General features: G+C 43.7%; 1 protein-coding gene across 6 annotated transcripts; it reads right to left on the bottom strand.

Moving 5' to 3' along the window:
• Positions 1-18,339: 18,339 nt before the first annotated feature.
• LOC133344667 (la-related protein 4-like) lies at positions 18,340-50,996 on the bottom strand. Of its 6 annotated transcripts, none has more exons than XM_061554716.1 (17): positions 50,935-50,996; positions 48,068-48,179; positions 38,360-38,531; positions 37,177-37,449; positions 36,382-36,469; positions 36,027-36,163; positions 34,349-34,452; positions 33,797-33,907; positions 33,115-33,168; positions 32,037-32,279; positions 31,707-31,807; positions 30,781-31,152; positions 29,505-29,550; positions 28,783-28,950; positions 27,027-27,163; positions 26,140-26,236; positions 18,340-25,605 (listed from the first exon to the last, which is right to left on the bottom strand). In XM_061554716.1, exons 1-17 carry the CDS (start codon positions 50,949-50,951, stop codon positions 25,300-25,302), a joined length of 2,538 nt encoding a protein of 845 aa, XP_061410700.1. In that variant the 5' UTR covers positions 50,952-50,996; the 3' UTR covers positions 18,340-25,299. The 6 variants fall into 6 exon arrangements, with proteins under 6 accessions (XP_061410700.1, XP_061410701.1, XP_061410702.1 ...); XM_061554717.1 differs by having other exon boundaries at positions 38,360-38,498; XM_061554718.1 differs by lacking the exon at positions 50,935-50,996 and adding an exon at positions 50,691-50,820.
• Between the last annotated feature and the right edge of the window lie 726 nt (positions 50,997-51,722).

The raw sequence follows: 51,722 nt of genomic DNA, 5'->3' as shown, positions 1-51,722 counted from the left end.
TCGTCCTATTTTGTTGGGGTTCCAGGGTCCCGGTAGGACGATGCAGCGCAAGCTCGGAAGAGGGATGAGCGCACTAGAAGCCGCGCGGGTCCACGAGATGCGTCTTCATTCCTTCCATCACTCCACCACCCGCTCCGGGCCGTGTAATGCGCGGTCACATTAGTTGAACGTTTATGCGGACGTTAGAATGTCGCACGTCCATAAAGGTCCTTGAAGACAAAACAAATCGATTCGTTCGTGGTTTCAGTTGAGCTGGAACTGCCCGGGGCTGGGCTGCAGAAAATATCTGACCTCCCCCCACCACTCCCCCATCAGCAGTTGGGGTTAGGAATTTGGGATTGGCAGATCCAGGAAAAATGTAACGCCGATTTAATTTGTGTATACAGTACTGTTAGGTTTTTTCGGTAAAGTCACGTAGGTAAAAAATAAATTTTATTTCACCTACGTGACTTTACCGAAAAAACCTAAGAGTATGAATCTGTGCAGTCACGAAAGCTTCAAATCTAGAAATGTGTATACAGTGTTCGGCCACTGTGAACAGTTAACACGGAGGCAGCAGTTCCATTCCTTCTACGGGCTCTCTGTGTTTGAATTGAATGTCCAATATTGTGACGTGAATGTTAAAGAGCCTGTGACATTTGACATGGAATTTGATTTCTGGCAATCCAGTGCTGGATGAGAGCCTCCCCGTGCCGTGCGAGCGCCTGCGGTGCCTTATTTCACTGCGAGCTTGTTTGCCCGTCCTATGACGGAAGCTGTAATATTTAAGAAAAAGTTGAGCAGAGTATAATTGTGTAAATTTAATGGCAGTGAATCTTGAACAGAATTTTGTCATCAATCCACTTTGTTGCTGCGTAGAATTATTTATTAGATTAAATTTCAATAAAGAAACGTCAAACTTAAGCGAATTTGCGAAAGAAAAATTATTTCCACTCGACCTCCTTCTGCGTGAGTGTAAAAATCCACCCGCTCATGAATATTCATGACGGGGGGTGTGGCATGTGGAGTGACGTCACGCGCGTTACACACAAACATACATTCTTGGCTCATTATCGTAGTAATGATGATCAGTGCGGATTGGTGAAGGCAGAAAGCAATGGACCTCGGAGTATAGTAAAGTACAATAATCGATTTTACTACACTGCCCTCTGGACAACGCGACTTCATCATGGAGAATATTTTCACGACTGTAAAACAGTTATTGCAAAAGGGACATTTAAAACACTCAATTGAATCGCAAGTGTTTCTCGACTGCTTCTCATGAAAAGCGGATTCACGTAAACAATAAAAATGGACACGGTCCTGTTCATTACAACAACAAAAAAACTCATTTCTTTTTGTAAAGTCAGCACGTTATTCGAAATGTACTTTCGCGTAATTTATTCACGAATATAGAAACACACTTCCTCCTCCGTCTGCTGACACATTTGTAGAGTATGCCGCAGGCACCGTTATTCACCAGCACTAAACTACAAAATGCACACCAGCGCGTTCACGCTCAACAGAGCAAGGGGCCTGATGCTCATCTCCTCTGCACAGCCCAGAGAGACGGTGGTGGACATTGCACATTCCTATGGCGGGGGTCGAATCAATGTATGCGACAATGACTTCTAAACACAGCCAATGTAAGCGAGCAACGGCTTGTTTACCAAGTACCCATTATGGAGTGGGCTTGAAATGTAAGTTGCGGGGGATGGAGTGCAGTGCGAGATGCGGGTTTGGAGGGGTGGGAGTCGTGTGACACAAAGGCTGGCTCAAGCCACGAGCGGCAGGTGATGAAAAGGGTCATAAAATACTTGACGCATGGGTGTCGCAACGGCGTGGTAATTACCGGAAGAAAAAAAACAAAACCCCACTTTGTTGATCACGTTCATTGTTGTGCTCGCGTCGCTCCCCACACCCCTTTCCCCCCTGTCGCCCCACCACCCTTGTCTTTATGTGACTCTGATTACGTAGAGCCTGCTGTCCATAATAGTAAATTATAACGCAACCCCTCCCCCCATTCCTCCTCGTCTCTCTTCTTTCTCCTGCTCCTCACATCCCCATCCCTCCACTGCCGCAAGACAAAACCACAAATCCCATTGTTTCTATGGGCGAGAGAATAAATCGGAACCACGGGGTGGTGATTATCAATACCAGTCTTTCAATATGGCTAATAAACGTGCATTACGTGAACATACGTCTTGAACGTGATGATTGCGTAATTCACTTTCATTAGTGATTTAAAGACTTTGGTGCAACTCAATTTTGCCATCATAGGTGGTGCCAACGAGTACAATTCCGTGTTGGGTTTGTGCCCTTGGACTAACCTCTCCCAAGACGTGGGACTAGCGTGGAAGAGTAGGCCAAATCATCTCGTGAGAGGGGTTCTCCTATTGGAGGCCCTTTCACCAGCAGTGGCGTTACCAAGCAATTGCATGGCTGTACCAGCGTCAGCTGCAATGCGTAGAATCTGAGCTTCAGACAGGGGGTTCGTGCTCGAATGTCCACGTGCTGCGCGCTGCTCGAGACTGGTGTTTTATTGAGTTAGGAATTGGCAGGGGGTCGGCAAACCCCGCGTCTCTGGAGCCGCATGCGGCTGTTCAAGGACCGCTTCGTGACGTTCTTTATTAATGACTCACCGTCTCGTATTCACCACGTGCATTGCGGCTCTTTAAATATTGAGTTTTTACAGAATTCGAACCAAGAAAAAAATCGCTTGTCATTTTGGTTACCGGACCCCTATGCTATTGGTGTCGAGGCTGATACCGATCAACTCGGTGGACCTGCCACCCTGGCGTAATCACGAGTGGCTGAAACCCGGATTCGAACACGTTCCCGAATGATGGCGGATCAACAGGTCGGACCGCAACAGCCACCCTCTGCTGCTTCTGACAACACTGCGGTGAAATCTGAAAATGTCAGTGGCAGGAGAGAGAAAAAATCATCCGTATTCCGATAACAAGGACTCGTACACCATACATACAACCACTTGAGATTGCAGGACATTATACTGGTAGGAACCTCCTGGTTACACCAGCCCACAGGGGATTATTGTGTCCGTCCGTCGTGCAGGGAGGGGCTGGGTAGGGAGGGAGGGGCTGCGTGGGGAGGGGAGGGTGGGGAGGGGCTGGGTGGGGAGGGTGGGGAGGGGCTGGGTGGGGAGAGGGGGGGCTAGGTGGGGAGGGGCTGGGAGGAGCTGGGTGGGGAGGGTGGGGAGGGGCTGGGTGGGGAGGGTGGGGCTGGGTGGGGGGTGGGAGGGGTGGGGCTGGGTGGGGAGGGGCTGGTCACCCCGTGGTGCCCTTATAAAACTCAACGTTTAACCTACTCACGCCGGCTTGTGCCCGCCCTCACAGTCAGGCATATTTGCGGAATACACCACACCGCTGTTGACCCTGGCCATTGACCCAGCAACCTAACGTTCCTACCAGCTCCCTCCGCAGGAATGTGTTTGAGGCTTCAGCTAGTGTTCATGGACATGTACAGGCCTTTGTCAGTCCACTGCTGGAAGAGGATTGCCCCACGCCATGCGGGTCGTGGATGTTATTCGACCGTACTTCACCACGCTGATCAGTGCAGGTTGAAAGAAGGCGGCGAAGAGAAAGACGTGTGAGCACAACAGCACAGGACAATACTGGATGTTGCTGCCACTGTTTCTCTACTGATGCAGGTAGCCCCGTACTCTAACACATTCCTGCGGAGGGAGCTGGTAGGAACGTTGGGTTGCTCGGTCAATGGCCAGGCTCAACGGCGGCGTGTTGTATTCCGCAAATATGGCTGACTGTGAGGGCGGGCGCTAGCCGGCGTGAGTAGGTTAAACGTTGAGTTTTATAAGGGCACCACGGGGTGACCAGCCTCTCCCCACCCAGCGCCACCCCTCCCACCCCCCACCCAGCCCCTCCCCACCCTCCCCTCTCCACCCAGCCCCACTCCTCCCATTTTTGGATTCACGACGGACGGACGGACACAATAATCCCATGTGGGCTGGTGGAACCAGGTGGTTGCTACCAGTATACCAACACGCATTATCCAGGACCAAACCTACTTCGCCGTCCAAGATCAGATGAGATCGGATCGCAATCCGGGTTGATTTGGTCATACGCTCACGAGCAATCGCTCAGTGTTTTAAATGTTCACAAAATAAAACTTTAGTGCGCGTTCTCGCTGGTGACCCAGCGCGTGGCCTGTAACCCATCGCTGTGGGAGGCCAGGATTGGTGGATCACTGCACGGAATTGTGTAAAACTCCCTTCCCGTGGGCGTCAAGGTGCCATAAAACCCTGGCTCGCCACGAGAAGGCAGTGCAGCAAGTGGACTAATCGCCACGTTGCCTCCGTCAAACGCACGGGTTTCCTCTCACTTGTCTAAACACTCATTAAGCTCGGCTGAAAAACGTTCAAACGGAAGAAGGAAAAAAAGTTCGGCGTCCTCACACTGCAGTCGCGAAGGTGCAAAACAGCGGAGAAGCGAAGACGCACATTCAAAGGCGGACGCGTCTCGCTGCAAATCTGACACAAGAGACGACCCACGCGCATCGAAGAACGCGGCCGCGTCAAACTGTCGCGCTCGCTCATCATGAGACAACCGCAGAGAGTTGCAGCCGAAACACTCGAGATGACGACTCGACGGCAGGCGGCGTCGCTATTCATCTGCGCACCGGCGACGCAGCTACACCGGGGTCCCACGGGGACGGAGGGGGGCCAACAGAGGATTAGGGGAGCTAGGAATTGGATAGCAGTGGGCGGGGGGGGGGGGTCTATTTCATGCGTTCACTGCACAGCGGTAGACGATGCCAGCCACGCACGCTACGATGGAGCCGAGCTCAGCGGTTGCGACCTTATCGAGAAGGAGCCAGATCAGACCAGACAACAGCAAGAAGGGGAGCTTGATGATGATGATGGTGATAATAAGCTGCGCGTGTCGATTCATTCACCGGCAATTCGACGTCACAATCCTGGGTAACGATCGATTATAAAATCGGTCAATGTCGTCTCGTTTGCAGTTTCGTCTGCACAGCCTAACACATCTTCTGTACCGTTGCGTGCTGGCTGTCGCCTGGAAGTTTGCCTTGGTTATCCACACTCGTTAGTCGCCTCGCATGTGCCGTCTGCATCGTCTCGTCTGTACAATCTCAATCCAGTTTTCCAGAACACTGCTCCCTCGACAGAAGCTTCCTGCTTCACTCTGCTGTCCGAATACAGAACTCCTTCCCTGAACACTTTGTCGACGAAATAATCGATTCTGGTCTCCAGGCCTTCAAATTCCGTGCACATGGACATCTCCTAACTTTACCACACGCCTAGCAGGACTGAGTCTTTGAGCTGCAGTGAACCAATGATTGTTCCGATGAGATGTACTAATATCTGATATGGCTGTTGTTCACAATTTCACCAAATAGAAAAAAATCCAGCTCGGTATTCTCAATCTGCAATACACACAATCCTAGCAGCATGGCGTCAACACGCGGTCATAACTCATCATGCAGTAGACTGAGATCGGCTTCTGTTCACGGCACAGCGGTGGCATTTGTGAGGTTTTTGCTGGGGGCAGGCGTAACATTCGGGGCAGCACTGCCCTCTGCTGCCCACGAGTTGCTGCTGCTCAGGATGAGCCCGTGTGTCAGTCGCAGCGCACGCCACGTGGCGTTCGTGGTTCATTGGCGGAAGTTGCAATCCGAGTGGCGTTTGTAAAGCGTCTCCGTGCAACTCAGATCAGCTCGCACTGCAGGAGCGAGATGAGATTGCTGCTTTGCGATTTCGCGAGGCAGAGCGATGGCCTGTGGAGGCATTCGTCTAGCAGTGGATTGATCATGGCCTATGATGATGCCCGTAATGAACGACGAGTGATGAGTGAGCTTGCGGCCAGGAAACCCGGCGGAGGGAGGAGAGTCGGTGTGAGGCGCTCGCTGAGCCCGGGTCCCCATGGGCTCCTCCTGGTGGAGATGCCCGGAGACTTCACGTGGTGCCCTCAGCCCTGATCCCCGGGTCTCACTCTGCGTCACGAACCACGCGAGACGCGACGAGACCGAGCCACTGGGCACAGAGCCTCGCTCACTACTCACGACAGCAGCCTCAGCGATGTTTGCGCCCGCAGCAGTGGCGTAGCCATCGAGTGCGCAGGCGGTGCAACTGCACCGGGGCCCACGAACGGGAATGGCCCAGACACCAGGATATGAAAAAATTAACCCGTAAAAACAAAGTTTTTCACTATAAATCCTTTATATGCGTGGCGGCTAGAGTCCTCTCGTCCTCTGGCTTGAGATGGCTGCCACCTATGGGTCAGATGATTGTCTGCCAGTATTAAGCAATTGGTAATTAAATATTTAATTTGTTTTCCCTAAACAGTGTAAATTTTTGGAAAAAATTTTCACGAACATTAATTGTCTCGCACAACGAGTCTGTGTGCAAAATGTCAGCTCGATTGGATCACGGGAAGTGGGTTAAAAAACGACCGAAAGATTTGCACGGTCGTAAGCAAGCAAGCAAGCACGCAAGCACGCAAGCAAGCAAGCATGCGAACTTAATATAAAGGATTTAAAAAGAGAGAAATTGGACAGGAAACCCCATTCAGCCCCTCCGTCACTGTGGCCCATGCCAACCACGCGCCACGCCCGGTTTCCAGCACGGCACGAGGAACGAAGGGCCCCCCACCGTCATCCTTGCACTGCGTGGTTGCCCGGCAGCCTGGCACTTAATTAAGGGCCGTTCTTGTGGCTGCGGATTTTGCTGAGGTTGTGAAAGCGTCCTCGTGCTCATTACTGTGAGAGACGTTCTGCGCTTTGAGATATTTGTATTGGAACAAAAGACCGGTCGCACTAAATAACACTTTGGAACAATGCCCTTTGTGATTACTTTTCTCTACGCGTAGCTAGACAAAGTGTATTAGCCATTTAACTATCAATTTGCCCAAACATAGATTCTTGCATTATGTATGTATCAAATCAGTATTTTATATTCCTAAATACATGGGAGGATAAAGCAGTAAAAACGGCTTTGGCCATTGGGGAAATCACAAATGGGAGTCCCCGAGAGAGCAAAATGAAGCCATAACGTGATAGACAAAGAGTCTTGAAAATAGTGGTGGTATGTTATGCTCTGTACATCAAGGCAATTCAAATTCCATGGGTGACTCGGAATGTCTCAGATAATGATGATGAGATGATGTTAAATGGCATCTCAAAGAGAACAGGCATCAATAAGTGCAACCATGGTGGAGATGGAGCGATGAGATCAGTCCGAGTGAGATGGATGGTACCAGCAGTGAACTGTTAGGGTTGACGACTGCGTGGGGAAGCCTTTATGCAGCAGTGGATAGACAATGGCTAATGACGATTGGTTCACATGAATATTCTCATCACGATAAATTCTGCATTTGTCGCAATGATAATACAATAATCGATGTATGCATTGATTTACGTCCCACATTCATGACAATGTAGTGATTTATGAGGATGAATAATTATATGAATTAAGTCAATGGCCCTTCAAGTTTTTATTATTATTATACATCGTATAACTATTTGCAAAGGGATCCCTGGCACTCGTGCCGGTGGTGCTTGTTTGTGCATGTGTGTGTTTATTTATTAGTAATTGTACATCGCTGTGTGCTATGCTCACAAATCCTGCAAGGATTCTGTTTTTAAAATCGCAGGCATTGTGCACAAAAAGTAGATGACGTTAATACATGCAGCGTTTATTTTCATACGGTTAACCCAAGGGGAATTTTAAAGATACATTTGTTGGCTAATTAGCAAATAACAATGCCTCAAGGCACCACTACGAACAGCGCACTCCCAGAGGGCCACGTGGCTAATGGAATGTGTATAAAAACTATTTTTTTTACACATTCCATTGTTAAAGTGGCTTATCGTTGGCTTATTTTGTTATGAGCGATGTTATTCTCCGTAACAAAGTTAACCATTGTTCTGCTCATACATATGCAGTGTCCACTGAATATTTATTCACAAAAAAAAGTTTCCCAGTTACATTTTTCAAAAATAATAACAATTGAGTTAACATTTCAGGTGGTCCCTAAAAAAAACTAAAACGGTACTGAACAACAGCTTTCTTGACGTTCCACATTTGAGGATGGCACACTCAGTACTCCTGGACCAGAATGATACCATTGATTGAATCACCACCTCGCTCACTGTGCCGTGAGAGACGCGATGATTCGCGACTTCCCGCAAAGGACGAGGTGTCCGTGTCGGCGTTGGCCAGTTAATGATGAAAATCAGATCATGATCCTTGTCTAAAGCATCGTTCCACCATGTCAATGTCTCTTCCACACGGATACCGGCACCCAAGCACATGCAAAGGGGTGGACTCAGGGCACGAGGCGGTGGAGGCGATGATGTCAGGGCAGACGCTGCCCGTAATTTGGTTGCGGCTGCAAAGATCGGCATTGCAGCAATGCAGCGCATTGCAGCAATGCAGCGCATTGCTCTGCCACCCTGAGCTGGCAGCAGCATTCCCACACTGGGAGCATCTGGAAAGCTGCCCCGGAGTCCTTTTCGCAGCCGTGGTGGTGATGATTGTGGTGACAAGTATAGAGACGCAGTGTATTTTGACAGTTGAACTCACGGTAAAACAATGTTTTTGTTCATTTTATTTGTAGATGCGGTTGTTTCATTGTTATTCCAATTGTGACTCCCCAAGTGGCTGGTAATAGTCGTGTTTAATTGCTACATATTTTTTTAAATTATCTTTGCGATCCTATTTTCTTGCTGTACATTTTCTAGTTTGAAATTCACACTGAAAATCCTCATTTAAAAAAAAAAACCTTAACCCTAAACATTCAACTTGCTCTTGGCTCCAGACACTTAACATGAGTCACGAGAAGCAGGCGAGGACAATGGGTTATTGCCTGCACCTAATCAGCATCGATCCACAGCGCCCAACTCATTCCGGCTTTGTTTGCTCATCTGAAATGCCTTTCAATCACGAAGAGACGGCCTGTCACGAGCCCCGTTGGTCAATGGGCAAATCGCTTCGTCGCATTGAATGTTGTCGTCAGCAGAGGGCATTGCACCAACATCAATTGTACAATGCTCCCACGTCAATGCTTCCCATCTTCACCAACCTGCAACTAACCAGCCTAGGCGACTTTACCGAAAGAACCAAAGAGTATGGATTCCTGCAGTCACGAAAGCTTCAAATCAATATTGAATTACCATCATGACCGGCACGGCGCGGTAGGCGCACGTCCAGCAGTGGATTGAACAAAACGGGTTCTCAACGTGTTCGCATGTTGCCGTTTCGAAGTCAGCGTGGTATATTGGCTCGGTGGATGACGCTCTCTTACAACCTGAGCCGTTCTCTCGTGGACTTTGCCCGCGGTGGAGCTGGGCAACCCGGACACGCTCTGGCAGGTGTAGAGCTCACGTCGTCTGTCTCGCAGCGCACGGTGACAAAGTTACAATATTTGATCTTATCATACATTAATATAATAATATGGCGCCTTAACCAAGGCGTTGTGCGGTGAACTACGGGGCCGTCCATAAATGACGTCACGCACCTAGGGGGGGTGGGTCAGACATTTGTGACGGGGGGGTTGAAAAATGTGACGTCACATCAAAATGCGCAACTTTAAATAAATATAGACAACACGTTCTACTTAATTAGACTTTTTAATAAATGTTTTCTCCTACAACATCAGAGTGCAGCGCCACATTAAATACGCACTACAATGACAATAGTTTAAAGCGATTTGAATCATGTTTTATTTGGGGGGGGGCAGAGCTTTGTGACGTCATATTTGAGGGGGGTCTGACTTTTTGTGACGCCGTGTGACGAGGGGGGGGGGGGGTAAAAAATCGTCCAAAATCGCGTGACGTCAAGTATGAACGGCCCCTATGGTACGAGATGGTTGGCGAGATGAAACGAGATGAGTGGGTGGGATATATGTGTAGTGAGCGACTTCTGAGACACGCCGTGTAGAAGGCTCCTTATTTATCAAGAGCACACTGGGCGATACATTTATGTAACGCAGCTACACGCCGCCGACCCGAACACACAACCCAATCGTCGGCGTCCAACTACACAGCTGCCTGTTAGCGCAGCGACGGCGACGGTGAGAGCCTTGCAGAAGATCGGCCACGTGGTCCGACGACGAAGAGAGATGACGGCGAGCAGCCACACAGCCAGGACCCAGGAGCCGCAACAGCACCGAACCTCTCTGGTTCGGTCCCCCTTATATACGCCCCAGCGTGGCCAAGCCCCGCCTCCAGCCACGCCCACTTCTAGAACCCTCGAGCAGGTTTCCGGAGCTTCTCGACTGACTCCGCCTTTCACTTTTACCCCAGATACGCCCTCCTCGTAATTAGGCATCACGTGATATACCCATAACCGCGATTGCCCCTTCAGGCCAACAGGTGTAAAATGAGGTGGTGGTGGGAACGATGCGTGGAATTTAACGAAGATGGAAATGGATTGATGATGGGTGACCACGGGGAGATGGGTACAGGAAAGGCGTTAGTGTGTGAGTGGGGAGGACAACAAACTCGGACTGCCCGTGCAACGGTGCGCGGGTTTGAATGTCGCCTTGGCGGAGGATGCTCAGTGAGATTTACCCGCAACACTTCATGCAACGTGAAAATTATTGTCGCTCTCGTTGTCATGGTGGCGGAATTAGTATCCTCCGCCTCAGAAGAAGCCGTGTTTAAAATGTTCTTCCACAGATGTGTCTGCTTCCCTCACATGTAATGTCTCAGGTGCACTGGTTATCAATGTCTGAAAGGATTTATCTTTTTTCTTTGTCCTGACCAGTGGCTTTGATGTCTATCAGTGTAATGACAAAAGCAGGTGTATGGTTCACGTTCTCGTTTGAGTATAAATTAGCCCACGCTTTATCACAATCCGACCGGGTGGTTCAATGCAAGCAATGAGCAGCTTTTAAACATAAGATTGTACGTTTAAATTCTGGTTTGGGGAGTTGACTCCGACCCATCAACCATCTCGGGTCGATAAATAAGTACAACTTTGTGAGGAATTCAACAGTAGTTGTTCTATGGATATACTCACCCCGTCATAGGAATATGGAATATCTGCCACTAGCTCAGGGCGGTAAGCAGAAGATGAGCACTGCCTAAATTCTACTCGAAGCAGGAAATCAAATTGACAATCACAGGTGCGTTGGGCACACGGGTTAGAGTAGCTAATGTCACTCGACATCCCTCCACACACTCGAGCGACCGAGGCTTTCTGTCGAAGCAACCTTTTGCTCAATGCACTCATTCTATTTTGCCGCAACTCATTAGCCCCAGTAATCCATGCCCCGGGTTCACGTCCAGACTTAAGACCGTCCCTTGTCACTCTGCGTATGATTGACTGGCTGCCTTTTTTTTAATAAAATGAACATTGCCCACCCTCTATTGTTGAGCGTCGTTTTGAGATGTTCTAATATGTCGAGGAAATATCAACCAGAATTGTAATGTATTCAGTTTTTACGATTTCATCAGCTGTCTCAACGCGTTCATCACGGTCCCCTTCTCGGTCACCTCCTTAAAAAAAAGCCACGACCATGTCGTGGTATGCCAGCATTGACAGTCTGCATTCGTATCTCTTGGTTTGGGTGGTGTCAATTATGTCGCAAAATCCTTTTTCCAAACACAGTTGTTGGCACCGTGACATATTTGAGCAGCTGTCAGATCAGCAACATCAAATGAATGTTTTACCCAATATTCTTTTTCTGCAGTCAAAACGGTGGTCGGGTGCCCAAAAGCGGAGGCGGATTCGTTGCTTCTTACGCGCGATTTGAATTAATTTGACATCAAACAGCCGTCTCGGGTGTGGACCAATCAACTTCAAGGACAGTGCATATCATTATCAGAGTTGTTTCTTTTTGTTTGCTTTTTTGACTACTTGTGTTGTGGTTATTGCAAACATGATGCCTTGAATTAAGGTGTCAGTTTAGTACCAGTTTAAAAGGGTTAAAAACCTACTACTATATTTTGCCACTGGTAAAAGAGATCTCATAGTGTAAATGCTTACCCCGAGCTCTCAATACTCTGATATTGCACTGTGTTTGAGTTGTACGCCTTCTGGTGTCATCTGGTCCAACACCAATGGGGACTAGGCTCTAAAGAAAGCCGTCTCGGGTGTGGACCAATCAACTTCAAGGACAGTGCATATCATTACCATTATCAGAGTTGTTTATTTTTGTTTGCTTTTTTGACTACGTGTGTTGTGGTTATTGAAAACATGATGCCTTGAATAAAGGTGTCAGTTTTGTACCAGTTTAAAAGGGTAAAACCCTACTACTATATTTTGCCACTGGTAAAAGAGATCTCATAGTGTATCAAACAGATGTTTCACTCGCACTTCTGATTGTACATCGCCCCCAACTGCTGCGGCTAATAGTGGTCGATTAACCCAAACGGGAGAAGTTTGATTCACTCTTTCATGTGCATTCAAATCCAGAGTTGATGTTACACAGGTTTTCACGTGATCTCGTGAAGATTGAGGAGTTTGATAAGCACCCACCCTCCTCTTTAACTCTCCACTAATTTTTGATTACCAAAAGCGTGGGACGCCTAATTCTGATGTGCAATATCTCTGTCGGGCGCTTTAGGCCGAATCCCGGCAGCCTGCCTCAATACTGATGCCGTTGACATCCTCCTCCTTGACATTCAAGGAAATATGAATATAAATATGAGCCTCCCATGCAACACCTTGGATTGTGAGTTTAATTCAAATGTGTCGTCTTCTAGTGCACCATGTGCGTGGCTATTTGTTGTGTTGGGTTGCCCTAGTTGAAGGCACGCTTGCGTTTGGAAGTAGCTGTGCATGCAGTGATTTGTCATCAGCCTTATTACCGAGAGACTCGTGCTCCTATTTTTCTGCGTTCTTGTGCCTTTTCTTTGATTTGCATCCCAATCATACGCAGCATTGACTCTCAAACTACTCTGATCTACGACAATGCCGAGTGCATTCATCTTTAAGTTTAAAGCTCGGTCGGCTATTCCTTTCCGTAGGCATGGCAGGCCTCCTGTCTCTGCTGCGAAACTTCGTTCACGCCACTGGCATCGCGTGCTTGACGTGGACCCCGGTTCAACGAATGAAATGGGGCCGCCTGACCATCTGCACCCCCCCACCCCCCATTCTGCGTAGCAAGGCGCCTAGGCCCCTCTGTCTCGTGGGTCCCAGTGCAGTTGCACCCCCTGCACACTCGATAGCTACGCCATTGGTTCACACCACGGTGAAACATTTTCATAAAATTCAGAGAACAGACCACCGATCGATTTTCTCAGCTGCACCGGCAGTAACCTTACACTACTGCCCAGAGCCCTTTTTAACGAGCAAGCCGAATGGTGACTACTGGGTATTTACCACGGACGGGTGTGTGCTTCGGAATTCATTGTGGTCGAGAGCCTCTCAAATTTGAGTCATTTTTTTTGGCAAGGGTTCCCAGTTAGTCTCATTAGCGCCCTCGACAATGCGGTTACCCTCATCCTTGGGGGGTGGCCGCGTGAGTCGGAGAGTTTTCTGTCTGCCGACGCACCTCCCATGGGTGAGTGACGTCCGGTTGCTGCAATAATTGTTTCCCGATTACACTCAATTTCCTTTCTCTGTCGGGGACGCCTGACTTCACGACGGAGGGCAATTATGAAGTCCCTCGAGTCTCCGAGATGTTTTGGCTGTAAATCTTTTTTTTCTCATCCAAGTAGAGACATTTGGACAGGTCCATTATGTTGCCCATTAGCTTCTTCAAAGACGAGATTATGGTAGATTATTTTTTCGGGAGCAAATGTTTCGCTTGTTGGGAGAATCGACTGGTGAAGAATGTTTAATTCCACACCGCAATTGAAGGGCGGCTCTGATCTCGAAATAAAATGTAAATTCCCTTCATCAACAACCATCTCGAATGTGATTTCGATTGCGCTGTCAGTTGTTCAGCATGGCGTCACACATTTCACTCCATGCGTGGGGAGTTTCTTCAGGAACTGAATTGCAAGATGATTTCAGGACCTCCTAAAGAGATCGTAGCCCTGTGGATATGCACATTTTATACATGGAGACAATATGGTACTGCTGGGATCTAGCGCTTGACAGGATTAATAGCTGTCTGAGGCTCCCGTTAGCTTCACCTCGGATGACCTGCAGCTGACTACCACTGAGATTCGGGTGGAAAATCAAACGGGTTGCTCAGTGCTTACCAGCAGCCAAGATATGGCCTCTCATATTCCTTCATCCTCAAAACCCTCATCTCCAAACTCCAGATGATCCAAAATTCAACTTGACAGACTTCTCAGCCGCACCTGTAAACAAGACCACATCACCCCAAAACTCCATGGACTCCAAATACAATCCCTGATCAATTTCAAGATCGCACTGACGTTTCTTGAAGATAGTCCCCTCTCATCTCACTCGACTCCCCACCAAAGCACTCTCCACTCCCACAACCAGGGATCCCATGAGACAAAGAAACAACGCACAGTAATGTAGAACCGTTGTAGCAATATACTGCTGGATGAGAATTCTCATTCTGAGGGTTTATTTGACCATAATTTATCACGATGGTGAGTGCGGGTTGATGAATATGGGAAGCCTATAGATGTTGGAGCATAGGACAGTAGTACAATGGATATTGCTTCATTGCCCTACGCTGCATACCACGTAGCCCCACAACGTATATTACCTGTTATTAACGATGGTCACCCATCCAAGCACTATCCAGGCTCCACCTTGCTTAACTTTGGAGATCTGATGAGATTGTGCACATTCCGGGTGATTTTATCAAAAGAATACAAATAGACAAACAGGCATTAGAGAAGGAGACCTCACAAGACAAATAAACCGGCGTAAGAGTAGAAAAGGACACAAAAGCGGACCGATTAAATAAACGTTTTCCAAATCAGGATGTGTGTTCGTCATAGGCTTACTAAGAGGAAGTTGTTGGCAAGCAGATGTTCTAATGAGAAGCGTGTGAGTGTAGGGAGCGCAATGCGAATTGAGAACAAGGTGTGATGCACACTGCAAAAGAAACTCGTAGCACACAGAGTTAGTAACAGTTACTTGCGATTGTTAAAGAGCTTTAAACGTTACTCTTGAAATCCGGGAGACTTCATTACCGCTCAGGTCCGCGAGACACAGTCACAAGCGGAGCGCGATGCTCATGACCGAATCGGCCTCACCCATTAATTGGCGTACCCGCACCTGTGGATGTCACACAGTCACAGTGCATTGCAACGAGGCACATTTGTTGCCAAGGCGCATCGTGCAATGCACACTGATACATGCTATTCAATCGTGTAAACATGTAACTTACAACATTCTTGACTGCAGGAATTCATATTCTATGGGTCTTTCGGTAAAGTCATGTAGATATTTTAAATACATAAAATATGTATTTTTATTTTCTATCTACGTGACTTTACCGAAAGAACCATATAATATAAGCATGTAACATCGGAAATGTCAAGTATGTGGTCAATGCGATTTGGTCTCGCCCACCCAACTGACCGTGGCAGTACAGCGATGAAGTATTGAATCCATCTGTGTGCAGCTTTGTCATGGGTTTGTGCTGGGTACAATACTCCACTTTCCACCCACATGCCACGCTCTCGGTATGCCCCAACGCAGAAACCTAATCAACGTTTTGAGTGAGGCATTATTGATACTGTAAAATAAGCCTTGCACACAGTATATTATTAAGTAGTCACACATATACCCAGCAGAATAGGACGTGGTGAAGCATGCATTGGCTGATAACCACTACTTGCCCGAAGCTCTGAAAATAAAGTTTCAACGAAAGAAAATTGGTTTTCGATGTCCACATCCTCCATCAAGCATAAATTTTTTCAACTTCCCAACGGCCATTCCTAAGGCAGTGGAAATTCCACATTCTTAGGACTGGAGTCAAGCATGCCCTTAATACGAACACCACTTTCTCACCAAAGCAACATTTCAGCAGTCAGTAATCATCTTACTGACATTATATGGGTTGAGTCGACCCTTCACAAGATTCCAAATCACACATTTAACTAAAGGCTCCACTGCTGTAGAATGAACTATTTTCAGCCGTTGTCAGTGCGAATGCGTGTGGGCTACTCACAGCGGACAGGCACAGATGGCCGTGCCGTGTTGAAAAAAACGCTTCGTCCGTTATCTCCTTCAAATTACGATGATCGATGACCCTGCCACAGAATTTGTGACAATTATTGCACCACCTGTCGAAGATGTACATTCATTCGGTTGTACAAATAGCAGAAGAGTTTATTGCCCTTCGAGGAGCATTATACAGAGGTCCCAATGTGGATGCGTGGAGCAGTACAAAAAGTAGGTTTGAAAGTATGGCTCAGATTTACATGTTCACAAAACAGCCAATGCACAATGCTTTAGGCGATTGGCCTCGTAGTTGGCAGTGTAGACATTGACATGTTTTGCTATTAATGGGATTAAATGACACAGCCAATACACTACTTGACAACACGCAACGTTTGAATTTATCACATGATACAATTAAGGGTGAAACATCGCAGTCTGTTGTTATTTTCTTAGAACCTTTTTACGTGACTTTACCGAAATACCCAAAGAATAAGGATGAAATACCATTGGAACCTCCTTTGCCAGTAGCAAAATATGATAATTGTTTTTTTTACCCTTTTATCTGGAAACAAAACTGACACCTTTTTTTTTACAAGGAGTCATGTTTGCATTGACTATATATTATCAGAGTTGTGTTTGTTTTTTTTGTTTGCATTCCGACCGCAGGTATTGTGGTCAATGCAAACATGACTCCTTGTAAAAAAAAGGTGTCAGTTTTGTTGCCAGATAAAATGGTAAAAAAACAATCATCAAGGATGAAAACCCAGGACAAATGTATGTTGAACTTCTTTAACACCGCACATAGCCAACCACGCCAATCATAAACCACAATTCATAGCTCAAGCAGATGAATGTTATCAAATTTCCCCTTCATTTAACTCATGTAATTGTTGCACAAGGGAAACCTGCAATGCAGTGATAAAGAATAGCTGCATCTAATTTAATGACAAAATTACAATTAACACCTTGTTTCCTCCGCGCATTATCATGTATACCAAACTTGGCAGTTTTGTCAACAAAACGGAATTTCACACAATCACACCATTGCTGTTAAATATAATTAAGGGGCGCGCACACTGACACATTACCGTGTATGGCTGCCACTCTCCTTAAATACACGATTATAACAATAATATGGGACTGAGATGTTAGATCAAAATTACACACGAAAGCAAACATTAACTCATAAAAATGGGCTAGTAAAAAAGCATGGGTTCGGAATGAGTGTATCATTAACTTTACATCACTTGCTGATACCTCTTGTGCATGGCTTCCCACTTCACTGGGACCAGCAGCAGTGGGTGGGGGAATGTCACTACCGTGGGTAGGCTTTCTTCAACGTAACTAACACATCCATTCATGCATTATCCGAACCTGGACTGACCAGAATGGGGCAGACACCTGCAATCGGATGGATACAACCCGAGTGGAAATTTACTTACACGTTTCCTATACTAAACACAGAGATACCAAGGGACATTTCTTGAAAATATTTTTGCTACCAACAACTTGTGGGGCAGTCCTCGTCAAACTTCTGCGTATGTTCACGCGGTTGTGCTGGAGAGCTCCCACATGTGTTTTCCGGTTTTAAGAAGCGACCGGAATATGCAGCAAGGCGTGGAACGTCCGGCGGAATAACACACCGCATATGAACACATAACGGAGAGCTCATGAAACTGTGAAAAAACAAATCAAGCGGAAAGAAAAACCAATGCCACACTCTTGTCTCTAGTTGTCTATTTATTGTTTTTGTTGTTGTTGCTATTTACACATTGTACAGGCACGATAAGCATTCTCCACAAATGCGCAGCTGAATCTGAATCAAAACGAACACCATTTTGTTGATACATTTTTCATTAGAAAACCAAATACGCAAGTGAAAAGTTTTTTTTTATGCAAACATCCAGCGCGGTTATATATAAATTTATTCTTGGAATTACTGCGGATCAAGCCGGTGCCATTCTGTGCAAGAGATTAGTAAATTATGACCTCTATGCTAACACAAGTATTTCCAGAGTTGCCACGAGACCCCTTTTCACAAATACAATAAGGTGCGATATTACATTTCATGATGGCAGTTATTACAAAATAATGTAAATTGTATATTTGTGATTGTATCTCACATCTTAAGTTTATTTGTTGTGCTTAGATGGACTTCAAATATGAACGGATGCTTAAAATGACTTCAAATAATGATGTTCACTCAATATAGGCCTGCCCAAGTATTCCAATGATTGTAAAATAATAAGAATCTGCAACACATCGTTGTAACATGATGGCGATAAATCGACAAATTGCCAATTCCTCCAGAAAACCTTTGCAAATCTCCCATTTAATGTGTAATAGCATTTTTTTTTCACTTTAATTACAATTGCAAACTTATACCATATTTTTTTACAAAGAAAATGTGTATTTAAGAAACAATGAGCAACCATAAGAACAATATTTCGAAAAAGTACTATATTATCGTGGATCTTGTCTCATACAACACATTTTAATATCACCATATCGCTGCAACCCGATTGATTGTTCACCAATAATTCAACTAATGATGGACGTACACCTCCTGCACAGAAGAGCCATGTTGAAAGGTATTCAGGGTTCACGTGTACACAACAAGTACGTGCGCGACAACGCCAAAATACTTGGCGACCCACAACGTGAATACCACAGTAACGTATACAATTGCAGGCTAAAGGTCTACATTGATACGAAAGTTGGCCGTGGCTATGAGCGTGCTTTGCTATGTTAAATAGTACACAGAATCGGTTTTCCAATGAAAATTGTGTTAAGTAATTATAGGAAGAGGTGTGAGGAATGCACGGATTCGAGCGGCTCATTCTCATGTGATACTCCAACCTGAATACAGCCCAATGTGATCCTTGAAACCACGTTTCCGCAGGCAGACACTTGAATGGCCTGGCGTCTATGACCACTGCATTGCATTTCAATTCAAGAACATATTTGTGTAGGGCTCAAATCCTTTTCGTATATATAACTGTTTGTGTAATACCCGGGATATCTTGTACGACACATTTAAATTTCTATTTATGAAGATTTGGAGAACACATTTTTTTTTACATTTTCATATTTGCTAAATTCTAATCATATTTGCTGAACAATCGTCAATCCGAATCATCGATATTTCCAAGACCAAATTCCAGGATGGTCCCTGCTTGCCGAATTCTATTTGCAGGACAAATCGAGGTGCGGGACGAAACCAGCAATGCTGAAGAAAACGATTTGATTGCAGTGATAAAACACTTCAAGACGGAAAGGGGACCTTTCCCGATCAGCAGTCGTGCGTGGTGCTTGTCGACTCTTTCTCAGCAAATCAAGATCATGAATAGGTTACCAACAAACAAAGGCATTCCTAGTCCTCCAAGACGGAGGCCACCCTTATCCATCCCAACGCGCTAAGATTCCGTGCATTCAACGTGCATTCCGCCTCCCTCAACACCACACACGGCTACACCTTTATAGCGTCATGCATGAAGTTACACTGACCAGGCGTGATATTACAGTGTGTGTATATATGTGTGCATCGCTACCACACGTCGCTCGCGAGAGGAACACGTAAGAACGAATGAAAGGGGAGTGCAAAACCAACCCAGACGCGGGTTCTGCCCGGATCCTCGCGAGTTTTGTAAACAAACCAAACGCACAGCGGGACCAACAAAAAAATTAGATTCGCCACTGCCCATCACCGAATCTTGACTTAAAGCTTTTGTGACTGCAGGAATTCATATTCTTTGGGTCTTTCGGTAAAGTCACGTAGATAGGTTCAAAGGCAATAACAAAAATTACGTTTCAATCACAACATCGTGATCGCTTGCGTTGTGATCGAAACGCCGTAGTTTTTGTTAATGTCTTTGAACCTATCTACGTGACTTTACCGAAAGACCCAAAGAATATGCCCGTCATTGGTTTATATACTCCTACTGAACACTCGCGTCTGATTGGCTGGCCCTTAATCACACGCCCATGACCCCGTCTCCATAACACACACACGAGGGGCAGTCACAAAGGTTTTGCAATGAGATATTAATGTCAGAATAGGATCGTAATAAGCACCTTACAATTGGTTCCTTGTTTTATAAGCCGAGAACCACGTGATTGCAAGGAGGACACGTGTCTCTTTTAGAAAGCACATAGGCGTGTAACGATTCATGTCCAAGATTCGATTGTCACGATTTTGGCGTCGTGATTCAATTCAGGGAATCGCTACTTTGTCATTTTTTTAATCTTATGTATGCTCATGCTTCACTTGATTGTACAGGTATAGCCCTCAGCGTAACATTAATAATCATGATCTTGGCATTTATATGGCGCTTAAAACGCCTCGGCAACTCAAAGCGCAATCTCAACTCAAACGTACGCAGAGCGCCCCCCCCCCCAGTGGCAGCTGCCATAGTGTGGCACAAAGCAACTGGGTAGCGCCGTGCAAGTGGGCAACTTTGCCAGTCTCGGGCGATGGTTGCCACGTATCATCTTAGCGGAGCCATTTGCAGCACACAATTCTCGAAGCGTTTCGAATTACATTACGAGAATTTAACGTCCACTGTGAAGCAGAAATAACATATCTTGCAATAATGAATAGGGCGGCCTGCTCAATTCCAACCACAAACCTCGGCAACAAGTGGCAAATGCGTTCCTATTCGGCCACGTCACGGCCTCTGTATGCAACTCACAAATCGTTAAATAATCGATACTGACACTCGTAATTTGATATCTGTACAGATAAGCATTAGAATAATTTCATGTTATGAATTGATGCATCGTTACACACCCAAAGATGTCTCCCTTGTAAAATAGATGTATCAATTGTCTCGTAATTAGTCGTAAAAAGGGCTGCTATAGCAGAAATTATGCAGACAATACATCCAATCTTCTCCAGGCCTCCGGGCCGCATCTCGTTTGTGTATTTGAAGAGGTGACACTGCCCTGTCGATGGCTTTGTGTGCGGGTACACGACGTACAAAAGTTAAGGCAGGGAAACAAAAACGATCACTGTGTAAATATATCTATACTGTACATATTCAAGTCTTTGTTTGCAAACAATGCTTATCCGTTCATCGGCTCTGAACAAGAAAACAAAAAAATATCAACCTGATGTTTCATTGGCGTCACCCAACAATTGGCAAAAAAAAAAGAAATTAAACCGGAAAAGACAAAAAAAATTACCCACACCATACCTCCTCCCGACCATCCCCATCTTCTCTTCCCCCCCACCCACCCAATACAATCAATGTAAAATGTACAACTCCATTGCCATTCTGGCAGATAAAACAAATGCACAACAGATTTAAAAAAAATCACTGCACTGCCTTAACGCAATCAAAACGCCTATATATTCTACAGGGCCCCAAACGTCGCTATGTAAACCACAGCTAAAATTGGGATTACGTATTTATATATACGGTGTAAATATACTTTTTATCACCAATTTATGTCCAACAGCACATTTAAAAACGCTCACAGCAATTTGCCCTAAACGCGTATCTGTATACAACTGTACATCCACGCCTCCACGACATGAACGTATACGCAAAGTTCTCGCCTTGGCAGAACACGGTGAAATCACCACGTCCAGCTGTCAGCCACACACCAACATCGTTGCAGCGATTGACCTCAATGTGGAAGCACCGTCTGTGACAAGCCGCTGACGTTATTATACTGACACGCCCATACTGGACATCTGTGGACAAAGCGCTTCGAAGCTCATCGAATTCCTACAGTCGAAAGATTGATCAGTGGGGACTGCTGCAAAAATTGGTGACGGGAAGTACAAAATAACATGACGGGAGGATCGACCGTAGAAAGAAATTCATTTCAGTGCAATTACATTACATTGGCTAAGTGTTCATCACCTGACATACACATGATAGTCAGTACTCCACAATTGTATTAATTAATCGGGCAAACCGGAGTTAAACAGGCTATCTCCGTAATGGTGTTTCGGTCAGGAAAGTGTCAATGGGACAAAAAAACCTTTGGCGAGGCGAGTTTGGGAGAATAATCCGAATCATGTTTACCTTTGCAAGGAAACGGACGTGCCTATAAAAACACACAATTGAGAACTGTCCAATATGGAGCATGTACCCACACACAAGAGCAACAGCTCTGTATGGAACCACCGATGCTTAATGTGTCATACTGGCAAATATGCAATTAAAATGGTTTTCACTCCTGTGTTAAAGCGCGGCAGCAGTGCCCTCTACTGGCAGAGGATAACATCTCCCAACCCCGTACCACAGAATGATCGAAGAGAGCCGCTTGTGCTAAAGAACGGCACGAGCAAACGTTGGTGATGAAAATGGAGTCAATTCGCGGATTCAAAGAAAGCACAGGGCAGCATCTACAATGTATTTTTTTAAATCGCTCAGAATCTAACTTCTTGGCCACAATCCAAGATACATATAGGCAGTGCTGTGGCACCACATTTGCAGGATAGGAAAATAACAATGATGTAGAACGTTTATATGGAACAATGTCAAATCGTGTGTGTATGTATGGAGAACTTATATCGAACGGTACGCAGCTAATCGTGCTAATCGGAGATGTTTACTGTGGTAGTTTGATTCTGGTGAACCAATAAAGGTTAGACATGTAATTAATTCACCAACGTACTTTAAGATAAACATGTAATAAAGTACGTAAATTATTCGTTCCTTTTCGAGGTATAACCGTGTTGTGTATGTATGCATGTATTTGCCAATCATCTTAATAGCAAAGACTTGAAAACCACCAACAAAAAAATATATAAATAAATGTAAAATTAAGTATCATTCTAAATAATGTTTCAGACGAAATTATTTTTCAGCCAAAACATTTAAATGGATTTCTTCAATGTTATTGGTATACATTTAAGTAATGACACTTGTTAATTTTAACTAATTATAATCACGGAAATTCCACCTTAAATAGTAATAGTTCACACCTCCGACCCCCCCCTCCACCACCCCTAAGTACATCCAAAATTGTTTAACTAAGAAATCCATCAAGTCTCCAAAATTCGGTAAGAAAAAATCTTGTGAAAATATTTTTTTCTAATTAATAAAAACCAGTGCGGCTAACAAGCATGAAGGTGGTATGATGTAATTCAGTGGTGTTATCTGGCAAACCGTGTAGAGTAGGTCAGTACTTGCACTATAAGGATGTACTTCACTCAAATTTGAGATGCATAATTCCTGTAGATTCATGAGACAAGGCTCACTAAAAACGGACAGCAATGGCACGCAGGCTTTGCTCAAACTCATCAGCTGCTTGAGAGACGTCTTGAAGACACGGAGACACAAAAAGCCAAGTGAAGAGTGTCAGAAGTGGTGGTTACTGTGTCGATTGAAGCTGGATCTCAGGAGTTACCCTCAGCCGACTGTGTATGTGACCTCTGTGTGTCATTTAAATGTCTGTCTTGTTAGTCACAAGCGAACTCACAGGAACCAAACATAATAACCGTATAAGATGCCGAAGGAACACCGACTCCCAAGTGCCGCATGATACAGGAATCCCCCGAAATAAGCTGCGGCGTCATGAGTTACTTTGCATATATAGGCTGCCGATGCATTTTCGGGAGCATATTGCCTTCGAAGTTGTGTTCTTAAAAAAGTGTCGTGGAGCACGTGGAGGGAAATCCCGTTCCCACTACGTCGTGGTATGCGCTACCCACGTAATGTACAGTATTACATAGCAACATAGCTGGAATTGGCAATGTGACGTGGTGGAGTTGATATAATTATTTGTATTGAGTGAAAATGTATGTCGACTTATAATTGTATGCATTTTCGTGCACTTCACGACGTTTAGTCACATTTCTTTCCCAGGAATGTCAGCTAGGATATGCCACTCCTGATTTTAATGTCAAAGCAATGGGAAATTAGTATCCTTTAAGTAATTTTGAGTTAAGCTGCATTTCCCAGGAAATGCTGCATTTCCCAGGAACTGCTGCTCCTTATGCATAGTGGGGGGATTCCTGTATAAGTGGTGGTAGACCAAAGCATCCCCAAATTAGAGAGGTGGACACTTTCTATTGAGGTGCTGAAATCTGCCACATTTGCCATTTAGTCATTGTTGAAAATAAAAAGCATGCTTGAAGTCTGAGAAATAACCTTCCTGCAGATGAACTGTTTTGACAAAACAGTGGCTTCTTCCTTTGAACAACACCACAATGAATTGTTAAAGAAACATTAAAAACACACCCCCCCCCCCCCCTTAATTCAACATAACTGCTGCCAATTACACACATCCCACACAATTACCTCCAAAAATGATCAACATTCCACAATACGAGAAGCATAAACATAGCAGAATGACAAACAAAACAATTATCAAGACCCTTTTTTAAACACCCAAAAGCAATCATGTATTTCCGAGCAACATCAAAGTGTTAGGGTTACCCAAACAAAAGAACCATACCGGCTATTAGTATATGTACACGTGTTTGTCAGTTGTAAATGTTAATTGCTTTACAAGTCTTGCAACAGCCTCGCTTTTTACTCTGAAACCTGAGGCAGTGCAGTTTAACAAAGGACAACAAGCCACCACACAAAAATCAAAACAATCGATTTTTTTTAGATACCCTGGACTTGCTACTAGCTTTAAAACAAGTCATTTTATATTACCTTTTTCAACACTAACTTTTTCCTTGCATTTTACACCAAGCATTAGCATTTTACCGATCAAACCACAACTTCTATCATGTTAACTCTGCTTCTGAGTTTGTCAATGCTCAAGCTTATTCCAGTGTCCTATGTACAACGAAAACGCTGAGAGGATACGGAGACGGTGCAACATCAGTCATTCACTGCTGCTGTGCCAGTGCCCGTCTGTTTTTATGTAGAAGGGAATTAGTGCACTTGATTTGCCTTCATGTGATGCCTGCAACAGTGAAGCAGCAGTCCAGCCTCTCTCTTCAGTCAGTCCTGGTTTCCTGTTCTCTCTGGCTGGGTTGTGGTTTCTCCAGCACTCAAGTCCATTAATCCGGCCTCCAAATCCCAAATATCATGTTGCACATGACAGGGCTTCACTATGCATGTATGTAGAACGTCTTTCGCGCCTATCAACACCTCCTGTATTTTTTTTCAGTCGCTTTGTGTTTTCTCCCATTGCCAAGGACAATAGCTCAAGATTTTGGCAAATTCGAAATGGATCAATTCCATCTTAAAATTAAAAAGGTAAAATTAAATATTCACGAATTTTTAAAAGCAAGAGAAAACAAAAACATCGGCCCGATACACGGTTCCCGAATTCCAGGTTGGCCAAGCTGCGGTCGGTGGTCATTGTGTTTCTTTGGCCACCATTGCTGCCCGAGGCCTGGCCATGCCATTTTGAACCCCAAGTGGCTTTCGGGCAACTGCATGCGCGTGTGTGGAGATGCCGAACTGCTTGCGCTGATCTCTCGGAGGTCCTTCGACAGGCTTGCTGGCCACCTCCGGCTCCCGAGAGTCATCTGCCGTGTCCCTGTCTGCATCGCCCATATCTCCGGCCGTCCCAGCCACTGCGGAGCCGTTGGCCACCGGCTGGGATGTGGGAGGCATTGGGGGCCGCTGGCAGATCTGCGCGTAACTCAGCTTCTTTGGTTCCTGTTGTTAATTGGAAGTTGCGCAAATCATTAGGTTATAGCTTGAACACATGCTTCTGTTGAAAAATGAAGTTTCTTTCCTGATAAGTAAAGTTTCATTACTGCTCATGTTAATTAAACAATTTTAATTTATAGTGTCTAAATATTATTTATTCCTAAGACACATTAACTATTTCATGCTGTACTATATACCAGACAAGCACAAAAAAACAGTAAATAGTCAACTCTTGAATACCTCGGGTTTTTACGTAAAACGGGGTGTGGGGACACTGTCATTTTAAATGGGATTGCTTGCTCACACGTTTGCAGTCACATGGGGATCGAGTTACTGACCATAAACAAGTGAGCAGCAGCAGATAATAATAAAACCAGTGTGTGCATAAATCTATTATTTATTCACAAGCACAGGTAATCCACAACCCAGATAGTACACCAATAGATAATTGAGAGTTAACAGTAGAGGAGAGGTCTTGGCCAAAATGACACGACAGGACGAGGGGCTGTGTCCAGGCAGGGGGTGTGTGCAGGTTCTCACCGTGGCATGGACCTCAGCGGGTCCAGGCGTGACGGTGGGAGCTGGGGCACGGCTTTCGCTCGGTTCATCCGTACATGTGCCAGCCGTCTCCGTGGTACTGCGCCCGTACACACAGAGGATCGTAAAATTCTCATGTCTCACTTTGGTAAGTGCTTAAAGTCACTCCATCTGTCATCCTCATAGTTTCACGGCTGATGTCCATGAGAGACAGTTTCCAAAGTTTGTGATCTTCAGCATCTCATGGATAGCACTGTCCAACTGCTCACATTATCCTGGCAACTGATCCTTTTCTTTATATATATCGACAAGTGTGTAGTACATATTAGCAACATTTGATTAAATGTGATATCAAAGAAAACTAGTCCAATGAAAAACATGAACAACTTAAGAAAACAAGGACTGCTGTAATTGAACTGCTACGGAGGGAACTGCTATGTTTCATCACCATCACAAAATATTTATACCACGCCTCCCATGCAGTACATGTCAAGGCGACCCCTGGTGGCAGTTGTCCAGTTGAATGTAGCACCGCCAGCAAGTGGAGATTAGTCTGCCAGTAGGGGGATATGTTGCTATGTGGCTTCCCAATTAAGTAAAGTACGAGTATTCTTGGTTCTTTCGGTAAAGTCACATAGAAGGGAAATAATAAAATAATAAATATATCAAACAATAACATTCTCACGACGTTTCGACTGCAACACAGCAATCATCATCAGGTGTGAAATCCACAGCAAGAACCAAGAATATCAATCCCTGCAGTCACGAAAGCTTTAAATCAAAAGTACGAGTAATTTATCAAATTTGGAATATTGTTTTATACAAAAGAGCTTGAAGTGGGGAAGCTAAAACCATGCACAGTGGGAGAGAGGTGTGAAGTTGTGGCTTACCTGCTGACAGTGGCTTGAGGTGTGGGGCAAGGGATTGTGGGCTCAGGGCTGCACACAGGCATCGGCGTGGGCTTGCTCTTGTTCAATGCGCTCGGGGGCACTGCCGTGCTGCCATTTGTACTCCCAGTTTGCGAGGCCTGCGTTATAAAAATATCGAGTCTTTTTACAAATCTATTTTACGTACTTTTCCAGCAACGAACCGTATAAAAACAGGTATATACATGTATAGGTACATAAAAACGCAAGGACATCTATTATTAGCTAGGGAAAAAAAATACCAGCTTTCAGTACAACAGACCTCCTCTACTTTCCTGTGAAGGGCAGTTGTCGAAAACCTTGCCAACTATTTTCCTAACCATATTTTTGGAAACCAACCTAACACGTGACATTGGTCACAAATCTCTTATAACTGTCAACATAAACATCTATTTTTGGATGAGTGTTTGTGTGAACACGCATATATAAAATAAATACATGATATTTCATGGGAGCCAGGTATTTATAATTATTTAGTACATTTGGTATTCACACCATTTTTATAGCGCAAGGCCATTACGAAGGCACTATGTTTCACAATGTCGCTGTGTGTAATCCCAATTGAGTAATTTTGTATATTTGGACAATGAGACTGGCACACAATGACCTACTCTTTTTGGAATGAAATCACAGGATTTTTAATGTCCACTGAAGCAGAAGTCGTGTACTTTCACAGTTAATATGGTTGTGGTAATAACCAGGGCAGTCAGCTGGATTCGAACCATGACCTGCAATAATCGGAGAACACACAACCGCTGGGCCAGGTCACCGCCTTATTTAAAATCCCATTGGTATCAAGGCATGGTTAAAGTGATAAATATTGATACGTACAGCCCTTGTGTCAACCCACTGCAAGATGAGAGCCTCTCCATGTCACGTGGGTTGTGGGGGTTATTTAACCATACTTCACCACATTAATCAGTGTGGGTTGGATGGGAGCATAGAAGTACAGTACAGTGTGTTTGCAGCACTGATTTCCGATGTCCTCCACCTTTTTACGTGTATCTGTTACGCTTTGAAGTTAATATAACAGTTATATACAAGTAGCATTAATAGTAGGTTTTCAATAACTTTGCTTTGAGTAAGCTAGCTCTCATTAGAAATAACTAATGCTACAGTGGTTTTCGTCCAAGTGACATTGGCACATGAGCTGATATTGCCCTCAGATCTCATAATCTTTGGGGTCATCGGGACCTGACCCAGCACGGAATAGCAAGGACTCAGGAAAAGGAGATGGAAAATGGCAAGAGCAGTAAATACAGGAGGGACAGATGCAAAGGACAGTTTGGAAGAGTAAAAGCGCAGCGCAGAGACAACGAACGCAAAAGTAAAAGGGAGTAAAGTTTGAGGTGAGGGACAGCACAGGGACAGGACAGAGAAGAACAGCAGAGTCCAGCTATCCGCCTGGCGGTACCCTCTCAGAAAATGACGTCATCATCGGGCAAGCAGATCGACGGTTCCACTAAACCGGCCTTTTTCAATAAACTTTTCCTGTCAATGACAAAAAATAATTCCACTCTAACTTCTATGCAACAACAGCCATGGCTTTATACATTATTAATAGCCCTAAACACTCAGCGACTGGAGAAAGTGTAATCGGTGAATGGCTGCCAGAGACTCCAATCCGCCAAACAATGGATGTTAGTAATGAACGAATGAACCAGACGGTTCCCGCATGGCAGCGGGTGCAAGAGATGGTGGCGATCACGACGCTGCCGACCTTGCCGATCCCTCGCACCACGTCGGCGAGGCGGTTCTCGTGCCGCGTGGGGACACTGTCCTCGCGGACGCTGGTCGACGCCCCGGGCAGTGGGGGGAACTCGGACGCGGCCAACTCGAGCCGCGGGGACTCGGGGGGCACAAGGGGCACAGGCGGCTGCGGACATTTCTGTTCCGAGCACAAAAATGAACGGCAAAATAAGTGGATTTTTAACATTGTAGGTTATTCACAGCCGCTCGTAATCAAAGTGTGGTCTCTCTTCACGGTTTGGGAATGTGTTGAGAGAACATTTTCAAATCCTGAAGGTGCCCCGCAGTAGCGCGTGGAAAAGGTTAATAGAAGAAATGCAGCTTAACCCAGACGACCACACTTTGATGACCAGTAGCTGCAACTCTGCACTCTACAACATTTAATCATGATGTTATAATCAGGAAAACTACGTGAAGGTTTTTCATGATCTTATTAAGTAATACTTTTATTTTCATGTTAAAAAAAATAAAATTATAACCATAGTTTGCACTAATATTGATCTATTTTAAATAACCAAGCCAAATTAAACCCCCCAACACCACAAACACAATCTGTTTAATTGGGCAATACACACTAATGAATGGCACTTATTTCTACAGATATTGTTATTTACACTGAAGAATGCCCATGTTGACATTAAGGCAAAGGTTATTGTGCCAAGGTAACCAAAGGGTTAAGAGAGGACCACATACCACAGTTCGCTCATCGTCTCTTCTCCTCCTCCCTCGGAAACCTTTCCTGTGTGTGGAACACAAACACCTCCAGTCAACAAAGGCACCCACACACACACACCCAAGCAATGTGTAAGAGCTAAAAACATGTTAGTATGCAGAACCTTTAAGGAGAAAATATTTCCATTGCCCTCAGATCTCATAATCATTGTGGTCATCGGGACCAGACCCAGGAGGATACAGTAAGAGCTCAGAGGAAATGGTGAAAAGGACAGAAAAGAAAACAGGGCAGGATAGTCGAGACAAGATGAAAAAGGAAAGCAATGAGATATAAGGAAAAGGGAATATGGAAGAGAATAAAGGTAGAAAAGGCACAGTGAAGGATAGCAACGTAGGAAGGGGACAGAAGGGAAAATGAGCTAAACTGTCCTCCTGGCGAAATCCCTCCAGGAAAATGTTCTCATCATTGGGCAAATTTACAGGTTGTGTTTTGTCTTTTAGAAACAAAAACGCTAACATATATTGTGTTGAATGATAACAATGTCATTAGATAAGGCATGTGATGACTCACACCCCCAGCAAACTGATGAACTGTCACAATTCGGGGTGACAATTTTAGTTCAGAAATGTCTTTTCTGCCTATATGTTACAGTTTTAGTTGTAGCTTGAAATTTTTTTACCGTCTCATTTCCAGTTGTTTTGTTCTACCAAATAAATGTAATGGTCAAATTTTGAAAGGCCCATTTGCCGATCAATTAGTGGTGAAGCGCTCTGCATGTGTTGTCAGTTACAGGGGTTCATTGTCCATACTTCACACTGGTCAGTGTAGGTTGATGAAGGAATGCCCAGGACAAGTTTCAAATATCACTCACCACTGATGTTAACCGTGGTTGGAAATTTAACTAAAATCACCATGTTTGAAGTGTAGTGTGCTAACCATTACACTGCCTCCACAACCACTATCTTTATATTTGCATATATCGAACACTATCATTTTCACACGCACAATTAAATGCACATATTGTGAACGTAAGAAGCGATTTTAGAACGCATCTTTTAGCTATACACCGTTTACTTAATGAGGTATTGTTTTCTGGAATCCCGGGGGGGGGGGGGTTATTTTTGGCTATACGGAGTTTGACGTTGTAAAGATTGTTGTTAGAAAGGCTTGCGAGAGGTGAGCCCAACGCATTATTTTCTAGAAACGTAACCCACACGTTCGGCAAGGATATCCTGCACTAGCATGTTAAAAATTCAAGCTGTCAAACTGAAAAAAGGCAAAGAAAAACGAACAAACCTTCCTCTGGAGGCGAGTAGTGCTGGGTCTCCGCCGTTCACTTCGACATCTCGCCTCACAAAGGGGACATCCGACGGCTGCGTTCGACTGCCCAGGAACGGTTGCTCTGGCGCATGAGGCCTGTAGCTGCTGCCTCCGCCACTCACGCCACTGGTGATGCTACTGCTGCTGCTGCTGCCGCCACCCACACCACTGCCCACAGTGCTGCCCGTAGGCCGGCGCTGCCCGGCATTAGCCCCTCCTCGTGGGGCACCATTGGTTGCCGGCCTGTCGACGAGGTGCACGCTGTTCATCGGCACAAAGGAAACTGCGTCCGGGATCACCTTGTCGTGTTGGCTATGGTGGCTCCTTCCTTGGGACTTTCCTCCTCCCCTAGTGGAGTGACAAAATGTGCACATACTTTTTTAATGAAAATACATTTGCTTAAGCTTTTATTGTGTTTCACTCTGCGCTCCAATATTATGTTACTCATTCCAAATTATACTAGATTTTATATGGCACTAAATGACAAAAACAAATTGGCATTGAATTCAATGTAATATCTTCCAAATTTCAAGGAAGATGGATGCCAAAAAAACATTGCAGCTATGTACTTAGGCCTTGTATCCAACAATAGCTTGAAACGTTCTTACAGCAGGCGAAAATACTTTCCAATCATAGCCAGGCACACTGGCCCGAGCACTCTTGTGACATCACTACATCGTTGTATTAAAACATATGGAGGGTATCAGTGCCTGCACCCAATGAGTAATTCAGTTTATCAGAACGTTAACATTTTTTTTCCTTCATGAACAAAGCTTCAAACTTGTGTCAGACAGCCTTGGACATAGGAGCCTCAGTGTTTACTTACAAAAGCTATCACTCTCTTTTGGTCATGTCTTTTTCAAAAGCCTTTGGTGGGGGGGGGGGGGGGGCGTGTGCATTACCTGCTCCTGCCTGTGTATGGCCGATGCTGCAGTGCCTGCATGTGCTTGTAGTGGCCAGTGGCAGGGAAGCTACTCAGGAAGGCAGTGCTTGGAAAAGTGCCCTGTCAGCATGACACAGCACACAAACAAAGTCAACTCAAACACACTAGACTTGTGATCTGCAAAATACCCATTTTCTCCAAAATAATAAGCACAGAACCTTGATTAATGCTGTTTTTCCAAACAAGTCAACAAATATAATAAATTAGTGCTCACTAAGCACTAATTAATTGTAGTGTTGTGTAAAAGTTAAGTTCGATGCCGATTTTGGATCAAGATGTGGCAGCCCACCGTTACGAGCTGCGTGCCATCGTAGTAGCCAAGTGACGAGGACCAGGGTTGGGACAGCATGCTGTAGAAGGGGTATGGTGGCTGCTGCTGCTGCTGCTGTTGTGCCGGGCTGTAATGCACAGGCTGCATGTAGACGGCAGCGGGCTGGAACTGCTGCTGGTGAAAGCCGCCCACTTCCAGTGGTTGCTGACCATTCTTGGGGATGAATGCAGTGATACCCATCGACTTGGCCTTAATGCGTGCCTGAGCACAAAACACATGAAAGAGCAGAAATAGACATACATGTAAAAACAAAAACATCATCTCTAACTTTTTGTGAAATAACGTATCAGAGTGCGGTTTGATTAACAACTATTTAATATGTTTGGAAGGCTAGCATTTAAATCAACATCAAATATACAAGTACAGCCCCTTTAACAGTCCATTGCTGGATGAACGTATCCCATGCTGTGCGAGTCATGGGATTTTTATTTAACCATACTTCACAGCAGATGTTAGTCAGTGTAGGTTGATATAGAAACACATAGCCAGTTTAGATAATAACTCGCTACTGATGGTAGTGATCTAACCACGACGTCATTGCTCCATTGCTCCATGTTAGGAGGCCAGCACTCAACTGATAAAACACCTATGGTTAGAATCTAGATTTGAAGTTTTCGTGACTGCAGGGATCCATACTCTTTGGTTCTTTCGGTAAAGCCACGTAGGTATAAAATACAATAAATCACGACGTTTCGGGCGCAACACAAGCGTCGTCATCAGGTGGGACAACCACAGCAATTGTTTTCTTGCTGTGGTTGTCCCACCTGATGACGGATGCTTGTGTTGCGCCCGAAACGTCGTGATTTAATTTATTTTATACCTACGTGACTTTACCGGCAGAACCAAAGAGCACCTATGGTTCGGTCTCTTAATGGGAAGCTCTCACCACATAACACACACACACACCAAAAGATGGATCTTAAAGCAATGTTCTAATTTTATTAAATTTTTCAAATTAAGATAATCATGCCGTCTAATCCATATTGGGCTATATAATACAATGAAAAATTCCAGTAACAAGAACACATTTACGCACCATGATAGGCTTTCCCAAGAATGTCTTGGCTTCCTCTCTTAAGTACTTGTAAGCCTGCAGTGGAAAATGTAAATTCAATCATACAAGCACTGTCTTGTGCATGCAATGTCAATGTTACAAAAGGCAGGTGTAGCAACATTTAAATTGAAAACCCGATGGCATCATTCATTCTGGCCATCATACACCAGCATCGCAGCCTTATACTGAAAGAACAAAATACAACCAAGTTATCAAAACAATGCGATTAGAGTTAAGGCATGCTAAGTAACACACCTCTTTGTTCTCATGGTATATGTTGCCAACAAGGGCGACTGTAGTGTTATGCCAAATGGTTGAACTATGCCAAAAGGCGTCATCTGGTCCAACACCAGTGGAGACTAGGCTCTAAGAAAAGCCGTCTCTCGGGTGTGGACCAATCAATTTCAAGGACAGTGCATATCATTATCAGAGTTGTCTCTTTTTGTTTGCATTTTGACTGCTTGTGTTATGGTTATTGCAAACATGATCCCTTGTATAAAGGTGTCAATTTTGGTGCCAGATAAAAGGGTAAAAACCCATTACTACATCTTGCTACTGGCAAAGGAGGTCTCAATGTATATGCTGATGTAATCAAGTAGTTGAAAGTGGGACACTGAAAATGAGGAGTGTGGAGAGGGCACATTGGCTCACTGGGAGCCCTCACCTGCTGCGCATCTGCATCCGATTCAAACGTAACGTACCAACTGTCATTGTGAGCAAACTCGCAGCTCACAAACCTGGGGCAGTTCTCGCTCTTAAAGAGACTTTCCACCTCCTGAATAAGCATCCAAAGAGTCAAGACATAAAACAGCAGGGCTAATCAGATCCTCGTTAACATAAGGAATGACACGTTTCAAACAGTAATGAATTTCATGAATTTGCTAAGTAAACTAGAATGAAAATATATATATTTAAGCTTTTGAAAAACTAATTCATCATGTGGGCAATTTTTTTTTAAATTAAAAACAATGTACAAACACTTTGTGTTCCGAGGATTAACAATGTTACCATAACACACATTTACACACACACACACGCGCACAAAAACATACAAGCATGGCCAACAGAAAATCGTGAACCGCAAGGTGAATTATTAACCATTCCATTAACTAAAAGCAACCTGAAATATGCCATATCAGGAGCAGGTGCTCTACAATAGCCTCTTCCATCTAAATCATGTCAAGGTGCCAGAGAAAAGATCAGCGTGCTCGCCTACCTCTATGGGCGTGCTCTCTGGGACCTCTCGCAGGATCACGATGCAACGCTTGTGGTTGGGTCGCACTTTCTCCCCTTTCTCGTCCACTTGCACCAGTGGCGAGGCTGAGGAATGCAACAACAAAAAACACAACAATCATGTAAACAGAAACCTATACATTATAAGCTAACATTGGTCAAGTCAAATTAGAAAACGGGTGATGTTTTGTTAGTGTTGACATGCTCCTCATCTGGTTAAATATGACTGACTACCTGTGGCAGAGGAGAAAACTGAGCAGAGTAGAGCAACTATTAGAATTAGGAAATATCTAGACCTAAGCAGTGGTGCCTTTTAGAAAAATTCTGTTCAAGTATTCAATAGCGATTGCTCTTTACCACATTTCCATGTTTCCTGCAGACTGTTAAATTAAAATAACAAAGAATTTTAAAGGTCATAGAATAAAAAAAATCAATCCATAAAAACCTTTGAATTTGTTCCAAAAGCATTTGGGAGTGCTGCCCTGCTGTTCAAATGTCACACAAGCTTTTTGCAAAGCAGTGTTTTGTGGAATATTTGTGGATCCAGATTATCACTCTAAAAACTTGGCTATAATTTCCACACATCATTCCACCAAAATGAAGATCTTAGCAGTGTTATATCAACATTTAATTATTTTAGCTATTTTTTTATCAACTGTTTATATAGCTTACACATTCAGAGTCCTATATATTTTAATCTGTGTATTAAAATTGTGCATTATTTCACAACCTATTGGCATATTATCCAAAGATGTAAAGTTAATATGCTTGCAACAATGGTGAATAATTTAATAGACTGATTATAATAGCAGCAATTAAATGTTTTGTAAATTATCTATGTGCCCCTTTGCCAGTATGGAAATGATGGAAAAATGAAATGTGTCCATTTGGTGTTCAAAATCTTAAGTATTATTGCCGGAAAGGGTAAAGCCTATTATATTTTCATTGTTTTGTAAAAGGACATCAGTGTTCTTGATAAAAAAACATTAAAAAGCCACCTTTTTGTAAGAGCAGATGTCAAAAACATGTTTTAAAAATAATATAACAAAATTTGAATGTATATAGCACATACATGCCACCACAGTCCAAAATACAGAACAGAAACGCTGGGCAGACAGGCACGAATGGTATAAAGCCTGGATTTTTTGCACAGTACTTAATTATCAATGGCTCAACTACCCTTCCAAAAGGCATTATTTACCACTAGCCTTTTGCCCGTCCTTGGATGTATTATATTTGCAAAAAAATTGAGCAGAGTATAATTGTATCTTGTGTACATTTAATGGTAGTGAATCTTGCACGAAAGTATGCCATCAAACACTTCACTGCATTTCACTGTAGCACTGTATTAATGCCATTGATTCATGCACGAAACTATGTCACCACGGGCAGAATGAACATGCAAATTCCAAATATACAGCAGGCGCCAGTCGGGATCAAACCCACAACCTCCTGTATACCAGGCAAGGTAGTTAACATCTAGCTGGGGAGAGCAGGGCCATCAGTTGCATTGACACCACTTCCCAAATGTAATATTTTCCAGCAGGTCACGCAGCAGCAAAGTCAACATTAGTGCCTTTCAATTGTAAAGGAAAACACGAGGGGGGGGGGGGTTACAACCAGTGCCGTGCCAGGCTGGAAGACGCATAAGGAAAACTTACACTTGAGCACTTCCACGATGAGATCTGTGTCGGCAGTTAGCCTCTTGACCTGGTTGAAGTTGGCGATTGTCCAGATGGGCACATAGTGGTCACTGTCCATCTGGGACACTAGGTACATGTCGTTGGCCAGGTTCTCTCTGCAAGCACAGATGCACGTTGAAAATCCCTTGCACATCACCGGTGGCATTAAAATTGCAAGTGCTGATGCCGGTGTCATTCGCGAAGGCACAAAGGCAGAAATCGGATACTCAATGGATACATCAGCAAGTTTGGAAGGCATAGCTGTGCCCCTCTGTTACTACAATCTATCAAACTTCAACATTTCAATGTACTTTTAAGCAGTTAAAACAATCACCTTGAGAAGTAGTATTCCAGCTGTTTTCTCAAAATTTCCTTCAGTTCTTCGGGCTTCATTGTTTGTGTTTCTGATTGCCCTACATCACCTGCACACAAGCATGCATAAAAACACAACAATGTTTTGATCTTATTCACATTAAACACACGAAAAAGTTGAGTGTTTATGGGTGCATGTTAAAAAAAAGACATCCTGACATTCTTTATTTAAACTTAAGATTAAAATTTATAATTTGATTGAGATATTTACTGTGCACGATTTTAATGAAAGTAAACGAAGGCAACAATGAGTGGCGTAAGGGACAGTGCTGTATCGGTAAACACATGCAGGACCAACCTATTGTATTATTATGTAACTGTTCAGTCAAGTCATCAGAAACAGACAATCATGAGCATTGAAAACCTTTGCATTGTAGGAGCAGTAACAAGGCAATTCTTAAAACTCGCTGCAATGACTAAAAATCCACTTAGCACTCGAGCAGGCGAGGACAGTATTGCCAATGAGCAAAACCCATGACTGCAGGGAAACTTAGTGGCTCTGGGGGTCCTCTGAGTGACACGTGGCAGGCATAACATACAGGCAATCCTTTCACCATTAATCAGCTTGTGCAAGGGTCAATGAATCAGCCAAAAGCAATTTTGGCTCAAGAAACATTTACGACTGAATGAAAAGCAATGCGAACAAGCTCAAAGGTGGCTGTAGTCTCAACATGATGCTTCCACTCGGGACCACAAAGACCCAAGATCAATACTGTGTGATGGAGGATGTTAGGTGTTCTGGCATGGGTTCACATACCGGTGAGGGGACATGTGGGGTTTTCCCCAACCAAGCTGGGCGGTTCCTTGCCCGCACCGTTGACCACAGGGACCTGAAGCCCATCCTCCGCCTCTGGAGCTTCCCCATCACCGCTGGCACTCTCCATCACGACATACGGCTTGCCCTCGGGGATGTGTTCGTCTTGGGGCGTCGGTGAGGTTGGGGTCAGCGGCTCGGGGGGCAGCACGGGCTCTACCTCGGTCGAAGCGCCGAACGTGGCTTCACCCTCTTCACCGTTGCTCCCGGAGTAAACTACAATGGGCGCGCACATCGTTACAACACTTTACTCATTTGCTTAACAAGAACGCTTGCTACCAAGTGCAGTGTGATGTGTAGCCATCAATGTATAGTTATTATGCGCATTGCAATGATTTAACTGAAAAAAAATCTCGATTTAAAGCTTTCGTGACTGCAGGGATTCATCTTCTAGGTTCTTTCGGTAAAGTCACGTAGAAGGGAAGTAATAAAATGAATTAATTCTTCACCTGAGGACGGCTGCTTGCGTTGTGGCCGAAACGTCGTGAGAATTATTATTTTTTTTTTTCATTTTATTACTTCCCTTCTATGTGACTTTACCGAAAGAACCAAGAAGATGAAAAAAAATCCTCCACTGCTCAATCATGCAAAAAAGGATTTTACAAAGTGTGTAACTATTTCATTTGTAATGAGAGATAACTAAATATGTTGTGCGGTAGGCATATAATGATGTATTGGATTTATTGATTAAAACTAATCCTGATGATCGTATTACATGCATCAAATTATCGCTGGGCAACCACCAATGGGGTGATATAGGCTGCTGTGGTGCTATGTGGTAGGCAATTAGAGTCCAGCAAAAGCCATCATTGTACTACTGCATTGAATAGCTCCCAGGTCTATGCTCTGCATCTTCATCAACTCCCACCGACCTCCGTAAAGCAAGGTAAAATAACCCCCTCGACCCACTTGACATTGGAGGGCGCTCATCCAATGGTGGATTGGCAAAAGGTTATTGTTATTTTCATGTTCAACCAGCACCTGAGCAGTGGCATTGTTTTAATCATGTTCAACTAAACTGTATACACGAGTATCAGCGAATCATATTGTATATCCATTCAGTGCACTGTACATCCAGGCATGTGTGTGTGTGTGCGCATACGTGCATGTGTACGAGTGTGCATGCCTTCAGAGTAGGGTAGAGGCTCTGGGTCGGGCCAGTCCCCATTCACGGCTCTGCCTGGAGCAAAGGCGATGTCAGCGCTGGGCGCCGGGCTCTTCCAGGATGCAGCATTAGGGTTCAGGACAGCGCCCTCCACCATGAGCTGTGTTGCCACATTGGGAGCAGTGTTTATTTTCTATAAAAAACATATGAGAACTCAGCAGATTTTTTTGTATTCTAGTCAACGATGACTATGAGTGTATGACAATGACTACCAGCAAAGACCAAAGCATGTCTGACTATAATGAGATAAGAATAACGAGTCTGAATTATGACAAAGATAACTTCGTAGCATTATTAAAGATGGCAGCCCCCTACCGAGTTCACTGGTTGGCTGACAAGATAATATCAACACCAACATTTAATAACTATGGATTGACAAAATGCTTGACTGCTTTAGTCGCCTAGCAAAGAGAATGACTAAATGAAATCCACAAAGATGTTGCTAAACATCTATAGGTTGTCATCGACTGGACAATGACCACATTTAAAAAGACGCCGACTAAATTAGCATGGGTTGGTACACGGCAAAGCCCGAGTAAGCATAAGCAGCATAACTATTTCACGGCTTATCAATTCGGCTAGCTTGGTGGTATTGTGACACACAACCACTCTTCACTTTTCTAGCAGCACCCCATGATTAAGCAAATCTCATGAGCAAGACAACAAAAGTAGAAAAATTCGGTAAAAGTTAATCACGAGAGATTTCTTTTCATGTAATCAAAAGTGAGTTTCTTGGCTACAGCCCCAAACAGTTACACAATGCTTTAAAGTAAAACGGTGTTTGTAAAAATAACAATTAATTTACAGCAAATTTTGAGTTGCTCTTAAAAAAATGTTGGATTCAGTTTCATACCACAACTTTTTATGTACAGATGCTCCCCAAATATATTGACAAAAACTACAACATTTAGTTTAATTTATGTGGAGAAAACTCGACGCTTTAGAATGTGTAAAACAGCACACGTTCTAAGACACTCCAACAACCCCACTAACAAGCAGTTTCTACACATGAAAACAAAACCCATTCTTTACTGCAAATGGTATGACGCCAACTTAAAACCCCTAGTTGCACAAAAAAGTAAAGCAACACCCTTTAACAGCACACTGGATCATCATACTGGTTTACAAATGCATTCATAAATTACTAAAAATAGTGGAATTCTAAGCAGCTTAACGGTACAATGCTACGTATATTTTACGTAAAGCACACAACCACTCACCGTAACAGTCCCCCCACAGACATGGACACAAGAGAAAAATAAACACGCAAGTTATCCAAACATAATCAATTAACTATTCATGTGCCAAGCCGCTCCCTCAACTAGCGTTCAAGCATAAACCATACACCTAATGTGTTACAACATGTCCTGACAAATACTTCTTTACCGTATATGGACAGGCCATAGCTAGCAGAAGCGAGACTGTCTGGCAGCCAAGGAACCCCACTTACAAATATACAAGTCCCCCTTTTCTTTCAGATGCAACTAAAACGAATTATCCCGACACCGAATTAGACCCTCAAGAGTGCATTAACTTCTCCAAGTACTTTGATACAGCAGAGAACAAAACACATATACTCCGTTCCGGGTCTGTGGTTGGGTACTCGGTGTAGACACAGGCAGCCATGGAGCCAGTGTGAACAACACATGGACATGGCAAGTGTCTAAATAAAGCCACTTTCTCATGGTAGCCCGTGTATAAATATAGCAAGCGGCGTCAGGAAATTCTGCACGTATTGCTAGTACGGTTGTACTTTTATGGGGCGCACAGGCATGGGGGAGACGTGAGTCTATTCAGCACTTTGCTGTCATCAGGTTGTCCTCAGAAATAAAAAGAAAACATCTGTACGTGGAACTGTAATCTCACAAAATGACAACCCGCATTCGAACGAATGCTTTCACTAGCACTTTGATGCAACAAGCTGCAGCAATGTATGCATGTACGTTGAACTTATTTTGCACTGTATATAGCCAACCTTGCTAATAGGTGTGGGAAAGCACTAAGAAAGACTTGATACCAAACGTAAAAAATAACTAAACCTACGTATTACGACCACTGTTTCATAATTATAATTTTTTAGAATGCAAGTCGTCTAAAAAGTAAGCATTGATTTAAACCTTAAAAAAACATCTACGGCTCTAAAATAATACATTAATCAACCTTAAGATACGAAGCAATAACAACTTTCACTGTACAAAATATTGCATAAAACAGTTTAGGTGCAAAACACTAAAAAAATACTAACAGCATCAACTTGAAGAGGTGGGACGTTGGAATACATCCAGCTCCACATTCCTGATTCAGGAATACTGCCGCTATATGCCAGAGGCCCGTGCATGCCGCTGGGCACGGTGATGGTCTCCGACTGGCCCATTGGAGAGCCGGCAGCCATGTAGAACATAGGGGACATTTGAAGCAGACTGCTGGCCAAGTCACCAGCCAGCCCACCTGCAGGAATGTACTCAGTTTCTGAAACCTCCACGATCACTTGGCCCTCAGGTGTGGACTGGATGATCGAAGGGAAGCTTGCTTCCCCTACGGGCATTGTGTCAAACAGTTTGAACATGTTGGAGAAGTGTGGGTCGTTGCTGTCAGTCGGAGTTGCTTTGTCAAATGTGGGCATAGGAATTACAGTGTTGCTGCCTTCTGGAAATACTGGCACTTCAAAGCAAGCAGCATCTGTGTTATGCTCTTTACTTTCACAGCTGAATGTATCATGGTAATAAGCAGCACAATGCTGTCTGCTGGGTTGTCCAACTTTGCGGGAGTTTGCAGACAATTTAATGGAAGAAATGCCTGATATCTCATAAGATGGCGTCGCAGCATACTTATCAATTTGATTTTGCTCCACAAATTGATCCACATGTGTCTCGGCAGAGACTGGCATCCGTGTCACAGGATTAATGGTCTGTGATGTAACACTGGCATCTATTGAATGCAGTTCACTCCCATTCAAATAATTATCATCTTGTAAATGCTGCACAGGCTCCAACCACTGCTTGGCTGTTTCTTCAGATGAGTTGGCAACAGCAGCAGCTGACTTCAGTTTCCAGTCATCATGTGGCTTTTCATCCGATACAACTCCTGCATCACCATCTGACCATTGAACACTGTTTGGAGATGTTGAAGATGAGCATACACTGTACTCCTGTGCTGTATCAAAATTTGCTGGAATATTTTCAGGATGTTCCAAACAATCGGCTTCTAGTTGCTGTCCATCACAATATAATGTACGATTAGGAGAATCCAGAACATTTGCTGGCACTGTCCCATCACACACAGTCTCATGATCCGCATTCAACTCTTCAGACAATTCCAGGCTGCACAAGTTAATTTCATCAGCTTTCGATGTTAAAATGTTGTCCGATGGCACCTTCGGAATCTTTCCTTCTAAATTAGTTACTCCGCGTAATTTTCCATTGCTGGAATAATTTACTGCATCACAGTTAAGGACGGAACACATGTCTTCCTGCATAGGTTCACTACACAGCACCAACGATATGCGCCGAGATGACAGCAGTTCACAGTCTTTGTGAGAAACAAACTGGAGTGCCAGCTCACCACAATGCAACAGGGACCCATCATCACCATTTATCAGGCTCTCTGAAGAGAAAGGCAACTCTGTCATGGCAGCTGCACTCGGAATTATGCAAACACTCTCGCCAACGTCAGTACTCACTTGCAAAGAATCACCAGAATAACCGACCACCAATTGTTGCTCTCCTACCTCACTGCAGCTTCGGTCTTCAATCGTAACCTTCACCAATGGATCACCATGCACGGCTTTTACAGGAGAGGCATCGCAGCCGACTTCTTCACACCGTAATCCCCCTGCGGCTAATAGATTTTCATCCGAGAGCACCGGCATGCAGCTTGCATTGTCGGGGCTCTGCGCTGCTTCCACGTTGCAGTAAAACGATGAATGGCTGACGTGTTCCGCCGTCACCTCGGCAACGGGCTTGACATCACGGTGCGTGGTGCTGATGCAGTCCTGCTCTGCTGAACCGCCGTCTGGATGCGTTGCACTACCGTCACTGCTGACGTCCCTCTGTTTTGGAATCGCGACGCTGCTTCGTTCATTCATCTCGTCTTCCTGCACCATGGCAACCGGGCATGAAGGTGCAGTAGCCCATTTATTACATTTTCTGTCGAGATATGCGTGCGTGGGTAGCGTGTCTTGGCAACCGAAATCCAAGTCCAGGCAATCAGTGCCAACTTGATTAGCAACACCGTTGCCAATGGAAAACAAAGCTAATTCACCATGCTGACCATCAGAGCTATTACAATGTGACTGAAATAATAGTTTTGTAATGCAGCTCTCTTCGAATGCATGCTGTTCAGATGCCACCTCTTGGGTCGGGCATTTTGTCTCAGTTGCTTTTGTAGAAATGTCACATTCTGAATAATGCAAGTCACGGCTGCATTTCTGCATTAGATTAAGAGGTATTGGCAACGGGGGTGCCTCATTTAAGAATGCATCAGCATTTGTATCTTCTTCAACTGCATCTTCATCGCTTTTTAAATGACCAACAGCACTAGTGTTGTCAACATTACATAATAGTCTCTCCATTGAGTTTCCTTGGAGTGTATCTGACTCTTGAAAATCACAATGAGGTTCACTAGCTTTAATAGTCTCAGCACATATGCATAACATTTGTGAATCACTCAACAATGGAGATGACCCACATTCAGCTGGTGAAACAAAGACTCCAGTCATTAGCGTAGAATTTCTAGAACAGGACACATGCCTCTCCTGTTCAAAAACATAATCAAGGGATCCATTTACATTCCCTTTGGCCTCAGTCAAGTGGAGACCATTTAACATATTTGCATCACAGGAATGCCCTACAGATAATTCTGAAGAGGCATCAGGTCCATCTTTACCGAGAATCAACTTACTGTTGATGCAGAACTGGTCAGTTTCCAGTATTTCCGTAGGCTTGGTTTGCGTTTCTCTCGACTGTTCGTTATCGGCAAGCACTGTACAACACGGAGGCTCAACGACAACAAGCTGTGTCCACGTTGGAGAACACCGCCGTATGTCTGCATTGTTGACAATCTTCCTGTTTTTTAAACAGAGTCTTCCTTTTTTTTTCCACGAATGACAATGGCATGATCTTCCACAGCCGATCACGGAGCACAAGAAGGCAGTGCCACTCGCTGAGAAACAGCTGCACCTGTTTCCCATCCAATACGTGGCCTTCGGCGCTCGTCTGGAACTTGGGCCACAGCACATCCAGGGGCTGTGCCAGCAGCAGCGTCCTCGTCTCCTTCAGCCACGATGCGAGGGTGACATCGGCGCAACTGCGGCTGGCGTTACGCAAGCCGCGTACAACCGTGGAGGGCGCTTTGGGCCGGCCGGTGGACTCACCCGTCGATGGCGACGTGTTAAGCCCTCTCCGTCCAATTCCGTCGAGTTCGCTGTCCGCAGCGCGACTTTCTTCCTCCACCTCGCACCACTTGGCCAAAGCGAGAGTCAGGTTTGACCTGACACCATCTTCCAAGGCCTCAGCCAGGCTCGACATCGGGTTAATGACCCCTGATGTGACTGCAGGGGTGTCGTATTTCCCTTCATTTTCAAGAAGTGGTTTTGTTTCATTAATATCCTGACGTTTCTCTTTACTGAAACAGCAGCCCATATCTGCGTTGTTGCATCAACTCCACAACGTCCAAACTAACAAGCCCCACCACGAGACAGTGAATACTGTTTCAGACAACCACGTGGTGTAGGACACTTGACACCAAATCCCAAAATAGTGTGGAGCAGAAACAGCTGCAATCTCACACGTGCCCATATCAGTCACTTTACAAGATTCTGGAAACATTATTTGAAAAAAAATGTTGATCATATGCATGTCCAATATACCTACAATTTAAATAACGTTTGACTGCTCAAGGTCATTTGTGTGATGTTTGTCAACCAATATTCATGTTTTGTTCCTAGTTACAAAGCATGTGCATATAATTTAAAAATAAATATCACAATAGATAAAATAGAAACGCATTCATCTCCTTCAAATTTGGACATTCAAACTAATTAATGGTAACCTCTAACCCTCATAAAAACTTCTAAACCTTAAGACGCTTCAGTCTGTGGGTAGGAATGTGATGAGTGTAACCTTTGTAATCATAAATTAAGTTCACATTTGAACATTACTGTCAGAAAGAAAACTACATGACTGTAAAATTAGAATGCTATTCTCTAATTCTAAAAATCAAGCTTCAATAACATGGTTACATTTTTACTGAAAACCAGTTACTGACATTGTGTATCAGATACACTTTTCACAAAAATACATTGTGTAAAAAAAACCTTTTCAACGGTCACATTCCAGTGCTAGATTCTGAGACTCAAAAAAAAGATTTCCCTAAGCCACCAGCTGAGCATGCAGTTGTTGCACTCTGCCATCAGCAGACAGGTGTGACCTCAAGTTAATTAAGCAAACAGTCCAAGTGTAATTCAGTGAAGCCAATATACAAAGCAAATACATTAACTAAAATCTAATACACTTGTAAAAATCTACGTGTAATCAATTACTTTGCCAAACACACAAAGCTACCATCACTGTAAACCATGAATCCCTGAAGGTGGTTTCATATTTGACCAAAACGAGTTAAACAATAGCAGGTTATTAAACTTGGCAGTGTGTAATTACACCTTATTGGATAAGGGGAAATAAATATGGATCAGGTGTGCCATTCATTGTACAGATAGTCCCCGAGTTACGATGGTCCGATTTACAATATTTCGATCTTACGATGGCGATAACGATGCGACAAAATTGTAAAATATTTCAAATTTCGTGCGGCAGGCAAACGCAGCAGCGTATGAATATTGGCGAGTACAGTACAATATGATACGTTACGATACATTCAATGCATGTATGATACGTAGCTTTAGCGATTTCATTTTAGGATTACCACAATACGATACGTTCAATGCATGTTAAAAGTTTTTATAGGTTAGATAGGATTGTTTCCTGAAAAAACTTTCTATTAAATTGCAGTTCATATAGGTAGAATAAGAATTTACCTTGTTTTTTACTTTACATTTTACTGTGCAATGCAGTATTGTAATTAATAAATACATACTGTATATAATAATATACAGTACGGTACTGTAAATTGCTCTGTTTTGCTAAATTATCACCATTTCTTAAGACTCCTGGGTAGGCTAGGCCATCTTCGACTTACGATATCTTTGACTTACGATGGGGTCGTCGTAATGCATCTCCATCGTAAGTAGAGGACTACCTGTATTAAACAGTAATAAGAGAGATTTCCAACTTGAGCAGACAAACTCAGACACAGATATCCACCATATAGTCGTATAGATTGTTTGGGCAAGTGGTGTGATAGAAGTGGATCTTAAGACGAGCCAAGTGCACTCATGGATGGTATAAAGCAGTGGTTCTTAACCTGGGTTCGATTGAACCCCAGGGGTTCGGTGAGTCAGTCTCAGGGGTTCGGCGGAGGTTAAGACACACACCCGACTCATATGATTGTGCACCAGTAAAACATATACCTATGTTTTGAATTTGAAAAAAATAACATTTTATTTTTCCAATTAAGAAGGGTTCGGTGAATGCGCATATGAAACTGGTGGGGTTCAATACCTCCAACAAGGTTAAGAACCACTGGTATAAAGAGATCCACGTCTGGCTCCTTTCTGCTGACCAGGTAATCATTGGCAGTGGGGAAGAGTCCTGAACAGGATTAGTTACTATATACCACTGGTATTATCCTGTACAAGAAATTCAACCTAGGTTCATAAGAAAATTACTATTGCGACAACCACCCACAAGTGTCGACACCTCAATGAAACTACATTTACACATTTTTCGATTTAAAGCTTTCGTGACTGCAGGTGAAAACCAGGTCCGTCGAGGCGACAGAGTCTGTCGCCTCGACGGACCTGGTTTTCACCTGAGGACGGCTGCTTGCGTTGTGGCCGAAACGTCGTGAGAATTGTTTTATTATGTTTTATTTTTATATTTTATTACTTCCCTTCTACGTGACTTTACCGAAAGAACCAAGAAGATACATTTACACATCTCCACACCCATGCACGGTCCTTGGGGAGCTCAACAAATCCCAACAATAGTGCACTAATATTAAACACCACCAAATCACTTTTGACAAGGTCCCACAAGTATGCATAAATACATTTTTACAAAATGTGTCCTAAAGGTTTGAGGAAATAAACAATAATACTGTAATTCAAGTTCCCTCAAGCACAAAAATAATTTTTTACATGATTTTAAACGTATTATGGAACTTTTCAGAAGATGGTGTTGTTAAAGCTGCCTGCTAAAAGGAATGGAATGACAACATTTTTATTTTTGTGACACACAGCAACACCATTATAGTATCTGGATAAATAATAAAGTGCAAATGCAAGGTGTTTTATGTCAAGTGAACATTGTAAAAGCTCTCTTCTCCCCCACACAAAGGCAAACATCACACCTGTAGAAAACATTTGGCTATTTATCCCATATAACACAAACTTAGAGCAAAGCCTTTGGGCCATATCGAATGTAATGTTTAAAGCAAAAAAAATTAAAACGAAAATATACATTGATGCTTTAACGTTTTTATTAAGTATATAAAGTAGTATCTGAGTATCACAGTAGAATGTTAATTTAAACATAAGGTTGGAAATCTCATTAACAGCACCTATGCCTCATTATCATGGTGACTGAAAACTGGGCTCTACTGGCCCAGGAATGAGCCAGTATCAGCCCTGAAAACATACCAGGGCCCAGGTCTGTGAACCCATGCTTCCTTAGATTTCTAGGGCTTGTCTCCTCCCACTTCCTTTATCCCCCACCCAAAAGGGCTGAGGTAGTGGAGGTCAGGAAGCCATCTTTGGAAAAGTAGCTTTTAAGTTTAAACTTGCCATTGGTTGGGTTTAAAATAACATGTTTGTTTAAAATGTTTCCGTAATTTGACATAAATTTAAATGGAAAATTTAACTATTGATTGCACAATTTAACTATTGATTTCTACATTGAATCCATGATGGCAAGCCTGGTTCTGGTTTTGGCACAGCTGTAAGCACAGGTCAAGTGAGTATAGGATCAGGGTCAGTGCAAATTTAAGAATGTGTGCACTCTGATGTCAACACTGCACCAACAACGAGCTAGAATGTTTCCCATAGGTTGTAGAGATGAGGAATAAAACAAGTGTATTGGGTTGGAAAGTGACTTGGTAAGTTGAATGTGGGACTTTACAGAACTGCATCAGACTAGCCAGGCTGCTATGGAAATGTGGACTGAGAGACTGGTAATATGCGAATTCAACTGCATGTACTGTTCTTGTCTGCATGTCACCAAGATAGACTTCTACCAAGAATAGTAAATTAAAACATGTTTTTTGTTGATAAAAGAAACCCACCAAGTAGCCTTACCCATTAACTGGAATAGGCAGTATGTATAGCCAACAAGTTCCAATATTCTCTATGTTGAGAAGTGAACAATACAATTACAGTGCATGCACTCTGACGAGTGTGGTGGCAACGGGGGCTTAGTCATTCAAACATCCTCAAAGGTCACCCAGCATTAGCGGGCAGGTTCCTTGTAGAGAAACAACACATGCCGGTTAAACACAAATAGAACAATTTAGATATAACGTGAATCTAGTTACATTTAGATATAAACCTGTACATACCAGCGAGGCAGAATCCTGGGACATTTCATTTTTGGCCACAGCATCACCGTCACAGTCTGAAGTCATGGGATCTCCTTTACAACTTTCCTCTTCCGTGGCCACAGGGCATTTACTGTAAATGCCAAAGGAAAGGTCAACAAGGTCATTAGCAGTACCTTACCAATTGTGACTCAAAACAAACACTGGTAGTTGAAACATGAATGGAATGTATTATTATCACATGCTGGTAAAAAGAAAATAGACGACCAAGTTAACGGAGCTAACACAATATGCATTACCATCTGCGAGGTTAGACTTTTTCGATACCAATATACATAATCTACAAGGAAAGACAGATGTACTGTATGCACGACTAACAACTGTGTTATTTGGCTTTTATTAATAAAACTATATTCTACAAGTTTTGGAGCTTTCAATGTTATATATTTAATTTTGCGGTTTCCCATTTTTATTTCAAGTGCCCTAATGGCATCTTATCATGATACCACGAGATAAAGAATCCATTCTGAATCACAAAGAAGTGTGATCGTGTATGCCTGACAAAAGCTGCACAAGCGTTTTATATAACTAGTTTTATATTTATACAATAAATAGGGGGCACATTTTCCTCACTCGCTTTCTTTGGAGATTGGTGTTTTTATGCGATAGCCAAATCCAGAATTTGAATATTCAAGGGATTATGACAGATTACGTGAATCTCAAATTTCATTATGCATTTTTGTGCAGTCATTAGCGACTAACAAGTTACACTTCATAACCCGGTTTAATCACGCAACCCCATGGTAAATGCAATACAAGCTCAGAACTTTGACCTCTAAGCCACCCAGCCACCTCAAGGGACATCCTAAAATTTAAAGGATTTGTGTACTGTACTTTCGGTAGTGTAATTTTATACGATCATTGTGTAATGTACTATGAGGTGATTGGTGAGTGTTAGAAATCACAGTCGCTAAAAATTATCCTGTACAGCACTGTAAAATTATGTAGAAACTGGTCACTACAAAACAGCATTATTATTGGGGGAAGGAAAATGTATTACAGTAGTTTAAAGAACAAATGCACATGTTAGGAAAATAAGCAAGGTTGATAAATACCCCTGGTATGCTTTGATAATCTATGAAGATAATTCACTGGCTTTTATCAATGTGTTTGACATGTAAATAACCAAACGTGTAAATAAGTGGTTAATATACACGTACAAAAAAAGTACAATGTATGAATGGTCAAATAATGAACACAAATAAACATTCTGCAAAAACATTTCCTTTCAGCATTTTGTAAGAAAAAAAGCAAATTCCTAAATCAAAAACGCAATAAATAACACTAACCTTGCAGAATGTATAGTACATTGCATTTCAGTAGAATGTTAGATTAACATGCTTATAGAATATAATTGCTTTAGTTCGTCCACTACCAGTGCTCTAGAGAAGAGATCACAGTGCTGTAGAGGACAACGGAGGTAATGATATAACAATTACACAATTACAGGTTACAAGAACAACAGAGTACACTGCACAATAACCATATACAGTTACACTACAGTGGCCAATGACACGAGGGCATTACAATACACAACAGTAGACACAGTTCGTTGTTCGGCAATCCCCCACCTCTGTCGATCCGCACTCACCATGGTGGTGAAGTATGACCACATATCCCTCACGACCCGCAAGGGGAGAAAATGCCCTCAATCTAGCAGTGAATTGACTAAGAAAAAGCGCCGTCCATGTGCGTGACACCACAGAACAATACAGTTTCACAATTAATTACACCACCGGAGAGAATAACACTGTAGCACACAAAGACATCGCTACAATATACTACACACACACTGCAATACTACTGCACATCGCACAAATGCACTTCAATTCGGTACATTATTGTACAGTACTGCATACACCTGCAATTCCTGAAATAAGTACAATAATGTAGTCTCCACTGGAACTCGTGCTATTTAAAGTATCGATTTAAATAGCCACCTTAAATACCAACGAGTGAGATCACATTACTACGTACTTAAAATAATAACAGTGACAATAACAGTGCAGTACAGTCACAGGCAAAGCTCCTTTGACATTGACTGGGTGCAGCCTGGGCCTTTGTCACCAAACCATTTCATTCATTCTCCTCGCTCAGTTAAACCCAGATGAACATTGCTCACGTCAATAAATCTGCGTTCTCCCAACATCCCAGAGCAAATCGATACGATACCCGTTTATAATTTGCAACTATAATGCAGCTGAAAGTGTCTAAAACAGCACTGCAACGCGCACGCTGCATGGAGGACCACCGCACGTACAGTCCACACACACAAATTGTCCCATTTCAAATCCACTAAACAACATTAAACGTCTCGTCTCAACGAACGTGGACAACGCCCAGTCGTGATAAGCAGCGCGATGATACCATCCGATGCAAAAAAACAAATGCGAAAATAACCTTTCAAGTAGTGGCGGGCCATTTATAAATTAAATTACTTACAAAGTTGAAGACAAACATGTGCTCGACGGGACTAGCGCCCACGGCCTAGGCCTTGGCATGTGCCGCCCTCTCGCACGCACACACACACACGCGCGAAACCACCTCGATTCTACTACGCAGTTCTTGCGAGCATCATCCTTACAAAGTGCACGGGATCCAGTGTCCGCACGCCGTTAACGAACGATCATTTTCAATGTGCGAAAGTGCGACGGCGGTGGTTGCTTTGGTTGGTGGTGGGTGACCGAACGAGGCCTATGGCCGACATGGCGAGCCGTGGGGCTCCCCCCCAAATCCGCCCTTCACGAACATACAAACAAAGCACACTGGACGGAGACGTGAATCGTATCTCCGTGCCGACAGAAGAAGTGCGGCACGCTGCTACTCACCTCCACACGGATTTCATGAACGCGAATACAATTCGTGTTGTTGGGGGGGTTGGGGTGGGTGGGTGGGGGGCGACGCAGGGGAAGTCTCTGCGAGCTCGGCTCACCTGGCACGGGCGGGCACGCAACTGCAGGCGGCGCCCGTGAGTCCCACGGTCACAGTTGGTGGGCCCTATGGCATCCAGATGGGGCATTATTGTGGGGTTTTTTGGTGTAATATTCAAATTTCACCCACCTATTATCACTGTTTCATGGCTTTATTTTGGTGATTTCGAAAGTTTTTTTGGTGTAATATTTTAATCTCACCCCCTATGATCACTGTTTCATTGCTTTCATGGCTTTATTTTGGTGATTTCGAAAAGTTATTTGGTGTAATATTAAAATCTCACCCCCTATGATCACTGTTTCATTGCTTTCATGGCTTTATTTTGGTGATTTCGAAAAGTTGTTTTGGTGTAATATTTAAATCTATGATCACTGTTTCATTGCTTTCATGGCTTTATTTTGGTGATTTCGAAAAGTTATTTTGGTGTAATATTCAAATCTCACCCCCTATGATCACTGTTTCATTGTTTTCATGGCTTTATTTTGGTGTTTTTGAAAAGTTGTTTTGGTGTAATATTTAAATCTCACCCCCTATGATCACTGTTTCATTGCTTTCATGGCTTTATTTTGGTGATTTCGAAAAGATGTTTTGGTGTAATATTTAAATCTCACCCCCTATGATCCCTGTTTCATTGCTTTCATGGCTTTATTTTGGTGATTTCGAAAAGTTGTTTTGGTTTGGCCAT

Source organism: Lethenteron reissneri, chromosome 20, assembly GCF_015708825.2.
Source record: "Lethenteron reissneri isolate LAM-NWPU_2019-01 chromosome 20, ASM1570882v1, whole genome shotgun sequence".
Classification (NCBI taxonomy): domain Eukaryota; kingdom Metazoa; phylum Chordata; class Hyperoartia; order Petromyzontiformes; family Petromyzontidae; genus Lethenteron; species Lethenteron reissneri.
This window is presented reverse-complemented; position numbering and strand designations above follow the sequence as displayed.

Excerpts from the sequence above, each read along its gene's own strand:
- LOC133344667 (XM_061554713.1), bottom strand. The coding sequence starts at position 43,634 with ATGTGCTGTGGCCCAAGTTCCAGACGAGCGCCGAAGGCCACGTATTGG. Across the intron at positions 38,532-40,643 it reads CACCTCTTCAAGTTGATGCT|AAAATAAACACTGCTCCCAA; the intron begins GTTAGTATTTTT and ends TGTTTTTTATAG. Across the intron at positions 32,280-33,114 it reads TCTTGGGAAAGCCTATCATG|GCACGCATTAAGGCCAAGTC; the intron begins GTGCGTAAATGT and ends TTTTGTGCTCAG.